This window comes from Girardinichthys multiradiatus, chromosome 14 (assembly GCF_021462225.1).
Source record: "Girardinichthys multiradiatus isolate DD_20200921_A chromosome 14, DD_fGirMul_XY1, whole genome shotgun sequence".
In the NCBI taxonomy this organism is placed as follows: domain Eukaryota; kingdom Metazoa; phylum Chordata; class Actinopteri; order Cyprinodontiformes; family Goodeidae; genus Girardinichthys; species Girardinichthys multiradiatus.
This window is the reverse complement of record NC_061807.1, coordinates 12277344-12349432: the sequence shown is the minus strand read 5'-3', so window position 1 is coordinate 12349432 and position 72089 is coordinate 12277344. Positions and strand designations below refer to the sequence as shown.

General features: G+C 40.1%; 3 protein-coding genes and 2 pseudogenes across 3 annotated transcripts in view; 1 reads left to right on the top strand and 4 right to left on the bottom strand.

The window, feature by feature from the left end:
- Nucleotides 1–12298: 12298 nt before the first annotated feature.
- On the bottom strand, nucleotides 12299–16060 carry LOC124881039 (annotated as a pseudogene).
- Nucleotides 16061–20925: 4865 nt separating this feature from the next.
- LOC124881055 (tripartite motif-containing protein 16-like) lies at nucleotides 20926–26879 on the bottom strand. The gene is made up of 2 exons (XM_047386541.1): nucleotides 26835–26879; nucleotides 20926–22857 (listed from the first exon to the last, which is right to left on the bottom strand). The coding sequence occupies exon 2, from the start codon at nucleotides 22735–22737 to the stop codon at nucleotides 21076–21078; it is 1662 nt and encodes a 553-aa protein (XP_047242497.1). The 5' UTR covers nucleotides 22738–22857; nucleotides 26835–26879; the 3' UTR covers nucleotides 20926–21075.
- A 7776-nt stretch (nucleotides 26880–34655) lies between these two features.
- Nucleotides 34656–36803, bottom strand: LOC124881038 (tripartite motif-containing protein 16-like). Its single transcript, XM_047386527.1, has 2 exons — nucleotides 36321–36803; nucleotides 34656–36276 (listed from the first exon to the last, which is right to left on the bottom strand). Exons 1-2 carry the CDS (start codon nucleotides 36786–36788, stop codon nucleotides 35350–35352), a joined length of 1395 nt encoding a protein of 464 aa, XP_047242483.1. The 5' UTR covers nucleotides 36789–36803; the 3' UTR covers nucleotides 34656–35349.
- A 1475-nt stretch (nucleotides 36804–38278) lies between these two features.
- Nucleotides 38279–45696, bottom strand: LOC124881037 (annotated as a pseudogene).
- Nucleotides 45697–65442: 19746 nt separating this feature from the next.
- The window catches only part of LOC124880266, an 8589-nt gene continuing 1942 nt past the window's right edge, over nucleotides 65443–72089 (top strand). Inside the window, exons 1-2 of the mRNA XM_047385257.1 lie at nucleotides 65443–67102; nucleotides 67176–72089. The exon at nucleotides 67176–72089 is cut by the window's right edge and continues 1942 nt beyond it. Coding sequence (XP_047241213.1) covers nucleotides 67577–72089 — 4513 coding nt within the window. The 5' untranslated portion in view covers nucleotides 65443–67102; nucleotides 67176–67576. The remainder of the gene's footprint in view (nucleotides 67103–67175) is intronic.

Here is a 72089-nt window from a genome sequence, read left to right as displayed (position 1 = left end):
TGTTTGAGTTGGAGGACAAGGCAGACCAAAGTTCCTTTTTTCTGAGGTGCTTCTCTCCCAGCTCATCAACGTCCCCTTACCAGTGTCTTGCATCGCAAATCTGTTGGGTGTCAGTCAAAGCACAATCTTCTGGCATATGCGTGAACTTGGATTGTCCACAAGATTTACATACAGCAATTTATCTGATAGTTGACTGGATGACATTGTACGGTCAATAAAAGTCAGAACCGCACATGCAGATGTTTGAATGGGTTGTACTGGAATTCTAATTTCCCCTCGGGGATCAATAAAGTATCTTTGAATTGAATTGAATTGAATTGAATTGAATTGAATTGAATTGAATGCAGGATACAGAATGGTGAAAGGTTGTTTGCAAACTGATGGGCATAGAGTTCAGTGGGATCAAGGAGTCAATGCACAGATTTGATGCTCCAGGAGTTTTGGAAAGGATGACACAGCTGGGATGCATAGTGAGAAGGACCTACTTTGTGCAATGGCCTTTGTCATTAGTCCATGTGGAAACCAACCACAAGCTGATACGGTAAGACATTTAATACATATATATTTATTATCCGCTGATCGATCAGAGGACAAGAGAAGAAAAGAGGCCCAAGGAGTAAATATCCAAGATATTTGCCTTACGGGTTCTTTATATATATATATATATATATATATATATATATAAAACCCATATATTATAAATGAGGTTTTCCTCCGGTCCGAGGATTGATATTGTTAGAATTATGGACACGTCTTTTTGACAGCTATCTTAATTCATAGTACAGGAGCTTACGTAAAGGCCACTTTGAAAAGATGTGTTTTGAGCTGCTTCCAAAAAAGAGACGATTGAGTCCACAGATCCCAGGCTGACCAGAGTCTGGTATAAGGATTTTAAAAGATCAATGATGTATGCTGGTGCTTATCCATATAAAGCTTTAAAAACCAGAAAGTACCAGAGACCCAATATGAAGATTAAGAGTAAAGGCTGAATCAAAAGTTACACCAAGACTCCTAACAAAAGGTTTGGTATACAATATAAGTTGACCAAGAGATCACCTGACTGTAGGAACAAGCTTGTCCGGAACACAGATGAGGAGTTTTCTCTTCATTCAATTATATAAAGTTCCCAGTCATCCGGCTTTTAATAGAGTCTAAACACATGCAACAACTGTAGCTTAAGCATCTCTTGGGGCTTAAAGTAGTTTGAGATATTTTACAAAGTGCTCAGAATGTGCTAAAGAGGGAGCAGATAGAGCAGAAACAGTAAAGGCCAAACACAGAACCTTGTAGAAGTGGAAGACTTTTATATTATGTTTGTTTTCCTTTGCTCCCAACACTCTTGTAAGATATGTTTTAACTGATGTGATTGGTCGTGTCCTTGAACATTAACCAAATATACCGATTGTTTTTTCTTTTTGGTCTTCAGATCCAAAATGGCATTTCTCCTATTTCAGCTTGTATTGCTGCTGCTGGTGATGTTCTAAACGCTACATGTTCTCTGAGCGTCTGATTGTTCCACATCAAGAATTTTCAAATTGGCTTCTGCTGCTGCCATATATCCAATACAAAAATCTAATAACTATGATGGATTCAAGATTTTGACCATACAGGTCCTTCTCAAAATATTAGCATATTGTGATAAAGTTCATTATTTTCCATAATGTCATGATGAAAATTTAACATTCATATATTTTAGATTCATTGCACACTAACTGAAATATTTCAGGTCTTTTATTGTCTTAATACGGATGATTTTGGCATACAAACCCAAACCCAAAATTCCTATCTCACAAAATTAGCATATCATTAAAAGGGTCTCTAAACGAGCTATGAACCTAATCATCTGAATCAACGAGTTAACTCTAAACACCTGCAAAAGATTCCTGAGGCCTTTAAAACTCCCAGCCTGGTTCATCACTCAAAACCCCAATCATGGGTAAGACTGCCGACCTGACTGCTGTCCAGAAGGCCACTATTGGCACCCTCAAGCAAGAGGGTAAGACACAGAAAGAAATTTCTGAACGAATAGGCTGTTCCCAGAGTGCTGTATCAAGGCACCTCAGTGGGAAGTCTGTGGGAAGGAAAAAGTGTGGCAGAAAACGCTGCACAACGAGAAGAGGTGACCGGACCCTGAGGAAGATTGTGGAGAAGGGCCGATTCCAGACCTTGGGGGACCTGCGGAAGCAGTGGACTGAGTCTGGAGTAGAAACATCCAGAGCCACCGTGCACAGGCGTGTGCAGGAAATGGGCTACTGGTGCCGCATTCCCCAGGTCAAGCCACTTTTGAACCAGAAACAGCGGCAGAAGCGCCTGACCTGGGCTACAGAGAAGCAGCACTGGACTGTTGCTCAGTGGTCCAAAGTACTTTTTTCAGATGAAAGCAAATTCTGCATGTCATTCGGAAATCAAGGTGCCAGAGTCTGGAGGAAGACTGGGGAGAAGGAAATGCCAAAATGCCAGAAGTCCAGTGTCAAGTACCCACAGTCAGTGATGGTCTGGGGTGCCGTGTCAGCTGCTGGTGTTGGTCCACTGTGTTTTATCAAGGGCAGGGTCAATGCAGCTAGCTATCAGGAGATTTTGGAGCACTTCATGCTTCCATCTGGTATCACTCTATGCGTTACATTAACGCTCAGCTTGGACTCCTGCTTACTTGCACTGCTTTACTTGCACAATGATCACCTGCACTGTTGTATTGCTCTTGCATCTTATACTGCTCTATATTTACTCTCACTCACTTAAAACTGTGCACTTATATTTATATTATATTGTAGATATGTTTGTACTGTTTAACTTGTACTGTATTGCACCGACTACGCCAAAACAAATTCCTTGTATGTCCAAAAACGTACTTGGCAATAAAGCTTTTCTGATTCTGATTCTGATTCTGATTCTGACTGTGCTCAATTGGCCTGCCAACTCTCCTGACCTGAACCCCATAGAGAATCTGTGGGATATTGTGAAGAGAACGTTGAGAGACTCAACACCCAACGCTGTGGATGAGCTAAAGGCCGCTATCGAAGCATCCTGGGCCTCCATAAGACCTCAGCAGTGCCACAGGCTGATTGCCTCCATGCCACGCCGCATTGAAGCAGTCATTTCTGCAAAAGGATTCCCGACCAAGTATTAAGTGCATAACTGTACATGATTATTTGAAGGTTGACGTTTTTTGTTTTAAAAACACTTTTCTTTTATTGGTCGGATGAAATATGCTAATTTTGTGAGATAGGAATTTTGGGTTTTCATGAGCTGTATGCCAAAATCATCCGTATTAAGACAATAAAAGACCTGAAATATTTCAGTTAGTGTGCAATGAATCTAAAATATATGAATGTTAAATTTTCATCATGACATTATGGAAAATAATTAACTTTATCACAATATGCTAATATTTTGAGAAGGACCTGTATAGATTTTTGTTTTTTAGAAAAACACACAAACTGTCAATAACAAAATCCCAGGTTAAAACCCTATTTATTGGACCAGAACTGACCTTCCAGGATTGCCTTTAGCATTTTAACTTTAATGTTTTCTATTTTACAGCCTCTAACCACCAGGCTCCATCATGCATTTAATGATCTACCAGTTCCTGTTAGGATTAGTGCAGCGTAGGACCCCGAAATGCAGACAAGCAGGCAGCATGACGGTAAGTGAAAAGATTTAATGGACAAAAAACAAAAACTCACTCACAGGAGGAGGCAGGACGAAGCAGTAACAGGCAGGCAAGACAAGCATGGCATGATCCGAAAAAACAAGGTGACATGATCTGAAAATGTTTCCGCGACGAATGACAGAACAGATGTGTATTTATGCAGCGTGAACCAGGTGAAGCAAGAAGACAGATTAGCTAGGTGCAGGTGAACCGAATAAAGTTTATTGACAGGACAAAAGGTGGCTTGAGCAGAACGGAAATCCAAGGATACAGACTTATAAAAATACAACTAGAAAACATGAAAGTAAAGCATAACCAGATCCAAAAAACCTAACTTGACAAAACATGAACAAGACAAAAACTAAAGCATGACCAGAAGCATGATACAAAATCTGTAAATAATAATACTAATAATAATAAACCAAAAACACCCACAAATCATGACAGTTCCAGGTTCCACATTGTCAAACATATTGATCTTGATCATTGATCTTTACCATGAACAACACTGGACTAAATACGCTACCCTGAGGTTCTCCACAGTATGTTTATTTGAATATTCTTTTCCCAGTCTTTTATAGTTCCTCCATATTACAGATCTATTAATGTAATTTTCCTTTTGCCACGGTTTTTTTCCGGTTTTACTGGTAAGCCCTACTTGCAAAGTGTTTCATTGTCTTTTTCAATATGAAAAAAGTCTTTATATGTTTGTCCTTTCCTTATTTCAGGTTTCAGCCATAAAACTGAATTCATTGTGTTTCTGCCTTTCTTGAACGCAGTATGATCTGATGAAAGATGGAAAGTAAGCAGTGGGAGTGGAAAATTGAAATGAATTGACTGATGAACAGAGGGTTTTACTGATGATGATGATGATAGAGGTGCAAACGATGGAGGAGGTAAGCAGAGAGATTCATTTGAATCTAGTTGGTGCCAAAACAAGAAAGTTTCTGTAAAATTAGACTTAACTTCTGGGATGTATAAACCTGTACATTTGAGGTCTTTGTTGTGTCCTGTAATGTAGATACCAACCTGCACCACTTGGGGAAGGACTGCCCGTTCAGAGAGATTTTCAGCATGGTGACCTGTTAAATATGCATGTAACTCCCTGCTCCATTCACTGATGTAGGTTCTCTGAGCTGTGTTCATTAAAGGAACTTGTTCCTTGCTAAGGACTTGTTTTATTATGAGCCACCATCACATTCTCATTTCACATTCTGGAAAAACAGTCCACCTGATTGTTGAGGTATAATTCACAGCCTGGTTGAGATGTGTTGTTTGATGCCCCTCAGATCTCACCTTTAACACACACTGGACGGGTCATGCTGAGGTGGGCTGAGACAGAACCGATTACTGGACTTCAGCCACAGCAGTTAGTGGAGGTCAGCAGCCAGGCGCCTCTGAGAAGGGTTGTTATGAATGAATAATAATAGAAAACATTTGTTTCTTAAATATATTTCATCCGTTATATCGGAACATGTCTGACACACATTTAATAATTAAATCTCAATATTATGTTCATGTGTTTTTCCCTTTAAACTGTCCGGCTGCATTGGTCAGACACTGAGAACCACTACCTGTGAGCTTCTGATTACTGGACCTTGTTTTCCTGATGAAAGTTCTGTGACCGAAATGTTGAACCATAAGTTCTACTAGTTTAATGTGCAGGAGTTTGGTTCCTTGGGTTCTGGGCTAACTCTTCTCCTGTTTCAGTTATAGATGTGCAAAGTTTTTTGTTTCTTTAGGAAACTGGGGTGGCCATCAGTGCTTGTTCTGAACATTTTTTAAGATGGGACAGGTTAAACATTTATATGGTTCAATTAATAATTTATCAAACAACTAATTTATAAATAAACATCAGTAGTAAATTAATCACTTGATAAACAAATAATTTAAAAAAGCTGTAATTCTTCTTTCTACGAAAAACTCCATTATTCTAATGCTAATTATTGTGTTTTATTGAGTAAAATGTAGGCAGGAAAACTAACATCACATTTCAATCAAATCCGGAAATGATTTTAAGGATTTCTACAAAGTTTTTAAGTTTCAAATGAACAAAAAATGTACAATGATTATTGGATATAATAATACATTTTAAGGATGTGATCACTTGTCTGCACAAAAGAAAATGTTGTTAACTATAAAAGGTTTAAGACAATATTTGTGTCCATATATCTGATAAAAACATAGAACAGTAAACTCTGATAAAGAATTTTGTTCAGTAATTATCTAGTCTTTTTAATTTATTTCTACAATCAGTTTGATCCAGAATCTGATGCTTGTCCAATAAAAAAATGGCTGATGTCTTGATTGATGATAATCATGTTAATTACAGTTTCCATCAGCTCATCGGTACACGGATTTGAACAACAACATTTCGTCTGACAAAGCAATAAATGAGAATGTAATTAGTTTAGGTGAATAAAATCCTCCTGAGCAGTGATAGCCTCCATGGCTGAACAGAAACAGGAAGGGGCAGCACCCAAACAAACTCCAACATCAACAAAACAACAAACAAGATGACAAAGTAGCTCCATAAAGACAGTTGATCTCTGAGAAGTGAAGAAATGACACAACAATGAGCTCTCAGCAACAATGATGGAGACTAAAGAAACTGGAACTAAAATAAACATTTTAACCAACTGGACCTCAGAACAGTTCTGATTATTTCAGGTTAATGAACTCTGTGTTTCCTTCAGTAACAAAAACTCCAGCATGTAGAGGCTGAATGAATGTGGTCTGGACTCTGTGGAGGAGAGTCATGGTTTCAGAGACACTGTAGAAAGACAGAATACCTGCTCTGTGATCCAGAAACACTCGGTTTTAATTTTGCTGGGCTTAAATGTGTAACTGTCTGGGTAACAAATTAATGACCAAGATTTGTCATTGAAACCAAAGGCTAATTTATCTGAACATCCTGCTATGTTGATGTTCTTGTATGAAACTGCCACACCAACTGCTTCTCCTCTCCTCTCCACCTCCCAGTAACAACGTCCAGTCAGACTCTCTCTACTCAGGACCTGAAACCAATAAGTTAATCTGTCTGGATGATCAGGGCGAGTCTGTTCTTCATCCACTCTTGTTACTTTTCTGTTCCCCTCAGATAATAACAGCTTCCTGTTTGCTGTGTTTGGATCTAAAGCAATTTCTTGTGAGTGTTTTAAGAAACCAGGCCTAGTCTTTGGTTCTGACAGTAAAAACTCCACCTCAGTGACTGTCAGTGAGATGTTTGTCCATGTGTCTCTCAGGATGTCCTGTAGTTTATCTCTGAGCTCTGACACAGCTGCTGTCACATCCTCAAAGTATCTCAGAGGATGAATATTGATGCTGCAAACAGATGGAACAGGAGAAGTTTTCTTGCTCCAAATCAGGCATTGTCTGCTCCATTTCACCTCTCAGTAGCAATGACTGTGTTAGTTTCACTGGTCTGAGTTCAGATCTCAAAGGCGCGTTGCTCTAAAGAATCTCAGTAGATAAATCATTCATCTGGTTTGTGGATCTAAGAGGAGGAACATGGACAAATGTTAGTTCACACTAAAAAGAAGGTTACGTTTCAACTTATAGAGTTGGATTTAACATTGTGGATAACATTTGTTTCACTGAATTTTAAAGTAAAGTTTACTCCATAATTTTAGTTCACTTTTCAGAGATGATTTGATGTCAGATTAGGAGTTAATCAATTTACTGTAGAGGTGAATTATTCACTCCGTACACAGATTATTACCCTGTATAGTATGATTTACTATATCAAAGTTTTTAGTTAATAGCTTAAAGAATCACCTTGCTGAGGCTAAAACAGAATGATCTGTAGTTCATATTTTTTACCTTTTGTGTTTTTTAATATTTATCAACAATTTGTGTTTCAGCGACAAACACTGAATTATCTATAATCGTGTTACTCACAGCATCAGTGCTAAGAGGCTTAATAAAAATTCATATCTGAATTCGTAGGTAGAAGAATAAAAAGCAACTATCTTCTCTGCTTAAGACACTCCTAGGCCCACTAAAAGTCCTCTTAACTACTCTTTACATCTTCTCATGTTTGAAAAGTGATCTAATGTAAACAGAGCAAGCTCAATCATTTGCAGTAAGGCCTCTATGTTGTTAACCTTTATGGAGGATCACAGCTAAAGGGTGAACTCAGTTATACTAAAGATGCATCAACCAGCCTCTTCCATGGATTGAGTCTGATAAGCAGATTAAATATGCACAAATCACCCCCAAATAAGAAGCTTTTTGTTTCATCAGATTATTTTATAAAGATTAGAAACATAATTTAAAGCATTATTGGTGAACATCCTGTAATTTATTTAAGAACAACAGATATTTCTCTGACCTCTGACACTGCTGCGGTCACATCCTCAAAGTATCTCAGAGGACGAATACATCATTCAATTCATCATACGAATTTTACATCATGAATGTGGGGTAAAGCCCTTGGTAGGGTCTCCCATGTCTTTCTTAGTGCAGCATTCGACACTGTTGTTCACTCAATTTTATTAGAGCGCCTGGAAAACTGGGTTGGCCTTTCTGGTACAGCACTCAACTGGTTTAAATCGTACTTAAAGGACAGGGACTTTTTTGTGTCAGTAGGTAACTTTACATTAGAGAGCACAAAAATCACATGTGGCGTTCCCCAAGGGTCCATCTTAGGGCCCCTCCTATTCAATATCTACATGCTCCCCCTAACTCAGATTTTAATAAACAACAACGGAAGTTATCATAACTATGCAGACGACACACAGCTATACGTTACGATGTCACCAGGTGACCATGAACCCATTCAAGGTAAATGCTTAGAAGAAATCAATTCATGGATGGGCCTAAATTTTCTTCAACTGAATCAAAACAAAACCGAAGTAATAATTTTGGACCAAAGGAAGAGCGTTTAAAAGTTAGCAAACAGCTTCAGTTAATACAGCTAGAAACCACCAGTCAGGCTCAAAACCTGGGTGTAGTGATGGACTCAGACCTGAACCTTCAGAGGCACATAAAGGTAGTAACTAGGTCGGCCTTCTATCACCTAAAGAACATCTCCAGGATTAAATGACTAATGTCTCAGCAGGACCTTGAAAAACTAATTCATGCGTTCATCTTTAGTAGAATTGATTACTGCAACGGTGTCTTCACAGGTCTGCCTAAAAAGTCAATCAGACAGCTGCAGTTGATCCAGAACGCTGCTGCCCGCGTCCTCACTAGAACTAAGAAAGTGGAGCACATCACCCCGGTTCTAAAGTCCCTACACTGGCTCCCTGTAGCTCAGAGAAAAGACTTTAAAATACTTATGTTAGTCTATAAACCACTGAATGGCTTAGCACCAAAATACATTACAGACTTGTTGTCAGTGTATCAACCACCCAGACCTCTCAGGTCTTCTGGCTCAAATCTACTCTGCACACCCAAAACCAGAACTAAACATGGAGAAGCAGCTTTTAGTTCTTATGCTCCACTAATCTGGAATAAACTGCCAGAAAACTGTAAAAACGCCAAAACCCTAAGTTGCTTTAAATCAAGATAAAAAACTTATTTGTTTAGAGTGGCCTTTGACTGGGCCATTTAGGCATGATTAATTGCGTTTTCAGTCCAATTTTCCTTTCATTTTCTTGTCCATCATTCTATTCTCTTTATTTTATTTCATTTTACTTTTTTAAATTACATCTGTTGTTTGATTTTATCATTTGATTTGTTTTTCTGTGTTTGTATCTGTGTTTATTTGCTTTGTGATTGTATTGTAATTGTATGAACTGGGCTTTGAGTGTCTCATTGCTGAAAAGCGCTATATAAATAAACTTAGCTCACCTTACCATACTTACCTTTCTCTGTTGGGCCATAGAAAGAGAGGTTCAGAACCCTCATGATGACAACAAAACTGAGGCATGAGATGTCGAAGCTGGGGCTCCACACTGGACCCAGGACTAGGGTTGGTGCTTGTCCGCCGGGTGGCTGGGTTACTCCTCACGGGACCCGGCCGGGCCGTTCCAAACAAGAGTTGCAAGACTATCCCCCAGTGGACCCACCACCTGCAGGGGGAACCGTAAGGGACAGGTGCAAAGAGGATCGGGCAGCAGTCAAAAGTGGATATCTGAGCAACCCAATAGAAATAGTCGGGCTCACCTACACACACCACCTGGGCTCTGGAACCTAGCCCGTTGACAGAGGTTGGACTCTCTTTTACTCTGGGGTGGCCTGTGGGAAGAGTGGGTGAGCTGGAGTGGATTTGCTTGTCGCCCCTCGGCTCAGTCATCTCGTGTTGGGGTTTACTTTAGTGAATGAGACGATCACATCTCTGTCTTCGGGTCAAGGAAAGGTCTCTGAAAGTTGTTTCAGACTACGGGCCGAGTACCCTGGCATAGGCCTCCCCTGGAAGGTCTATACCAGGGTTATGAAGTGGACCATCCAGACGTTAATCGAAGCTCGGCTTCAGGAGGAGCAGTGTGGTTTTCCTCCAAGCTGTGGAACCCTGAACCAGTTCTACATCCTTCACAGGGTGCTCCAAGTGGGATGGAAGTTTGTCCAACCGGTCTACATTGGACCAGGAGTATGGAGTCCGGGGCCCATTCTATCTCTGTACAAGCGGAGCAGGAGTCTGGCTTGCACTGTCGGCATAAAGTGGGACCTTTTGCTGGTGCATGATGGACTCTGGCAGGGCTGCCCTTTGTCATAGGCCCTATTTCAAAGACATAACTTTCACAGACAGGATTTCTAAGCGCAGCCAGGGGCCGGAGGGGTTCTGGTTTGGGGACCAACAAATTTCCTCTCTGCTTTTGGGAGACATGGTTCTGCTGGCTCCCTCCAGCCTAGAATTACAGCATGCATTGGGGCGGTTCGCAGCTGAATGTGAGGCGGTGGGGATGAGACTTCTCCAAGTCCAAGGACATGGTTCTCGACCGGACAAGGGTGACTTGCCCTCTCCAAGTCATAGGGGAGTTCCTGCCTCAAATGGAGGAGTTTAAGTATCTTGTTCACGAGTGAGGAAAGAATGGATCGAGAGATCGACAGACGGATCGGTGCGGCTACCATAGTAATGCGGACGATGTATCAATACGTTGTGGTGAAGAGAGAGCTGAACCGAAAGGCGAAGTTCTACCAGTCGGTCTATGTTCCTACCCTCACTTATATTCATGAACTCTGGGTCATGATCGTAAGAATGAGTTCTCAGATAAAAGCAGCTGAAATGTGCTTCCTCCATTGGGTGGCTGGGCATTCCTTTAAAGATAGGGTGAGGAGCTTGTCCATCCGAGAGGAGCTCAGAGTAGAGCAGTCAGCTGAGACTGAGGATGTTTCAAATGCCGCCTGGATGCCTCGCTTGTAAGGTGTTCAAAGCATGTCGTGCCAGTAAAGGACATGTGGGAAGAAAAATAAGTCCCACTTCATCATGAAAACCTCAATAACTTTTAATAAGTACTTTGTAAAGCTAAAACTGCTAACTATTTATGCTTCATTTATTTAGGTTACCATTTAATTCAATAGTTAGCAGTTTACATTGTGAGCCCTCATCTAAATAAAAATAGTTTCTGTTAGAAAATGACTGTTTGGTTCACTGATAATATCTCAGTTTCAACAAAACCTGAGTTTTTATTCTGATGTGACAGTTGGCTCAAATACCAAACATAACAATGGACCAAGATGAGTTGCCACAATTTGGACTGCTCTAATAGATTGTTTGGTGACTTCCACCAAAATGACGCTTTTTTTTTTAGGTTGTGTTGCGTGTTGCTGCCACCAAGTGGACAAACGTTATTTAGCACATCTTATTTAATATGGTTAAAGATTTGCTCCAAAATTTGAACTAACTCCTAATTTTTTGTCTATCTGATGAGAAAATCTGAAGGTTAGCGTAAATATAACTATATCTATATGAAAGATTTATTTTGCAATATATGCAAATAGTACTTGTTACTCTACATCATACAAGTGTTGTACCAGTTAATAATGAACTGTTTACAAAGTATAAATGTTCCTATTTTTACGTTAGAATTTTGCTCACGCTTTAAATGTAATTTTTTTTTTTTCTTCTGAGTCAGCGTTGATCTAAATTGATAGTTTAAAACTAGTGTGTTCAAATATCAGGTAACTCTTGTTGAAAAGCACACACTGAACTGGTTATATGCAGAACAAGTCTAATGGTCTTCTAGGATCAGGATATCTCCACACACAGCTGTTCTTCTGCCAGGAAGGTCATCCTTAGACTGGTTGGCAGTCTCTCTCCTGGATCTGGACTCAAAATGCTTTAGTGTGAATCCAATAGTACACAAGTTAATAAAGGCAAACTTCCTGGATGAGCTCGGTTCTAGTCTCTAGGGAAGGTGCACAAAGGGAAAACAAATGAAGTGGGCTGGAGCACACGGAAATCACCCCGTTGTGATGTCTTTGGGCCCTAGATAATAGAGTTCAGCACACCAATGTTTGTGGCGATAAATCCTCCTGAGTAGTGATAGCCTCCATAGCTGAACAGAAACAGGAAGGGGCAGCACCCAAACAAACTCCAACATCAACAAAACAACAAACAAGATGACAAAGTAGCTCCATAAAGACAGCTGATCTCTGAGCAGTGAAGACATGACACAACAATGAGCTCTCAGCAACAATGATGGAGACTAAAGAAACTGGAATTAAAATAAACATTTTAACCAACTGGACCTCAGATCAATTCTATTTCAGTTTAACAAACTCAGCAGAACATCCATCATCATGAAGCCAAACCCCAGGATATAGAGGATGAGTGAATGTGGTCTGGACTCTGTGGAGGAGAGTCATGATTTCAGAGACGCTGTAGAAAGACAGAATACCTGCTCTGTGATCCAGATACACTCCTAGTCTGGAGGAAACTGGACCTGGTACTGAGGTTTCAACTCTGTTGTGATAAAATGTATAATTGTCAGTGTAACAATATAATGACCACGATTTGTCATTGGCTCCAAATAAACATTCATCTGATCCTCCATCTCTACTGATATTCTTGTATGAAACTACTACATCAACTCCTCCTTCTCCTCTCCACTCCACCTCCCAGTAACAACATCCAGTCAGACTCTCTCTACTCAGGACCTGAAACCAACCAGTAAATCTGTCTGGATGATCAGGGCGAGTCTGTTCTTCATCCACTCTTGTTACTTTTCTGTTCCCCTCAGATAATAACAGATATCTGTTAGCTATGTTTGGATCCAGAGTGATTTGTTATGAATATTTTAAGAATCCAGCTCTGGTCTTTGGTTCTGATTCTAACAGTAATACATTTCCTTCAGTGACTGCCAGTGAGATGTTTGTCCACGTGTCTCTCAGGATGTCCTGTAGTTTATCTCTGAGCTCTGACACAGCTGCTGTCACATCCTCAAAGTATCTCAGAGGACGAATATGATGCTGGATGAGTGTGTAGACTCACTGAGTGCTGACAGCTCAGTGATCTCCTGCTCCAGCTTCTCCTGAAGATCTTTGACTCGACATTACCTTGGCCTTGGTGAGAAGATTTAAAACGTTCCTAAAATATAAAATCATGTTAATTCCTGAGGTTAGATATAATTTCTCTAAACAGCAACTGTGGATCAGTGAGAAAAGTAGTCATCTTGCAATCCAAAAGTTGTGGATTCAATTCCAACTTCCTCCTGCCACATGTTGATGTGCCCCTGGGCAAGGCACTTAACCTAAAACTGCCTTCCGAACTGCGTATCAGTGAATGTATATTTATTCTAAACTTTAATCTTAGATTTTATCAAATACTTTAATGGACTATTTTCTTAATTTTGTTTTAGTTCAGTTTTGTTTGCAAGTTTAAAGAAAAATATGTATATTTTTTATTATAAAACTGTGAAATAATCATACGCAACAATAGGTTTATTGTTGTTTCATTCATTAATTATTGTTTGCATGTTTCTGTTGAATAATTTAGAATAGTTTTTCCAGTTGAGATGACTGTCTACAATAAACTTAAAACAGTAATACATAACATCGAGGCTTGACTATATTCTTCTTCAGTTCCTACAGTAGCTGTGTTCTTCTATTCTTTACCAGGGCTTCTGCAGGTTTTACCTTGTCGAATTTAAGACCTTTTTAAGATATTTTAAAGACCATTATGAATTAAATTTAAGACTCATATTGCAACATAAAAAAGTAAAGAGTAAATGCAGTCACAAAATTGCTTGCAAAGTAAATATATTTAAATGTAACACTGTGCTGAACAAAGTATACATGCATTGTTGAAAAACACATACAAACATCTTGGCCTGAGTTTATAGAGACATGAGTCAGTGTGTGTGCGTATGTGCACTACATTAACCTAAGCTCTTCTCCCTTGGCCAGAATCTCTTCCTCAATGTTCTTGAGCTCAGCTGATTTCCCCTTGCTGGCCCTCCTCAGAGCGTTTGACTTGGTTATTAGCTGAGCCATCTTACTGCCATCTTACTTGGTCTCAGCCTCCTCTGCAAATTTGTCTGCATTTATGGAAAGACTTTCAGCAACTGTCTGCATATTGTTCCTTCTTTTTCTGAGTCTCTCCAAGTAATCTTCTGCGGCCTTTCTCTTTTGGCCCTGTGCAAGGGACTCTTTCTTCTTTTTCTCTGTCTCGAGGTAAAGATGGAACCTGGCCCTAGCTGATGCCACAGAACTCAAGAGTTTTATTGTGAGGGGAACTTTGGTAACACGACCGTGTCGAGTCACAGTCACATACCAGCCTCTGTGCTACCAGAGTGTCCTCTTGTATGTTGCAATTTCTTTATTAAAATAGCCTCTCTCAATATTGGCCTGTCCATGAGACAAAATCAGAAGCCTCTGGAATAAAGCAAAAAGTTCTGGTTGGGTAACAAGGAAACCTCTCAGGAAGACATCAAGCCTCTTTTGCATTGGTGGGAAGAAGAGGAACTCCTCACTTCTGCACTCAATTGACAGGAAGGCCTCAAATTGTTGGAGAATGACATCCCCTAAAACAAAACAAGAAACAAGCTAAAAAAAAGTTTAAAATAATATTGATAAATTATTAAAATACATCATTCATTACAATATATCAACAATCTGTAATGGTAATAATAAGCAGAATCATTACTGTATCTATTTCTTTCTAATGGTGGACATTGTCATAGCCTATTTTAATACAAAGTCAGTCGCTGCACACAGAACAGGTGCTTAACCATGAATGTTACAAAAGAAAGAGATCGACTCAAAAACATGATCCTGACTAGAAAAATAGAGAAGGTCCACACAACAAATAGTAAGTCTACTGAAAATTTCTATTTGATGTGTAAAATAAAATATCTTTAAAAAGGTAAAGCAAAAAAAGGTCTAGCCATAACACAGATTGTGTAAACAGCACTGTTAAAATATTAAAAATCTATATATCTGTGATGACCTCTTACTTTTGTTAAAAGCCTCTTCTACAACTATTCCTACCAGCAGAAACACCTCCTGCAAGTTCTTTGTTGTGCAATGTCTGGACAAGACATTTCATCTGCCTCCTGCACTTGTCTGGGTCTCTGAACATGACTGAGGGGTCTAGACATGCCATCTGCCTAACCGTTGCATATTTGAGAGGGCTCTTCTCCTGCATTTTCCTGACGATGTTAGAAAGTCTCAGCATGCAGTCTCTTCTGAACTCAACGACTCTGAGCTCAAGAATTTTACTGCTCTAGATGTGGGAACAAAGCAGTCAATAATTTGTACAAAATAATTATTTTTCTGCTGCTAAGCATAATTTATAAAAAGGTCTTTTTGAATTACCACATTACCTTAAGGACTGACTCAGCACCCAAGCCAGTGTCAATGTCATTTGGTTGGAGCCAGTTCTTCTTATCAGCTACATCCAATTTGGTTAGCTGCAGTGTGCTGATGTTCTGGAGGACCTCCATCTTAATGAAGTGTCTCAGTATACTCTGCCGAAAGATAATCTTAGAAGTAAATGGAAGTACCTTGCATCCATATTTATATAAAGCCATAAATAACATCACATCATAATTCCAATTTAAAAGTTTAAGACATTACTTATTAACTGTTTTCATCAATTAGCCTTAATCAGTAGTGACAATAGTTTGGTGCTGATAATGTACAGAGCTTTGCATATAAATCACTACCTTAATCAACTCAGCCAGGTCATTGCTGAGGAAAGGCATCACTGGCTCATCTGATACCTCTTCAAAAAGGGATTGAAAAGCCTGGCAACAGTCCAGGAGAAGTGTAGCTTTGCCACGATGAGTGTCCTTCATGGCTTCCTCCACAGTGTCAAAAGATGCTGTCCCAGGGTGTGGGAGTTGTTTTCTTCTCACCCCATCCATAAACTGTATAAGGGATAGCCAAACCTCAAGAGCTCTCTCGGTCACAGGCTGGTTTTCAATCCACCGATGACCACAGAAAGATAAAGGAAAGACGGAGGACTTATATAGCAGTGTAGTCTTCTCTCCTTGCTGGCACATGGAAATGCCACTTTTGACAGCACCGTGTAATGTGTGTGGCCCAAAGCTCCCCACAGCAACAAGTTGAGAACCTCCATACCTTTCTGCGTATTCTTGTTGGAAAAGTTCTAAAAATTGGAAATTCACAATGGGCCCATCCATTGAAATAGATACCAGTCTCCTTAGGTCAAGAGGTTCCACGCACACCTTGGGGGGAAAGAATTCAGATCCATTTAGATATATTGCTTTTTGTGGTGTTGTTTAAAATTAACAAAGAAATTAGGAGGTTTGCATTATACTGTGAATGCTACACCCATCCCTTTTTTATTTATGGCGTAAATATTCCATGATACAATTTTGCCATTACCCATAGAACCAAGTATAGACCTGTATTATGTACAAGACAACTGTCTTAATACGTAACTACATCCCTTGGTAGATGGGTAATTCCCCTGTAGCCATTTATCTGCTCAATGTTTCTTCCTCAGTAGTGTTACTGGTGTTATCCATATTAGGTTTAATTAAATACAATGTAAATATTTCTTGCAAAATAGCCACCTGGCACAGTAACAGCTAGGGGAGGAAGACACCATACTGTTCAAAAAGGAGTAGAAACAAAATGAAAATATGAGAAAATGGTATCAACTTAATACAACATAAAATATCACTCTAATCACCCTTTCGCTAATAATAATAAAAAACTCTACTCATGACATTAAAGATTTTTGCTAACATTTACTTACTTTCAAATGCCTCATTAGCTCCACGGCTGTTCCATGACCCATGAACTGGGATCCCAGGTATCTTGACTGTACCTGCTTGCCCTCCAAAAACATACGTGCAGGTCCAACGGTTTCCTTTTGGTGGTGTGATTCAGACTCTCATCAAACATCAGCACAAACGGTCCCGTTACTGTGGAATTAGCTCTCTTGATAAAATCCACTATTCCAAAGCACGCAATGTAGGCAGTTTTATCTTCCCGCACCTGAATGATTTGGCGATGTCAGAATCCGGAAACAGTCTGAAATAATTCCCCCGATTTCCTCATTTGCACTGTATGATTGGTGTCTAGTCACTGTGTGGAGGACCCAGAACACCTCCGCTTTTAATGTTGGCTCTGACCCAAAACCGATACGGAGATCGCTTACGGGACTTGCTGTGCGAGTCTCGCCTGGGCAGTGTGGAGAAAGTGCTGGGCCCGGGGCTGTACAGGTCCTTCTCAAAATATTAGCATATTGTGATAAAGTTCATTATTTTCCATAATGTCATGATTAAAATTTAACATTCATATATTTTAGATTCATTGCACACTAACTGAAATATTTCAGGTATTTTATTGTCTTAATACGGATGATTTTGGCATACAGCTCATGAAAACCCAAAATTCCTATCTCACAAAATTAGCATATTTCATCTGAGCAATAAAAGAAAAGTGTTTTTAATACAAAAAACGTCAACCTTCAAATAATCATGTACAATTATGCACTCAATTCTTGGTCGGGAATCCTTTGGCAGAAATGACTGCTTCAATGCGGCGTGGCATGGAGGCAATCAGCCTGTGGCACTGCTGAGGTCTTATGGAGGCCCAGGATGCTTCGATAGCGGCCTTTAGCTCATCCAGAGTGTTGGGTCTTGAGTCTCTCAACGTTCTCTTCACAATATCCCACAGATTCTCTATGGGGTTCAGGTCAGGAGAGTTGGCAGGCCAATTGAGCACAGTGATACCATGGTCAGTAAACCATTTACCAGTGGTTTTGGCACTGTGAGCAGGTGCCAGGTGGTGCTGAAAAATGAAATCTTCATTTCCATAAAGCTTTTCAGCAGATGGAAGCATGAAGTGCCCCAAAATCTCCTGATAGCTAGCTGCATTGACCCTGCCCTTGATAAAACACAGTGGACCAACACCAGCAGCTGACACGGCACCCCAGACCATCACTGACTGTGGGTACTTGACACTGGACTTCTGGCATTTTGGCATTTCCTTCTACCCAGTCTTCCTCCAGACTCTGGCACCTTGATTTCCGAATGACATGCAGAATTTGCTTTCATCCGAAAAAAGTACTTTGGACCACTGAGCAACAGTCCAGTGCTGCTTCTCTGTAGCCCAGGTCAGGCGCTTCTGCCTTTGTTTCAAAAGTGGCTTGACCTGGGGAATGCGGAACCTGTAGCCCATTTCCTGCACACGCCTGTGGCTCTGGATGTTTCTACTCCAGACTCAGTCCACTGCTTCCGCAGGTCCCCCAAGGTCTGGAATCAGCCCTTCTCCACAATCTTCCTCAGGGTCCGGTCACCTCTTCTCGTTGTGCAGCATTTTCTGCCACACTTTTTCCTTCCCACAGACTTCCCACTGAGGTGCCTTGATACAGCACTCTGGGAACAGCCTATTAGTTCAGAAATTTCTTTCTGTGTCTTACCCTCTTGCTTGAGGGTGTCAATAGTGGCCTTCTGGACAGCAGTCAGGTCGGCAGTCTTACCCATGATTGGGGTTTTGAGTGATGAACCAGGCTGGGAGTTTTAAAGGCCTCAGGAATCTTTTGCAGGTGTTTAGAGTTAACTCGTTGATTCAGATGATTAGGTTCATAGCTCGTTTAGAGACCCTTTTAATGATATGCTAATTTTGTGAGATAGGAATTTTGGGTTTTCATGAGCTGTATGCCAAAATCATCCGTATTAAGACAATAAAAGACCTGAAATTTTTCAGTTAGTGTGCAATGAATCTAAAATATATGAATGTTAAATTTTCATCATTACATTGTTGAAAATAATTAACTTTATCACAATATGCTAATATTTCGAGAAGGACCTGTATAGCACTGCGAGAGCCCTTCAGAGAGCAATACAGGTAGTGTTACATGGATGTAGGAAAATTAAGACCTGTTTGAACATTACTTAAGACCTAGAACACAAACTTCAGAGAATTTAAGACTTTTTAAGGCCTTAAATTTTGATTTAAAAATTTAAGACATTTTAAGACCCTGCAGAAACCCTGTTTACAGAATCAGAAAGACCACCACTGTATGTTTACAACTGGTTTGAAATGCTGTAAACCAGTTTATAACTGGCACTGGAAAAATAGACCACATTTATCCAGTTTTGGCTTCCAGTTCACTTTCAAATATTTTTAAATCCTGTCATGTTTTTTTTTTTATGTCCGTCTTAAATCAAGTCACACACCTGGCTTCAGCAGGTTGTGAGAGGGTGCTAGTTTACACTATGAATCTACAAACTGTTTCAGGACAGCTTATATACAGCGGGAAACAAGGAGAAACAAATGGAGCGCAGGTGAGAATGAGAAACAGCTGAGGAGAATTAAGGCAGAGATTTGAGAAAAACTGAAATACAAAAATGTACAAAGAACACAAGAATGAACAAAAAATCTAGTTGTAAACAAGTGGACTAAAATGTCAGCAGATAGAGAACATAAACAACAGAGAAACGGAGAAATATAAAAGAAATTCCAAAACTGAAACACTCATCAATCACAACAATTTGAGCCATTTATTCCTTTAACTCTCATTAGGGAGTAACTGTTTCCAGAGTCGAAGCACCAGACTTTAAAGTGTGACTTTGTTTTACATACTGTTAGATAACAACCTTCTCTCACTGCTTATACAAAATCAAGAAACGATTATGTCTGAATAAAAAACATTTGCTAAGTAAATCATATAAGAAAAGTATCTAAACTTAAAACGTTTCAATGTTCGATTGCAGTAAATTTAGGGATTCATCATCTACAGCCCATAATATCAAAAGATTAACAGAATCTGGAGAAATCTCTGCACATAAGCTGCAAGGCCAAAAACCAACAATCAATGCTTGTGACATCTGATCCCTCTGCATAAAAACCAACATCATTCTGTAGCAGATATTATGACGTGGGCTCAGGGACATTTCAGAAATCCATTGTCAATTAACACAATTCGTTGCTACAAGTTAAAACTCTACCATGCAAAGCGAAAGACATTCATCAACACCCAGAAACGCCGCTGGCTTTTCTTGTTCCGAGCTCATCTGAGATGGACTGACAAAGTCGACAACAGTGCTGTGGTCTGATGAGTCCACATTTCAAACTTTCTTTTGGAAATCATGAACATCTCGTACTTCAGGCCAATGAGGAAAAGGACAATCTGGATTGTTATCAGCGCAAAGTTCAAAAGCCAGCATCTGTGATGGTATGGGGATGTGTTAGCGCCCATGGCATCATGGGTAACTGGCACATCTGTGAAGGCATCATTGATGCTGAAAGCTGCAGGTTTAGGAGCAACATCTGCCGCCATCCAACCAACGTTCACTTCAGGGTTGTTCCTACTAATTTCAGCAAGACAATGCCAGACGAGGCTGTGTAGTAAAAGTGTTCTGGTACTAGAAATCAAGCAAGAATAAGAATTCAACCTACAAAGCTTCAACAATTAGCATCCTCAGCTCCCAAACACTTATTGAGTGTTGCTAAAAGGAGAAGTGATGGAACACAGTGAGAAACATGTCCCATCTTCGTTGGAAAGTGTTGCAAGCACGGAAATTCAAAATGGGTGAATATACACTGCTCAAAAAAATAAAGGGAACACGACACAATATATCTCCAAGTAAATCAAGTGTGTCAGCAGTTCCTGCAAGATGAAGACATTGAAGCTATGGACTGGTCCGCCCGTTCCTCAGACCTGAATCCGATTGAGGACATCTGGAACATCATGTCTCGCTCCATCCACCAACGTCACGTTGCACCACAGACTGTTCAGGAGTTGCCGGATGCTTTAGTCCAGGTCTGGGAGGAGATCCCTCAGGAGACCATCCACCGTTTCATCAGGAGCATGACCAGGCTCCTGTTTTTCCACTTTAATTTTGTGAGTGACTCCAAATCCAGGCCTCCATTGGTTAATAAATTTGATTTCCATTGATGATTTTTGTCTGATTTTGTTGTCAACATATTCAACTTTGAACAGAACAAAATATTCAATGAGAATATTTCATTCATTCAGATCTAGGATGTGTTATTTGAGTGTTCACTTTATTTTTTTGAGCAGTGTATAAACCAACCAGACCTCAGATCAGTTCAGACTATTTCAGGTTAACAAAAACAACAGAATCTCCATAAAGGATAGGTCTAACTCCAGCATATAGAGGCTGAGTGAATTTGGTCTTGACTCTGTGGAGGAGAGTCATGTTCTTAGAGACGCTGTAGAAAGACAGAATACCTGCTCTGTGGTCCAGGTACACTCCTAGTCTGGAGGAAACTGGCCCTGAAACTGGAGTTTCAATGTAGCTGTGATAAAATGTGTAACTGTTTGTGAAACAGTGAAATGACCAAGATTTGTCATTAAATCCAAATAAACATTCATCTGACCACCCTGCTCTCCTGATATCCTTGTACGAAACTGCTACACCAACTCCTCCTTCTCTCCACTCCACCTCCCAGTAACAACGTCCAGTTAGACTCTCTCTACTCAGAACCTGATCATGATCTGTGAATCTGTCTGGATGATCAGGATAAGACTGTTGTTGGTTCATTCTTGTTACTTTTCTGTTCCCCTCAGATAATAACAACTTCCTGTTTGCTGTGTTTGGATCCAGAGTGATTTTTGTAGAATATTGTAAGAACTCAGCTCTGGTCTTTGGTTCTGATTCTGACAGTACAACATCTACCTCACTGACCATCAGTGAGATGTTTGTCCATGTGTCTCTCAGGATGTCCTGTAGTTTATCTCTGAGCTCTGACACAGCTGCTGTCACATCCTCAAAGTATCTCAGAGGACGAATATTGATGCTGGATGAGTGTGTAGACTCACTGAGTGCTGACAGTGAGGGGTAGTTGTGGAAAAACTGGCTGTGATCCTCTGTGTTTGAGAGCTGCTTCAGCTCAGCATCTTTCCTCTTCAGCTCAGTGATCTCCTGCTCCAGCTTCTCCTGAAGATCTTTGACTCGACTCACTTCAGTTTCCTGCTGAGATCTGATCTGCTGCTTCACATCAGAGCTTCTTTTCTGGATGAGACGAATCAGCTCAGTGAAGTTCTTCTCACTGTCCTCCACTGCTTTATCAGCAGAGACATTGATGGCCTCCACCTCCTGTTGAAGCAGCCTCAGATCTTTCTCTTGGTCCTGGATTCTCTGCTGGATTTGTTGTTGACTCACCTGGAGCTTCTTCTGCTTCTCAGTCCTTTCTGCTGCAGCTGGGACTGTTTCATGACCTTTATGTTCATCCATAGAGCAGAGATAACAGATACACTGCTGATCAGTACGACAGAAGATCTTCATCACCTCATCATGACGAGGGCAGATGTTCTGCTGGAGCTTTTTGGAAGGTTTTGTTAGTTTGTGTCTCTTTAATGGTGGAGCATCATAGTGAGATTGCAGATGACTTTTACAATAAGAAGCCGGACAGGATAAACAGGAACTGACAGCTTTCATCTTCCTTCCAGTGCAGACATCACAGGCCACATCTTCAGGTCCAGCATAGCAGTGATCAGCTGGAGCAGCTTGGAGTTCAGTGTTCTTCAGATCTTCCACTAACTCTGCTAGCATGATGTTCTTCTGCAGGACAGGTCTTGGGTTGAACGTTTTCCTGCACTGAGGACAGCTGTAGATTCTCCTCTGATCTTCTCCATCCCAGTGGGTTTTAATACAGTTCATACAGTAGCTGTGTCCACAGGGAATAGTCACTGGATCCTTCAGTAGATCCAAACAGATGGAACAGGAGATTTTTTCTTGCTCCAGATTAGGCATTGTCTGTACCGTTTCACCTCTCAATAACAATGACTGAGTTAGTTTCACTGGTCTGAGTTCAGATCTCAAAGACTTGTTGCTTTAGTGAATGTCAGATAAATCCTCATCTGACTTGTGGATCTAAGAGGAGAAACATGAAAATATATTAGTTCACAGCAAAAATAAGGTTGGCTTTCAATTCACAGAGCTGGATTTGACATTGTGGATAATGTTTGTTTCACTGAAATTTTAAGTAAATTCCAGGATCAGTCAATTTTACTCCATAGTCAGTGTGCGCCAAGGTTGGGCGATTGTATCGACCCTCTAAAATATGCTGTTTTGTTTTTTCAAGCGATAATTATGTTACACAGAGAGAGAGATCAACACCTGCTGATGGACTATATATGATAACGAAACAGAAAATGATAAACTACTAGACTCTTTAGAAGAAAGAACTACCTTCTGGCTTTCCAAATACCCAGCCTTGGAATTGGTAATACTTAGATAATACGGTGGATAAATGGCCTCCAGGGTGGTAGATCCAGAAGCCACATGTCTCCTTGTAGAAGTCCTCATGAAGCTTCTAAACCACTCTTTGTCTGACCCATTGACCAGAGCCTGTGTGCTATGGGAGACCCAGTGCATTTAAGCCCCAGAAAACATAGCCACTAGGATCATTCAAGGCCTAGAGTTCTTGGCAAGTGCCTGGTGGCAGGAGCCAGCCAGGCCAGGCCTGAACAAGACACAAAAGGCCATCCCATTGTTAAGAGATATTGGCTAAAAATAGTCAGGTTCAGCTCCACGGAGGAATGGCCTCCCTGATCTGAACCCGAGTGGTGTTTCATTGTTGGACTTCACGAATTGTCCATAATGAACACTATGTTCAAGCATAAGGGTGTTCATTAGTGCGCCTGGCACCAGGACACCCTAGGCAGGAGATCGATGATACTTTGTGGTTGTGTCTTTGGACCTTCAGCCGCATGTCTTGAGCTGTCCATCGATCACTATCTGGTGGTGAGTTGGGTCCACTGGAAGAGGAGGAAGCCAGACAGATTTGGCAGGCCCATGTGTATAGTGAGGGTCTGCTGGAAACATCTGGCGAAGCCCTTTGCCATATATGTATTCAGTTCCCTGAGCTTTGACCAGTTTCCCTGAGAGGTTTCAGACATAGAACCCAAGTGGACTATGTACTCCATCTCTATTGTCGATGTTGCCGCCCGTAGCTGTGGCAGTAAGGGCTGCGGTGCCTTTCGGCAATCCCTGAACACGGTGGTGGACACCGGCAGGAAGGAATGCCGTCGGGCTCAAGTGTCCTATCTGCTGTGGTTGGCTTGCAGGTCTCCTGAGGCAGCTGACGGGTACCATGAGTCCAAATATGCCACGGCCCGGGCGGTAGCAGAGGCAAAAACTCAGGCCTGGGAAGAGTTTGGTGAGGCCATGGAGAAGCATTACCGGTCGACCTTGAAGCGATGTGGCAAACCTTCCGGCAACTCAGGAAAAGGAAGCAGTGCTTTGCCAACACCGTTTACAGTGGAGGAGCTGCTGACCTTGATGGGGGACATTATCGAGCAGTGGAAGGAGTCCTTTGAGGATCTCCTCAATCCTTCTGTCATGCCTTTCCTAGTGGAAATCGAGAATGGGAAATCTGAGATGGAATTGTTCATCTCCCAAACTGAAGTTAGCGAGGTGGTCCAAAACGCTTTGCAGTGGCAAGGTGCAGCAGCTGCTCCGGTTCAGAAAACACAGAACGTCCATGCACTCCGGAGACATAAGAATACTGAAAGGAGCTGTGGGATCAGCAGGACCGGAGGGAAGGTATAAAGTAGCATCTGTGGCCACGGACTGCGAGCAAAGGTGTCCACTCCAAATGGTAGATCCTACCGGTGCTCTGTGAGAACCATACCTGCCACTGTGCATTCACCAAAAGATCCACTGCCGCTCTGCTTAATCTGCTTCAGATTTGAGTGATCAGGTCCAGATGGAACCCCCAGTCTCCGTGTCGAGGACCCCTGCTGGACATGATGTCTTCTCCTCTGTTCAGGACTCTTGAGGATGTCAACGGCTCTGATGAGAGAAATCTGATGCAAGCCCAGCATAGCAGCTGTCTGCCGATGTTAACAGCTGAGCTGAGCGCACGGCCCGTTATCGGATTGTGTAGGCTGGTGCAACTATGTTGTCTGTGTGGATCCGAAAGGGCTGATCCCGCAGCAGAGGAGCAAATGCTGTATCACTTTCCACACAGTAAGAAGCTCCAGCAAATTTATGTGGAGAGAAGTGTGATCTGGCCACCAATGTTTGGGTTGGATTGATGGACAGAATGGGATGTTTGGAAACTGTGGATCATGACGCCTTTTAAACAACCGCTTCAAAGTTATTTTCTCACCATGTGTGTGAGGAGATTACAGCAGGATTGTGTGATCTGGCTGATGCGGTGGGCGGAGGGGCTTGGGGAGCTGTAACAGCAGCAGTGGACCACGTCTGCTGGTGTCACTGATCCCAACGGTCCAGACGGTGGTTGATGATGTGGAAAGAGCGGATGCCAGGCCAGAATGGAGCCCTGTGCCTCCTGACTCAATCCACTCGTCATGAGACGTCTGCAGCTGCTCCAGCAGACCGAACAGCCACTCTGGACTGATAGCAGCGCTCATTTTGAAGAAATAGAAAAGGAGAGATGGGGAAACATTTGATGCTGCAGCAGGGTGTGCCAAGCGGCGATGCGGGAGGAGCACACCGCTGACGCTGCACAGAGGTTCAGGATGGTGTTGGTGAAATTATAGAAGACCTCTGTGTCTAACCCTATGTGGACTTTTCCAAGAAACTTAGTAAAAACAATAAGAAAATACAAAGCTTCTTCCAGGAAAAGATTTGACAGTTTAATTATTTGTAAAATGGTACATTTTACTAGCAGCAGAGAGGATTTGGGGTACTGTCATCTGCAGCACCTTTACGAGCTCTGAGCTGCCTCAAAGACTGGCAATATTGTTCCTATGCGTTGACGAGAACCTGTACTTTTCTGCTCTTTTTGCCCTCTGTAGGATGGGAAACTGCACACATACTGACCAAGTTTTCTACTGGAGAAGACCACATGTCTCATCATGTTTTGTCTGCTACTGACAAATCTTAGACAAAACTAAAGCATTTTTGCGTTATTGTGATGGCTCTGAGGTTTTGATTTTAATGCTTACATGACTGTCGGGTCAAAATGAGATGAAAGACGATATTTGTACTTTTTTTGTAAAGCATACATGGGAATATGAATAAAGGTAACATTTGACTTTTTCTAATGCTGGGATCTATCTAAGAAAATAAATCTGAAGTTGAAAAATTATCATTTAGGGTTGTTTTATTTTTTGTTTGTTTGTTTTTTAGCTTTTAAACTTTGTTTCAAGTCATTATGACCAGAAAACAACAGGAGAGTTATAAGAAAATCAAACCATTTTGTTGAAACCAGTAACCTCTCCGTGAGAGCTTTTTATTTTTTTAGTGCGTCATGAACCACCTCCTCAGAAACAGGCAAACATTTTATTCTTAAATGTAAATTTGTTAGTAAAACCCCACACTTTCTTCATTTTCTCAAAGATGTTAAACTTTATATTAAATCAATATCAGAGTACTCCGAACAAAAAGGCTCTGAAAATAATTTATATATGTTAAAAGTTGCAAGTATTTGTTCAATTAACACCCCGATCTTTTGTTGTATCCACGTGTTGTTTCTTCTGTATACCTCATTCATTCGTTTTTTGTATAACTACCATTAGTAAGTAAAATTAAGTAAAAAAAATAAAAATAAACTAAGCTGGGTCCTAACTTTGGGAACACTGAAGCTATTTGTTTGTGCGGTGAAAACTATTTTAGACGCTCTTGGTTGAATGTAATCTGTCTAAACGAGGCTGCTGCAGGTATAAAAACCGAGTTCATGTCGGTGAAAAAGTTAAATGAAACTTTCTGGTAAATCCATGGCCGAGTCTGTAGTCGGTGTTTGTGGCTGTTTACAGCCATCTATTCTACGACGAGACGTTTTCCAGTCAGAAATATTAACTAACTTTAGCTTCCACGTGTTACCACAATGTAATATATTTTGTTTTAAACATTTTTAGTCAAAGTAAAACTTTACGTACCTCGGCTGAGCTTCTCTTTGTTGTTGTTCTTCTTCTGTGTTATTTTTTGGCGGTTCGCAAATAACTTTATGATGTGCATTACCGCCACCTACTGGTATGGAGTGTGGTTCTTCATGGTTTACTTATTTACTATTACAACAACCAAATCCTATTTATTATTTAAGTTTTTTTGAAAACTCTAAATATTATTTGAATATGTTTGCTACCTAAACTTCTTTGCAATGTATCTATCAAATTAAAATGTTCTTTAATATCTACAAATTCTCTCCTCAAAATTGTTCTTTCTTGTTCATATTTCTGACACTTTAATATTACATGTTCTATTATTTCCTCCTCTCCACAATAATCACATTTTCTTTTATTATGTTTCTTTATTTTAAACAATGTAGAATTAAGTCCTGTATGTCCAAATCTTAATTTTGTAATTAATCTTTCCTCTTTTCTGCTCCTTCTTCCAGTTCTTACTTCTCCTACTATCTTGTTGATTCTATAAAACCATCTTCCTTTCCTTTCCTTTCTTCATCCCACCTTTTTTGCCACTCTTTCTTGATTTTCTGTTTAATTATATTTCTCGCCTCTGACCTACTAATATTTATTATAAAGCTAATGTGGTTTTGTGTTGCCTTCTTTGCCATCCTGTCCGCCATCTCATTCCCTCCAACTCCTACATGTGCTGGTACACATACTAACACTAATATTAAACCCATCCTTTGTATTCTGAATAAAGTATGTTTTATTTCCAACAAAATGTCTGGCCTACAATCTGAATGATTATGTTTTAAACTTAATAATGCTGAACTTGAGTCTGAACAAATGATTGTTTTTAATGGTTTTATATCCTCCACCCACTTCACTGCTAACAATATGGCTAATAATTCTCCTGAATATACTGATAATCCATTTGTAATCCTTGTTCCAACTTTTATTTTAAATTGTCTTATTATAAATGCTACTCCTATTTTTTCATCTGTTTTTTATGCGTCTGTGTAAATCTGAACATATTGATAGAAATTGTTTATATATTCTCGTATTATACTTGAATCTAAAATACATTTTGGATCCTTTTTCTTTTCCATCAATGCCATATCCACCACTGCCTCTGGTAATATCCAAGGTGGTACCACTGGCAAAGGCAACATTGAACTTATTTCTATATGAAGTATTTGAAATTCTTCTGCTATGTTATTGATAACTGCAACGAATAATCAGGACTGCAGAGAGAATAATCAGAGCTAACCTTCCCTCCATCCAGGACTTATACAGGTCTAGGGTCAAGAAAAGAGCTGCCAAAATCTGTGCAGACCCCACACACCCTGCACATAAACTGTTTAGAGTTTTACCTTCAGGCCAGAGCACTGTTCACTAAAACCAGCCGCCACAGAGACAATTTCTTCCCCCAGGCTGTTTCTCTGATGAACATTCAATAGAGTACAGAACAACAGCATACAGATGTTGTAAATGCACCTTTTCTATTAGATATGTGTATATTGTACATTGTAAATTGTAAATTTGTATATTCTGTAATGCAAAAACAGAACAAAAGAGCAAAGTGTACCGGAGTCAAGTTCCTTGTTTGTATGTACGAACTTGGCAATAAAGCTGATTCTGATTCTGATAATCCAACCAAAACTCTTAATTTGGTTTTTTTTCTTTTTCCCAGGATGGTTTTAAAATATCATGTGTAGGATGATCCGGATTATTGCTTTGTAAGTTTATCCAGTAATTTATTGCTAACTGTTTCCTTCGTAGTTTGGCATGTTATGGAAAAATGTTGTGCCTTGCTTCCTTTGCTCCTTGATACTCTACAGGAACTGACAAAAGTATTTAAACCGCTCAGTGTTGTTCCATTCTTCTCTTATATAGTCTTAGAGTAATGGTTTCTCAGCCTTCTGCTTGCAGCTGTGTGAGATAATATGTATGCCACGCTGTTAAGATTATGTCTAGGACAACAGGTTTCTCTCTCTGTTTCTCTTTCTCTCTGGGTCTCATGAGAGTTACCTTGAAAACTGTTGTAGCTTATAAGGAGAACCTTTGCTTTGTCTAGGCAGAACGATTTGGCAGCACTACTGAGCGCATCTTCAATGCTGTAAAAAACCCTTCTCTCTTGCAAGATTATAATACTGGACTTATGTGTACTGGAATTCAAATCCAAAAGGTTCTGTCAACCCGAACTCTAACTATATTCCACAGAGCCTGCGGACATCACATCAGTTTGATTAGAGACAAGTCCACCCAACGAGCTGACACCACTAGATATAATAACCTGGTAATAACTGTCAGATAAATGTGGAAGAATCCCTGGCATACTGTTAAACATGCTGAACTTCATGAACTTGTTTTGATTTTAGGAGCTGACGTTTCTGGAAGAGACCCACTGGGATTGTTTCAAATTCAGTTTGTGGATCAAATTAAACCTCCTGATGAAGTTCTAGATAGTACTGGTGTTAGCACTTCTCCTAGCCCAACCACACCTCCTCAAGCATTGGTCACTTACTTAAATGTCTCATCACCTGAAGTAGTATTGCAGGTTGAAACCTGAATTTCTGACAAAAACACCTGGTTAGAATGGATAACATTTACTGCTAAAAGCACTAACATGACAGAGTGTATTGCCTGTTCATCAGCCAGACCACAACTTTTCACTACTCCTGCTCTCCCACGTGGTGTTCCAGATGAGTATAAGTTACCCAATCCTGTAGTCAATGGGTTGGAATCAATATTTCTTTGGATTACTCCAAACAAAAACGTTGATCGCATTAATTATGTCCATTACAATATGCAGCGCTTAGCAAACATCACAAGAGATGTAATGGTCGGCGTAACGGACCAATTATCCTCCAGTTCTATTATGTCTTGGCAAACCAGAATGGCTTTAGACATGTCGTTGGCTGAAAAGGGAGGTGTTTGTGCCATGTTTGGTCCTTTATGTTGTACGTTTATTCCAAATAACAGGTCCTGATGGTTCAGTAACCAGAGCTCTGGATGGATTCTGCACCCTGGCTCCCTGGTACCCTGACTCTGGTGCTGATTCTTTGTCTGATTGGTTTACTGCTACCTTTGGTAAATGGAAGGGTTGCAGGTTTTACTTCTTTAGTCACCTTCGCAGGTATCCTCATTTGCTGTACCCTGCCTGCGTACTCTAATAGATTGATTACCTCTAGGTCACATCAGATGCCTCTCCTCACAGGTGAAGGGGAACTCTTGGATTGCTCTGATGAGTCTGAAAGTGACTCTCATGATGTTTTTTTTATATGTTTTATCAATGTTCAATTTCCATCTGTTCACATAATCTACTTAATTCTAATGATGTAGATGTGTGTCGAACACACACACAATTGATTGGTGAATCATTATTTCATTTTATTATTATTATCTTTTTTATTTTTCTTACTTGAATTGATTTTTGAGTGTTCTAATTCATTCCTTAAAATATTGCTGATTACATTATTTTCCCCCTACAGAGTTAGTTGATAAGTGTTTTATACACAACGTTTTCCATCTGACAGAACGTTTTTGCCCACACAGAGGTTGATAGTTATGGTAGTTCTGGAAGTTTTAATTTGTGATTTTTGGTAATCAGTTTTATTACTAATTTCTTACATGTTTATTCGTTTTTATTATTATTAATCATCTTTTTATTCATTTTTTATTACCAATTTTATTGTTAATTTTTATTGTTAATTAATTCACTTTTATAAATAAATTTTCTTATACTTTCCTTCATTGTCATTCAGTAAAATTTCTTTTATTGTTTTCTTCAGTGTTCGATAACATATGAAACAAGTTTCATTATGATCGAAGAAGGTGAATTGTTATTGAAAATGTTAGTGCCTTGCTTTCTTTTCTACTAGATACTCTGCAGGATCTGATAAAAGTATTCAAACCCTTCTGTGTTATTTTCTTTTGCCTCCAGGGTTAGGACAAATGGTTCTGTTTAGTCTTACAGAGATGGTTTTTCAACCTTCTCCTATTCACTTGTATGAGATAACATGTATGCGACACTGTGTAAAGTTCCATTTCCATTGTCAACATGTCTAGGACAACAGGTTTCACCTCGTCTCTGGGTCTCATGAGAGTTACCTTGAAAACTGTTGTAACTTATAAGGAGAACCTTTGCTTTGTCTAGTCAGAACGATTTGGCAGCACTACTGTACGCATCTCCAATGCTGTAAAAAATCCTTCTCTCTTGCAAGATTATAATAAAGCTGATTCTGAGTGACAATCATCGGTCTCTGTCTTTGTAAAAACTAATTTTTCTACAACAGTGGACCTTGAATCAATACGGAGAGCAGACCAGTTAAGATGTGGGTTGTGTTTTTGAAGCCATTCAAAACCAAGAACCAGAGAAGACTGAGATATGGGAAAAACATAGAAAGGTATGTGTTCTCTGTGGTTACCTGAGGTGATTAGTTCAAGGGACTTTATTTGATGAGTGATCCGTTGTGGAACTTTTGCGTCGAGAACTGAGACCAGAAGTGGTATGGCAAAGGGCACTTTCATGTTTCAATCTTGGCCTGTTCGACTAGGTTCTGGTCGATGAGGTTCTGTTCAGATCCTGAATTAATTAATGCTGAGAGGTGGAGGAAATCATGATTAAACAGGATGATAGCAGGTAATGTATCCAGGGGACTTGAGATCCGTAGGATGGCCCGCCAGCTTCCCCTTTACAGCTGACGGTCCCTGTCGCTAAAAGTTATGAACAGAATCGCTGACAAAGGGCAACCTTGGCGAAGGCCAACCTTCACCGGAAACGAGTCCGACTTACTGCTGGCAATGCGGACCAAGTTCTGACACCGGTCGTACAGGAACCTAACAGCCCGTATCAAACGGCCTGGTACCCCATACTCCCGGAGTACCCCCCACAAGACTCCCGGAGGGACACGGTCGAATGCCTTCTCCAAGTCCACAAAGCACATGTTGACTGGTTGGGCAATTTCCATTGAACCCTCCAGGACCTTGCTGAGGGTGTAGAGCTGGTCCAGTGTTCCATGGCCAGGATGAAAACCACACTGTTCTTCCTGAATCCGAGGTTCGACTATCCGATGGACCCTCCTCTCCAGAACTCCAGTATAGACCTTACCAGGGAGGCTTAAGAGTGCGACTCCCCTATAGTTGGAACACACTCTACGGTCCCCCTTTTTGAATAGGGGGACTACCATCCCAGTCTGCCAATCTAGTGGCACTGCCCCCGATGGCCACATGATGCTGCTGAGTTGCATTAACCAACACAACCCTACAACATCCAGAGCCTTAAGGAATTCTGGGTGAATCTCATTGAATCTCAATGTCCCCACCTCCCCCGGAACGTGTTTGAGGTGGGAGTGGAAGCTCTGCCTCACGGGAGACTCTGCCAGGTTTTCCCAGCAGACCCTCAAGGTTTGTTTGGGTCTGCCAGTTCTGACTGGCATTCTCCCCCACCATCGGAGCCAGCTTCCCACCAGGTAGTGGTCAGTGGAAAGTTCCATTCCCCTCTTCACCCAAGTGTCCAAGACATGCGGCCGCAGATCAGATGACACGACAACAAAGTCGATCATCAAACTGTGGCCTAGAGTGTCCTGGTACCAAGAGCACATATGCACACCCTTATGCTTGAACATGGTGTAAGTTATGGACAGTCCATGATGAGCACCGAAGTCTAAGAACAAAACACCATTCAGGTTCAGAACGGGAAGGCCATTCCTCCCAACCACACCCCTCCAGGTCTCACTGTCATTGCCAACGTGAGCGTTGATGTCCCCCAGCAAAACAAGGGAGTCATCCGGAGGGCTGTTCTCCAACAGCGACTCCAAGCACTCCAAAAAGGGTGGGTGGTCTGAATTGCCTTTTGGTGTATAAGCACAAACAACAGTCAGAACCTGTCCCCCACCTGTGGGCGAAGGGAGCTACCCTCTCAATCATAGGGGTGAACCCCAATGTACAGGCGACAAGATGGGTGACAACAATTATACCAACCCCAGCTCGGCGCCTCTCACCAAAGGCAACTTCAGAGTGGAAGAGTGTCCAACGCCACTTAGGTAGACTGGTTCCAGAGCCAGAGCCATGTGTCGAGGTGAGCCCGACTATTTCTAGCCAGAACCTCTCCACCTCGCACACCAACTCAGGCTCCTTCCCTTCCTGAGAGGTGACATTCCACATCCCAAGAGCTAGGTTCTGCAGCCGAGGATCAGACCGCCAAGGTCTCTCCCTAGGGCCGCCACCCATACCACAATGCACCCGACCCCTCTGGCCCTTCCCACGTGTAGTGAGCCCATTGGAAGAGGGACACAAGTTTCCTGTTCAGGCTGTGCCCGGCCAGACTCCGTGGGTAAAAGCCCAGCCACCAGGCGCTTGCCAGCGTGCCCCACCTCCAGGCCTGGCTCCAGAGTGGGGCCCCGGTGAACCGCGTCCGGACGAGTGAACTCTGTTTCCATTTATGTTACTCATCACAAGGGGTCTGTGGGTTGCACTTTGTCTGATCCCTCACCTAGGACCTGTTTGCCTTGGGTGACCCTACCAGGGGTAGGGTCACCCAAGGCAAACAGGTCCTTGGTACAACGAGGGGACGACCCAGGACACACTGGAGGGACTATGTCTCTCGACTGGCCTGGGAACTCCTTGGGCTCCCCCCGGAGGAGCTGGAGGAGGTGTCTGGGTGTCTCTGCTCAGTCTGCTGCCCTCGTGACCCGGTCCCGGATAAGCGGAAGACGATGAGTACGAAGAGTACGAGTACGACGAGTACGAGTGCGACAATTCAAAGTGCTGTACAAGAAAAAATAGAGAGATATAATAGGAAACGTAAGGTACAGTGGCATAAAAGTAATTAAATAGATAAAAAAAAAACTTTTATGATTAATAAGCAAACGAAAGGAAAGATTGACAGTGGGTTGTTAACAGAACCAAAGGTTCAGTTGTCATTTATTTTGAATCTACTTTAGGGTTCTGGTCAATAAAGCTTGAACATCTCAGTGTTTTTACCACTTTTGCCACCATCAGATCTTGGACTGGATTTTAAAGGTGGCTTATTGGATTTATACCCTTCAACCTTTGGCTCCAAAATTACTAAATGATTCATTACTTTTCAACACATTTCTTTAATATTTGAATTAATTATTTGAAAATTATTATTCCTGAATTATTTACTCTACTATTATTATTGTTGATTCTATGTTTTGTGTCCAGGTTTGGATGATTGGATGCGATTGGTCAGATACCGAGAACCACTTCCTGTTTCAGAGAGCTTCTGGTTTTTGGACCTTGTTTCCCTGATGAAGGTTTTGTGACCCAAATGCTGAACCATAGGTTCTGATAGTTTAACATTGTGCACAAGTTGGTTTGTTCAGGTTCTGGACTTATTTTTTTCCTGTTTTAGTTAAACATGTGCAATGTTTTTTATTATCTATGGGAAACTGGGACAGCCATCAGTGCTGGTTCTGGACATGTTTTAATGTGGGATGGGTCCAACATTTATATGGTTCAAATATTAATTTGTAAAATGAATATCAATAAATCAATCAATCATTTGATAAACAAATACGTAACTTCAGAAAGCTGTAATTGTCATGACCCACACTCGTTTGTGTTTCTATTGATTGCACTCACCTATTTCCATGTTGCCTGTCACTTTTCGTTTGTTTTTAAGTTCCTGGTTTAGGTTCCTTCATTGTGGGATTCATCCATTTTTCTGCCCATGCTCCATGTTGTTCCCCAGGGTTCTGTAGGTTTGTTGTCCATCATCATTCCAGTGTGCGTCTTCGTCCTTCTCCAACTCCAGGAATCATGAAAGTAATTCTTCTCTCTAAAAATAAATCCATTATTCTAATGTTGAATATATATTATTTTATTGAGTTAAATACAGGAAAGAAAACTGACATCACATTTCAATCAAACCCTGACGTGATTTTAAGGATTTCTACAAAGTTTTTAAAAGTTTCCAATAAACAAACCATTTACAGCCACAGATTGTTGGATATAATAATACAATTTAAGGGTGTGATCACTTGTCTGCACAAATGAAAATGTTGCAAACTATACAAATTTAAAGACAATATTTGTGTCCATATATCTGATCAAAACAGAACAATAAACTCTGATAAAGAATAGTTTTCTGCTCTTTTTAATAAAGTTTTACAATCAGTTTGATCCAGAATCTGATGTTTGTCCAATAAAATAATGACTGATGTCCTGATTGATGATGATCATGATAGTTATAGTTTCCATCAGCTCATCTGTACATGGATTTGAACAACAACAACATTTGGTCTGACAAAGTAATGAATGTAAATGTAATTAGTTAAGGTGAATAAAATCCTCCTGAGCAGTGATAGCCTCCATGACTGAACAGAAACAGGAAGGGGCAGCACCCAAACAAACTCCAACAAAACAACCAACAAGATGACAAAGTAGCTCCATAAAGACAGTTGATCTCTGAGCAGTGAAGAAATGACACAACAATGAGCTCTCAGCAACAATGATGGAGACTAAAGAAACTGGAACTAAAATACACATTTTAACCAACTGGACCTCAGAACAGTTCTGATTATTTCAGTTTAATGAACTCAGCAGAGGATTCATAAACATTACAAATCCCAATTCCAGCATGTAGAGGCTGAGTGAATGTGGTCTGGACTCTGTGGAGGAGAGTCATGGTTTCAGAGACGCTGTAGAAAGACAGAATACCTGCTCTGTGATCCAGATACACTCCTATTCTGGAGGAAACTGGACCTGATACTGGAGTTAGATTGTTGTTGTGATAAAACCTGTAACTGTCTGTGTTACAATATAAAACCCAACATTTGTTATTGGCTCCAAATAAAGATTCATCTGATCTTCCTGCTCTGCTGATATTCTTGTATGAAACTACTACATCAACTTCTCTTCCTCTCCACTGCACCTCCCAGTAACAACATCCAGTCAGACTCTCTCTACTCAGAACCTGAAACCAACAAGTTAATCTGTCTGGATGATCAGGGCGAGTCTGTTCTTCATCCACTCTTGTTACTTTTCTGTTCCCCTCAGATAATAACAGCTTCCTGTTTGCTGTGTTTGGATCTAAAGCAATTTCTTGTGAGTGTTTTAAGAAACCAGGCCTAGTCTTTGGTTCTGACAGTAAAACCTCCCCTTCAGTGACTCTCAGTGAGATGTTTGTCCATGTGTCTCTCAGGATGTCCTGTAGTTTATCTCTGAGCTCTGACACAGCTGCTGTCACATCCTCAAAGTATCTCAGAGGACGAATATTGATGCTGGATGAGTGTGTAGACTCACTGAGTGCTGACAGTGAGGGGTAGTTGTGGAGAAACTGGTTGTGATCCTCTGTGTTTGAGAGCTGCTTCAGCTCAGCATCTTTCTTCTTCAGCTCAGTGATCTTCTGCTCCAGCTTCTCCTGAAGATCTTTGACTCGACTCACTTCAGTTTCCTGCTGGGATCTGATCTGCTGCTTCACATCAGAGCTTCTTTTCTGGATGAGATGAATCAATCAGCTTGTGCTTTTTTAATGGTGGAGCATCATAGTGAGGTTGGAGTGCAGATGTTCTGTTGTAGCTCTTTAGAGGGCTCCACCAGCTTGTGTTTCTTTAATCCAGTGACATCATAGTGAGGTTGGAGGTGATTCTCACAGTAAGAAGTCAAACAAACCAGACAGGACTTGACAGCTTTCATCTTCCTCCCAGTGCAGACATCACAGGCCACATCTTCAGGTCCAGCATAGCAGTGATCAGCTGGAGCAGCTTGGAGTCCAGTCTTCTTCAGATCCTCCACTAACTCTGCTAAGAGGATGTTCTTCTCCAGGACAGGCTTTCTAATGAAGGTTTTCCTGCACTGAGGGCACCTGGGGATTCTCATCTTGTCCTCTACATCCCAGTGGGTCTTAATACCGTTCCTGCAGTAGCTGTGTCCACAGGGAATAGTCACTGGATCCTTCAGTAGATCCAAACAGATGGAACAAGAGACTTTCTCCAGCTGAATTCCTCTCTGAGCCATTTTACCTCTCAGTAACAACTGTGTGAGTTTCCCTGTCTTAGAGGTTTAATTAGTTTGAACTTTATTCTGAACATGTGATTCTTTCAGTCAGACTTTTATCTCCTCTACTTTCCAGTGATATCTACAGGGTTGGGTGGGCAATAAACATCAGCAATTTTATTCCCGAGGTTTGTGTTTAAGATGTAGATCCAGGTTTAATAATCATTTCCCCTAATATTGACATCAGTTCGTCAGTTTTAGAAAACTAAGACATCTCCAACTAAAAAAGATCATTATTGTCACTAAAAGGAAACAAACAGCAGATATAGTTAGAAGAGCAACTACATAAAGGAAGCTTATAAACTAAACCAACAGCAGTTGTACAGCTACATCTGTCACTAAACACTGAACATCCTTTAAAGCGACCTTTGTACCTGCAGCACCACTTCTTACTAACACAAGGTCAGGCAACCATTATCCTTTATTTATTTTAAGTTAATGATGCTGTTTACATAGTTACAGTCTCCATGTGTGCAACAACCCTCAACTAGGCTATCAGGAAAGCTGCTTCATCACTATAATTCACAGCTGAACACTTAATGCTGACTTTAAGACACCTAGAAAGGATGGAAGAGGAATGTTTGTGGAGAACTTCTTCTTTCTCGAACAATAACATTTTTTCAGTTTCTAAGGGTTTTTTCTTTATCATTATTATTTAGCCATCGTATATTATTATTGTTGTTTTATTTAATCTATTTATATAGCTCATTAACTGTTGATTTTAAAACTTATATTTACTTACAAAATCGAAAAGCTCTTTGTCCCCTCCCTCCCACACACACAGACCGAGCAGAAAGTTTTGGAGATAAACATGTGAGTGAAGATACGGAGCAGAAAGAAATATTTAACAACCAAAATGTGTAAGAAAATGTTCCTCCCTGGTTGCAAGACGACCACTTGAAAAAATTTAACATTAGACCTGTGCATTTCCGGGTTGTATTTATGGAGGGTTGAAGCTCCATAGTATCTACTTTTTACCATTTATAGACTATTGTTTGTGTAAATTGATTATTATTATTTTGTAGTAACTTCTTTAGGACAGTGTGCCAATTTAGTAAGTGTGTGCAATGCAAGTCTATTTGTCTTTGTGTAAATAAATGTGCCCATTGCGCACACTGAAAGATATTATATGTTTACTGACATTTAGTGTACCATTCATAGCTTTATTGGAGTGTTTAGCTACATTTGCATATATATATATATATATATATATATATATATATATATTGATATACTTATAATGTTTGCAAAGTGTACCATGCCTTGCTTGTTCTATATAGTATGTGTGAGAGACAAATTGTTTTTCTCCACTTTCAGTTTCTCTATTCAGGAGGAGCAGAGAAGTCTGCAAAGTGCTCCACTATCCAACCAGTATACAGTGGGGGCTCAATGCAGCACTGGGAAAAGACAGTTCACTGCAAAGCCAGAAGACTGCCCACCACTGTTTTCCACTATGTCTGCAACCAAAGCACTGCATGGTAGTGGGAGGCCTGTGATGCGGGCCTCTTTTTGCAGCCACAGGAGGTGTCACTGGCAGTACCACCAGGACTCTGAAATGTGAAGGGACTGAGTCCACACCTGAAGAGGAGACAATTGCAGAAAAAAGCCTGGAAAAATGTTTAAATATTGGCCTGCTTTTGCACATTGAAAGACAAATACTCATATAAACATAAATATGTTCCATACTGTTCAAACATTATATTTAAAATCCAAAATCATTTACCATTCAGTAAATTGTAAATAACTGCCAAAAATCACAGGGTTCCATGTCTTGTGGAAAACTGGGTGAAGCCATTAACTCACAGGGCATTTCCTGTCCTATTTACAGAAAAAATAGGCAAAAGAGAACAATACATGGGAGCTTTGACAAGCATTATAGTGGCCAAGGTATGTTTTCTAAGACACCTTGTGAAATGATGAACAACGTCCACTTTTACTTTCTCCTCAGCTGCCTGGATTAATGTAGAAAGACTAAGAGATGTTATTGTTGGTGTGGTTGTGTTCTGAGTTTAACTGGTGTTTGACAAATCAAGTACAAGTTACACTATCATCCTCATCAAGACATAAGTGATTTTTTTTATTTGTAATTGTATTATGAAGCCATTACATGGATGTGGTAATATTTCCATCATGTGAAGATTTATACGTACAATTATAGACGGTCTAATGTGGCGTTTTAGATTTTTTGCTCAATAAACTAACTCAGTGTGTAAACGTGTTAAGTACTGTTCTTTTATATTGGGACTTAAGAGTTAACATAAAAAATAAAACAGGTACACAACTTATGAGAAATACAAAACAGTTTTAAAAGAAGTAGGTAGAAGTATAAAGTTATTTTACACTCCACCATTTTTATTATATCGGATTCCTAAATTGTTTTCATCCCAAAACCAGCCAATGTTTGAATCAGTCTTGACAGAAAAATCAGCAAACCTCACAAGCCATCTTCACCTAGGACAGAAAAACATGCTTCTGTAGAATGAGGCAAAACGTCTGTTTATGTTTTTTTTTTTTATTCAGTGATATTCTGTCATTTTTACAACCCATCACCCCAAACTGTCCCTCCAATCAGCCTCACAAATCAAAGAAGGGATTTATTCTATAATTGATCAATTGATCAGGTATAAATATATATTTCTATTTTAATCTTTATAAACAGGCATGTCTTTGGACTGTGGGAGGAAGCCGGAGTACCCGGTGAGAACCCACGCATGCACGGGGAGAACATGCAAACTCCATGCAGACAGACCCCTGGCTGCAGAAAGACCCCCGGTTTTCTTTTTCCAAAACAAAAGAAAACAGCCCTGACCCCTGGGAAAGTCATTGTCGTCATCAAGTCCAAATAGGGCTTGAATCTGTCAGAGTACATGTCGAGAGGGTTTCTTGAGACATAATGAATATATATGCTATATTTCAAAGTACAATTGAAACTCAAACTTGGGATTCTGAAAACCCAGCAGGTCTTACACCTCTGGATAAAATATTGCATGTATGCTGAGAAATATGATATTGCAAATTCAGGTGGCTTCAGATTTTGAAAATAGATATGATTACGTTTTTGGTGACATAGATGGTCTACTCTTAACCTTAGCAGGAATCCGTCTTTGGCAGATGTTTTTCTTTCAAGCTGATTAAATAATATTTGTATAAATGTTATTTTATTTGTGTAAATATAGATTGTATTAGATTATTCCAGGGGGGTAATTTGGAATTTCCATATCAGATATGAATGGCATAATACGTAGAGATGATGTAGCTTCATTCAACAAAGCTATACTTTTCTTTTAGTGGTGTTATGAATACGTTAGAAGAGATATTGCCATATTAGTATTGCTTTAATTCTGAAATTCCACATTAGATGTGAATAACACTGTTTAATGTTAATACCAAGAGGAATCAGCCCAGGACAGATTTATTTTAAAAGTATTATAGATATGGTGAGGTATACCTAAATTTCCCATGTTAAGGGACTTTCATTTTAAATTCCACATCAGATGTAGATAATACTTATTGAGTAACATCTATAGAAACTAAACTCTTAATCAGGATAAAAATCATCCTTGAATTACTTTAAAAAGGTTATTAATGTGATGAATAATATTGGCCATTTTTACCAGGCTTTATTTTTGAAATATCTATATCTTAATAATTAATGATACAGGAAGTATCACTGTAAATGTTTAAAGATGACAATTTGACACTGAAGTTCTTAAAATATGTTTCCTTTGTTTCGATTGTGAAAACATGCTATATATTTGAGTCATGCTTTTATTTTGAAAGCAAGTCCATAAACGTAAATACCTGCAAGTACTTCAGCAAACTGAAGTATTCTCTCCGTTAGAGTCAACAGGATACAGTAAACCATCCCGACTAACAGCGCTGTCTAATCCACAATGCTCCTGACTTCTTTACCAACAACTGGCTCCTTTTCAGAACCAGTTAGCCACAATGAGAATCAGCACCTATTTTCTAGAGGCTTGACCTCAGCTGATAGGAGAGAAGCTGAGACGGTGACGCTGTTCCAAAGACTGCCCCCTCTGTTTATGTCCCATCCCTTTGGTATTTACATTTCCAGCTGCATGTTGAGGAGGAAAAAACAATACAGCGACCAAGGAATGTAAAAAAGAAAGATGGGAAAAAATGAGCTCAGGGAAATCTGTAAACAACAGGGATATATTGGAGGAGACTACGAAGAGAACTTCCCTTGTATTGCATAAACAAAGGAAAAATATATAGAATTAAAAAAAAACTGTACGATTTGAAAGTTTGTGGTTTAAATAAAAAATAAGCACAAAAGCAAATAGGTAAATTACAGTACTTAAAGAGTAAGACAGAAATATATATTTACATCTAAGTGATAAATTACTGAATAAATATCTTCTTTTTATTATTCTGTTGTATTTAATTGCATTCTTATTTACATGTCTAGCTACTTTTTTGGCCCAGTAATGTTTTCATTAAATCTTTTATTCATTTATTTCGGCAGGACTGATCCTCCATAGTTAATGCCTTGATTTCTCCTAAACTGCATCACATAATGCAGCATATACATTTTTTAACATTTTATCTAAACTTTGCAGTAGATTTTGTGGTCTAGTGTGTCATTGTAATTTGTTTAAGTGAATAAAAATCCTCCTGAGCAGTGATAGCCTCCATGACTGAACAGAAACAGGAAGGGGCAGCACCCAAACAAACTCCAACATCAACAAAACAACAAACAAGATGACAAAGTAGCTGTAGAAAGACAGAATACCTGCTCTGTGATCCAGATACACTCCTATACTGGAGGAAACTGGACCTGGTACTCGAGTTTTAATGTTGTTGTGGCAAAATGTGTAACTGTTTGTCCGACAGTCAAATGACCAAGATTTATCATTTAATCCAAATAAACATTCATCGGACTCTACTGATGTTCATGTATGAAACTGCTACACCAACTCCTCTTCCTCTCCACTCCACCTCCCAGTAACAACGTCCAGTCAGACTCTCTCGACTCAGGACCTGAAACCAATAAATTAATCTGTCGGGATGATCAGGATAAGAATGTTGTTGTTCCATTACTGTTACTTTTCTGTTCTCCTTAGATGATAACAGGTTTATGTTTGCTGTGTTTGCATCCAGAGTGATTTCTGGTTCCAGTTCTGCCAGTAAAACCATCTCCTCAGTGATTGTCAGTGAGATAGTTGTCTACGTGTCTCTCAGGAGGTCCTGTAGTTTACCTAGTAGTACCTGGACAAAAAACTTCAGAAAAAGGTTGCAGGCAAAACAACCCTACAGTACTATAACAGGCCTGATGGAGGAAGGCCTGAATGAAAATGTAATTTCTATCATTCCAGAATGCTTTAAGAATACCGATATCCTAAGAAAATCTCTATTGATCTAACTTACAAATATAGCGTCCAATGAATTTTCAGTACTAAAACGAAAATCCAAATGCAACTACCTATGTGTTAGACAACCAAACAAAAAGTACTTGTCATGCAAGTAATTTCTGCTTTACTTTTAAATAAGTGACAGATCATCTTGATTCATCTTTATTCAAAAATGAAGACAGTCTGAATCAAAAGTAAATTACTCATGCAATGTAAATCCATGAGCGCAACAAATTTAACTTAACTATTGTTTTATTGAGTTTTGTATCATAACTCTGTTTCTTATTAGAAGTGGATCCCTTATCTTTGGCATATACAAGTCTGTTGCACTGAAAAAAAAAAGACCAAAGAAAATCTCAAGTTAAGAAATAAATTACTTATTTTCTAAGTACAGCAACATCTTTTAAAAAGGTTAAACTATTGCATTTACCTTTATTTGTTGTGATATGGTAAACTGGCATTGATTCTCTTTACCTTACCATTTAAATAAGTATGCATTAAGTGTAATACATCCAAGTCTCTCCTTGTCATAGTTTTAATAGCTTTGACCCACATGCAGAGGAACACTCAGGAGACGGAGAAAAGTTTAACAAGTTTGCTGAAGGTTGGGTTAATGGATCTGGAATCGGAACTGGATTCGTCACTCTGCACAGAAATTGAGGACTGGTGAACAGGTTGCTACTGTAGGTGATTCTTACAGGTAGTGGAGAGGAGTCCACCTTGAGGAGGGATAAATTCAGAGCCTGGAGGGGGAGGTAAAGCCGCCGGCCTGGTTTCCAATGGTACTGCTAGATGAGCAGCCTGAAGGCTGATTTAGCCTGAGATGATCTTGTAATTCTAAACCACTAGATGCTTCACCTTGAGCGTGCTTAGATGATGCCGGTGCCAGTGAGATTTGTTGGAGGGTGGGCAGGAGTCGCTAGAGGCTGGTCCAAGGGTTGAAAACCCAGGGGCAGTCACCTGGAGTTTGATCAGGAGAATCATTAACCTGTACTTGGTCTGGTAGGTTCGCAGGAGCTGAGCCAGGGCTTGGAAATAACCAGGGAAGGAACACAATGAGAGATCAGAGAACTACACTCTCAAGAAGTGCAGAAAGTCAGTAGCTTGGCCAGCAAGGACTTACCGCATCGGCAAAACCCTCAGGCACTGGGGAGCTGACTGCCCAGCCTCTTTAAGCTCCTCCTGATGAGTGGAAAACAGGTAGCACCTGTTGTCCTCTGGCACCGGCAACACTGGCGGCATCTAGTGGTAACGCAGAGTAAGCACCAGGCAAAAAACACAAAGCAAAAATCCCAGGCTCTGACACTCCCTTCCCTTTTGTTTTGATAACAGTCCTGACTCAGAAAGTGAGGAGGGTTGGAGCGTAGCAATGGAAAACACAGCAGTAGCTGGAAAAGACAAGGTCACTTGGCAGTTCAACAGATAATCTCTTGCTTGCCTCTGCAACTTCTTCTTTACCCCTGAAAACCCAACATTTTAATCAATCTCGGATGGTAAACAACATTCTGAACATGGAACATGGATTGGTTTTTCATGCACGACGGATAACACTAATTCACTCCACAAACAATTACAGACAAACAGAAAAACGGTCAGAAAACCCACAGACAAAAAGTTATCAAACTGCAATTAGCAAACTCAATGAAGCTTCAGGAATTAAATAAAAACATATTTGTGTCTTTTCCACAATATATCTAAGAGCTCTGATTGTTTTGATTCGCTTCAAGTATGTCCAGGAAATAAATATATACATAGCAGGGGTTAGGTTTAGGACTAGGGTATGAATTGAGTTATTGTTAGGGTTAGGTATTAACTGGTTAGGGTTAGTGTTAGGGTCAGGGTTAGGCACTAAAAATCAAGGAAAATGAATGGAAGTCAATGGAAGTAACTGAAAAGTCCTCATAAAGATAGTAAAACACGGATGTGTGTGTGTTTGTGTTCCCAATTGTCAGTCAAGCAGGTCAGTTGAAATGGCAGAGAAAAGAAAAGACAGATTACAGACATCCAGTCAATTTTGAGGCATTTTGATAAAAATGTGTCCATATATCTGATCAAAACAAAGAACAGTAAACTTTGATAAAGACTCTTGTTCAGTAATTTTCTGCTCTTTAATTCATTTCTACAATCAGATTGATCTAGAATCTGATGTTTGTCCAATAAAATAATGACTGATGCCCTGGACATCAGATAAGTAGTATTTAAGTTTAATTAACTCAGCAAAGGATTCTTCATCATAATAACAAAACCCAATCCCAGCATATAGAGGCTGAGTGAATGTGGTCTTGACTCTGTGGAGGAGAGTCATGGTTTCAGAGACGCTGTAGAAAGACAGAATACCTGCTGTGTGGTCCAGATACACTCCTATTCTGGAGGAAACTGGACCTGATACTGGAGTTTGAACTCTGTTGTGATGAAATATGTAACTGTCTGTGTAACAATCTAGTGACCAAGATTTGTCAATGAATCCAAATCCTCCAGTTCTGCTGATATCCTTGTACGAAACTGCGACATGAACTCTTCCTCTCCACTCCACCTCCCAGTAACAAAGTCCAGTCAGACTCTCTACTCAGGACCTGAAACCATCCAGTGAATCTGTCTGGATGATCAGGATAAAACTGTTGTTGGTTCATTCTTGTTACTTTTCTGTTCCTCTCAGATAATAACATATTTCTATTTGCTGTGTTTGGATCCAGAGTGATTTCTTGTGAATATTTTAAGAACTCAGCTCTGGTCTTTGGTTCTGACAGTAGAACCTCAACTTCAGTGATTGTCAGTGAGATGTTTGACCATGTGTCTTTCAGGATGTCCTGTAGTTTATCTCTGAGCTCTGACACAGCTGCTGTCACATCCTCAAAGTATCTCAGAGGATGAATATTGATGCTGGATGAGTGTGTAGACTCACTGAGTGCTGACAGTGAGGGGTAGTTGTGGAGAAACTGGTTGTGATCCTCTGTGTTTGAGAGCTGCTTCAGTTCAGCATCTTTCCTCTTCAGCTCAATGATCTCCTGCTCCAGCTTCTCCTGAAGATCTTTGACTCGACTCACTTCAGTTTCCTGTTGGGATCTGATTTGCTGCTTCACTTCAGAGCTTCTTTTCTGGATGAGATGAATCAGCTCAGTGAAGATCTTCTCATTGTCCTCCACTGCTTTATCAGCAGAAACATTGATGACCTCCACCTCCTGTTGAAGCAGCTTCAGATCTTTCTCTTGGTCCTGGATTCTCTGCTGGATTTGTTGTTGACTCGCCTGGAGCTTCTTCTGCTTCTCAGTCCTTTCTACTGCAGCTGAGACTGTTTCATGACCTTTATGTTCATCGGGATTTCTAAGCGCAGCCAGGGGTCTGAGGGGGTCTGGTTTGGGGACCAACGAATTTCATCTCTGCTTTTGGGAGACATGGTTCTGCTGGCTCCCTCCAGCCTAGAATTACAGCATGCATTGGGGCGGTTCGCAGCTGAATGTGAGGCGGTGGGGATGAGACTTCTCCAAGTCCAAGGACATGGTTCTCAACCGGACAAGGGTGACTTGCCCTCTCCAAGTCATAGGGGAGTTCCTGCCTCAAATGGAGGAGTTTAAGTATCTTGTTCACGAGTGAGGAAAGAATGGATCGAGAGATCGACAGACGGATCGGTGCGGCTACCATAGTAATGCGGACGATGTACCAATACGTTGTGGTGAAGAGAGAGCTGAACCGAAAGGCAAAGTTCTACCTGTCGGTCTATGTTCCTACCCTCACTTATATTCATGAACTCTGGGTCATGATCGTAAGAATGAGTTCTCAGATAAAAGCAGCTGAAATGTGCTTCCTCCATTGGGTGGCTGGGCATTCCTTTAAAGATAGGGTGAGGAGCTTGTCCATCCGAGAGGAGCTCAGAGTAGAGCAGTCAGCTGAGACTGAGGATGTTTCAAATGCCGCCTGGATGCCTCGCTTGTAAGGTGTTCAAAGCATGTCTCACTGGGAGGAGGACCAGGAAACGCTAGAGGGACTGTGTTTCCCAGCTCTGCCCCTTATAAGATTTGTGACAGAGGAGCAAAAAGATTAATCAAAACACCGGTTAAAGATCCAATTTGTGATGCAATATCATTAATAATTCTATTGCTCACAAAGTATCTGCAACTGTTTTGTGTTCTTTTTTCATGCATGTATACTTTAATGCCAGTTGGAGATTCATGTAATAAACTTATGCAGTAGGGGGAGTATCTCTTTTTTGTAGAGCAAAACTGCTCTGACACAAGTAGTCTCTTCAGAGGCTGTGCCTGACATGCCTGTAAAGGACATGTGTGAAAAAACAATAAGTCCCACTTCATCATGAAAAACCTCAATAATTTTTAATAGTTAGCAATTCACTTTGTGAGCCCTCATCTAAATAAAAATAGTTTCTGTTAGAAAATGACTGTTTGGTTCACTGATAATATCTCAGTTTCAACAAAACCTGAGTTTTTATTCTGATGTGACAGTTGGCTCAAATACCAAACATAACAATGGACCAAGATGAGTTGCCACAATTTGGACTGCTCTAATAGATTGTTTGGTGACTTCCACCAAAATGACGCTTTTTTTTTTAGGTTGTGTTGCGTGTTGCTGCCACCAAGTGGACAAACGTTATTTAGCACATCTTATTTAATATGGTTAAAGATTTGCTCCAAAATTTGAACTAACTTCTAAATTTTTGTCTATCTGATGAGAAAATCTGAAGGTTAGCGTAAATATAACTATATCTATATGAAAGATTTATTTTCCAATATATGCAAATAGTACTTGTTACTCTACATCATACAAGTGTTGTACCAGTTAATAATGAATGAATTCAAATATCAGGTAACTCTTGTTGAAAAGCACACACTGAACTGGTTATATGCAGAACAAGTCTAATGGTCTTCTAGGATCAGGATATCTCCACACACAGCTGTTTTTCAGCCAGGAAGGTCATCCTTAGACTGGTTGGCAGTCTCTCTCTGGATCTGGACTCAAAATGCTTTAGTGTGAATCCAATAGTACACAAGTTAATAAAGGCAAACTTCCTGGATGAGCTCGGTTCTAGTCTCTAGGGAAGGTGCACAAAGGGAAAACAAATGAAGTCGGCTGGAGCACACGGAAATCACCCCGTTGTGATGTCTTTGGGCCCTAGATAATAGAGTTCAGCACACCAATGTTTGTGGCACATATCAAGGCTGAAAAATTATCTTTTCATTGAACCATTATTGTTTCATAATATGGATCAGAACATTACTGACTGGAGCTGCAGATGTCCAACTTAAGAAGGGAAAGGCGTTCAGACAACAACTTAAGGAAAAGGTGAGGCAACTTGCCATAACTGCCACAACCACAAAAAGTAGCACAAGTTATACCAAGATGTACAGACCCAGCTCAACTGTGCCATTCAATGTGTTTAATATTGGCACTTAAATTGGATTACACGTTTTTGCTCTGCAGATGATTTAATGGGCATATACAGGTCCTTCTCAAAATATTAGCATATAGTGATAAAGTTAATTATTTTCCCTAATGTCATGATGAAAATTGAACATTCATATATTTTAGATTCATTGCACACTAACTGAAATATTTCAGGTCTTTTATTGTCTTAATACGGATGATTTTGGCATACAGCTCATGAAAACCCAAAATTCCTATCTCACAAAATTAGCATTTTCATCCGTATATAATACGTATATCAACTTTTCAGTCAATCAATCAATACCGTATTGACATAATAACTACAGTTATAGATTTGGTGGAGCATCATCCTACAGCATATTAAAGGGCAAAGTGGTGCAAAATACATAAACCTAACTTTGTAAGGCTCTAGTGATCACTGCAGACATACAGGAGTTGGACAATGAAACTGAAACACCTGGTTTTAGACCACAATAATTTATTATTATGGTGTAGGGCCTCCTTTTGTGGCCAATACAGCGTCAATTCGTCTTGGGAATGACATATACAAGTCCTGCACAGTGGTCAGAGGGATTTTAAGCCATTCTTCTTGCAGGATAGTGGCCAGGTCACTACGTGATACTGGTGGAGGAAAACGTTTCCTGACTCGCTCCTCCAAAACACCCCAAAGTGGCTCAATAATACTTAGATCTGGTGACTGTGCAGGCCATGGGAGATGTTCAACTTCACTTTCATGTTCATCAAACCAATCTTTCACCAGTCTTGCTGTGTGTATTGATGCATTGTCATCCTGATACACGGCACCGCCTTCAGGATACAATGTTTGAACCATTGGATGCACATGGTCCTCAAGAATGGTTCAGTAGTTCTTGGCAGTGACGCGCCCATCTAGCACAAGTATTGAGCCAAGGGAATGCCATGATATGGCAGCCCAAACCATCACTGATCCACCCCCATGCTTCACTCTGGGCATGCAACAGTCTGGGTGGTACGCTTCTTTGGGGCTTCTCCACACCGTAACTCTCCCAGATGTGGGGAAAACAGTAAAGGTGGACTCATCAGAGAACAATACATGTTTCACATTGTCCACAGCCCAAGATTAGCGCTCCTTGCACCATTGAAACCGATGTTTGGCATTGGCATGAGTGACCAAAGGTTTTGCTATAGCAGCCCGGCCGTGTATATTGACCCTGTGGAGCTCCTGACGGACAGTTCTGGTGGAAACAGGAGAGTTGAGGTGCACATTTAATTCTGCCGTGGATTTATGTTTTTTGGATACAATCCGGGTTAGCACCCGAACATCCCTTTCAGACAGCTTCCTCTTGCATCCACAGTTAATCCTGTTGGATGTGGTTCGTCCTTCTTGGTGGTATGCTGACATTACCCTGGATACCGTGGCTCTTGATACATCACAAAGACTTGCTGTCTTGGTCACAGATGCGCCAGCAAGACGTGCACCAACAATTTGTCTTATTTTGAACTCTGGTATGTCACCCATAATGTTGTGTGCATTTCAATATTTTGAGCAAAACTGTGCTCTTACCCTGCTAATTGAACCTTCACACTCTGCTCTTACTGGTGCAATGTGCAATCAATGAAGACTGGCTACCAGGCTGGTCCAATTTAGCCATGAAACCTCCCACACTAAAATGACAGGTGTTTCAGTTTCATTGTCCAACCCTGTCTTCTGCAGGACAGGTCTTGGGTTGAACGTTTTCCTGCACTGAGGACAGCTGTAGATTCTCCTCTGATCTTCTCCATCCCAGTGGGTTTTAATACAGTTCATACAGTAGCTGTGTCCACAGGGAATAGTCACTGGATCCTTCAGTAGATCCAAACAGATGGAACAGGATATTTTTTCTTGCTCCAGATTAGGCATTGTCTGTACCGTTTCACCTCTCAATAACAATGACTGAGTTAGTTTCACTGGTCTGAGTTCAGATCTCAAAGACTTGTTGCTTTAGTGAATGCCAGATAAATCCTCATCTGACTTGTGGATCTAAGAGGAGAAACATGAAAATATATTAGTTCACAGCAAAAATAAGGTTGGCTTTCAATTCACAGAGCTGGATTTGACATTGTGGATAATGTTTGTTTCACTGAAATTTTAAGTAAATTCCAGGATCAGTCAATTTTACTCCATAGTCAGTGTGCGCCAAGGTTGGGCGATTGTATCGACCCTCTAAAATATGCTGTTTTGTTTTTTCAAGCGATAATTATGTTACACAGAGAGAGAGATCAACACCTGCTGATGGACTATATATGATAACGAAACAGAAAATGATAAACTACTAGACTCTTTAGAAGAAAGAACTACCTTCTGGCTTTCCAAATACCCAGCCTTGGAATTGGTAATACTTAGATAATACGGTGGATAAATGGCCTCCAGGGTGGTAGATCCAGAAGCCACATGTCTCCTTGTAGAAGTCCTCATGAAGCTTCTAAACCACTCTTTGTCTGACCCATTGACCAGAGCCTGTGTGCTATGGGAGACCCAGTGCATTTAAGCCCCAGAAAACATAGCCACTAGGATCATTCAAGGCCTAGGGTTCTTGGCAAGTGCCTGGTGGCAGGAGCCAGCCAGGCCAGGCCTGAACAAGACACAAAAGGCCATCCCATTGTTAAGAGATATTGGCTAAAAATAGTCAGGTTCAGCTCCACGGAGGAATGGCCTCCCTGATCTGAACCCGAGTGGTGTTTCATTGTTGGACTTCACGAATTGTCCATAATGAACACTATGTTCAAGCATAAGGGTGTTCATTAGTGCGCCTGGCACCAGGACACCCTAGGCAGGAGATCGATGATACTTTGTGGTTGTGTCTTTGGACCTTCAGCCGCATGTCTTGAGCGGTCCATCGATCACTACAGTTTAATTATTTGTAAAATGGTAAATTTGACTAATAATACAAAATAATGCTAATGATTACAGATGGTAGACAAGCTATTATTTATTTAGATTTTATGTTTAGAGCCTTCCTCCTAGTCAGGCCAGCCTCCTACTTTGATTAAGGAGAAAAAGACAGCCGTTTTGGTTTTTTTTTGGTCTGTCTTTTGTGTTGAAGGAGTGTGGAGTAAAACAGTTTTTCTACCACTTAATAACGTTTGTATTTAGAATATGTTTGAAGTCAACTCGGAGAATATTTCTGTTTTTCTTTGACCCTCCTGCGGTCCTCCCTAAACCCCCAATATAAAGCAGCTTGTTTGAATTTTAAACACCAAATCTATTTTGCCTGAAGGAAAAACTTGCCATTCACCACAAATTTAGTGAATGGTAACTTTGGGAACACTGAAGCTATTTGTTTGTGCGGTGAAAACTATTTTAGACGCTCTTGGTTGAATGTAATCTGTCTAAACGAGGCTGCTGCAGGTATAAAAACCGAGTTCATGTCGGTGAAAAAGTTAAATGAAACTTTCTGGTAAATCTGTGGCCGAGTCTGTAGTCGGTGTTTGTGGCTGTTTACAGCCATCTATTCTACGACGAGACGTTTTCCAGTCAGAAATATTAAGTAACTTTAGCTTCCACGTGTTACCACAATGTAATATATTTTGTTTTAAACATTTTTAGTCAAAGTAAAACTTTACGTACCTCGGCTGAGCTTCTCTTTGTTGTTGTTGTTCTTCTTCTGTGTTATTTTTTGGCGGTTCGCAAATAACTTTATGGTGTGCATTACCGCCACCTACTGGTATGGAGTGTGGTTCTTCATAGTTTTATATTTACTTATTCATTATTACAACAACCAAATCCTATTTATTATTTAAGTATTTTTGAAAACTCTAAATATAATTTGAATATGTTTGCTACCTAAACTTCTTTGCAAAGTATCTATCAAAATAAAATGTTCTTTAATACCTACAAATTCTCTCCTCAAAATTGTTCTTTCTTGTTCATATTTCTGACACTTTAATATTACATGTTCTATTGTTTCCTCCTCTCCACAATAATCACATTTTCTTTTATTATGTTTCTTTATTTAAAACAATGTAGAATTAAGTCCTGTATGTCCAAATCTTAATCTTGTAATTAATCTTTCCTCTTTTCTGCTCCTTCTTCCAGTTCTTACTTCTCCTACTATCTTGTTGATTCTATAAAACCATCTTCCTTTCCTTTCCTTTCTTCACCCCACATTTTTTGCCACTCTTTCTTGATTTTCTGTTTAATTATATTTCTCGCCTCTGACCTACTAATATTAATTATAAAGTTAATGTGGTTTTGTGTTGCCTTCTTTGCCATCCTGTCCGCCTTCTCATTCCCTCCAACTCCTACATGTGCTGGTACACATACTAATACTAATATTAAACCCATCCTTTGTATTCTGAATAAAGTATGTTATATGTCCAACAAAATGTCTGCTGAACTTGAGTCTGAACAAATGATTGTTTTTAATGGTTTTATATCCTCCACCCACTCCACTGCTAACAATATTGCTAATAATTCTCCTGAATATACTGATAATCCATTTGTGATTCTTTTTCCAACTTTTATTTTAAATTGTCTTATTATAAATGCTACTCCTATTTTTTTCATCTGTTTTTTACAGGAATTGAACTTTTTCCTTAAATCCCCCTTGAAAACATTTAAATATTTAATATGTACGATTTTATGCTACTTCAAAAAATTGTTAATTCAAGTGTTGTAAAATGTTTCTATATTTTAGCCATAAAAGACTGTTATTAATTATAAGTGCATGTAAACTACCCAAGACGGTAAGGTAAAGGAAAGTTATTCTTTTTCTTTAGACCCCAGACGATACATTTGTGGTGCTGCTTCAGTATCTGGAGGGGCTCTATGGAGGAGCAAAGGAAACAACAGTCCTGAAGGCCTTCATGCTGGTGGAAGAATCTGAAAAGGCACCAAAGGACATAGTTGTCCATCAGAGGGTGCAGAGAGACAGATAAGTGATCCAGCTCTTCTCCTGACCCATGGGAACTACTGGACTTGATGAAACAATACAGAAAGAGATTGAATGAATGATCTCTTTCTTGGAACTGTTGTTCCCTGTAAAAAATGTATTTAAAGGCCCACATGTTTTTCTTTACTGCTAGAATATAAAGAGATTAACACTTCCTCATTTTTACCACATTCTGATTATCAGTCAGTCATTTTCTACACAGTTTATTCCATAGTGGGTTGCAGGGGTGCTGGTGCCTATGTCCAGCAGTCAATGGGCAAGAGGCAGGGTACACCCTGGACAGGTTGCCAATCCATCACACAAACAACCAAGCACACACTGATGGGCAACTTATAGAGACCAATTACCCTAACAGGAATGTCTTTGGACTGTGGGAGGAAGCCAGAGTACCTGGTGAGAACCCACGCATGCATATAGAGAACATGCAAACTCCATGCAGAAAGACCCCCGGCCAGGAGTTCGTTATGAAAGCTCTACCAAATTCTCCTCACCTTCAAACAATGGTTCTGGGAGAACGACGGCATCAAGGGAGGGAAGAGCATCACGGATGGAGCCTTTCGTTACATCTACTACCAGAGCAACAGTTTTCCAGTAAAGAACAGAATCGGTGTCCTCCTGGCTTCCTACACCTGGGCTGATGACTCACATCTCTTCCAGGGTGCGACTGATGAAGAACTGAAAGAGTTGGTCCTCAGGGACCTGGTGCAGATGCATGGCGAGTCCATCCTCTCTCTCTGCACTGATGTGATTGTGAAGAAGTGGAGTTTGGATCCATACAGCCTGGATGCATTTGCTCTGTTTGCTCCTTACCAACACCTCCAGTATTCTGCAGAGCTCTTCAGGCATGAAGGCAGAATTTATTTTGCAGGAGAACACACAGCTTTGCCTCATGCTTGGATTGAAACATCTATGAAATCTGCATTCAGTGCAGCTATGCATATTAATGGTGCCGTGCACAAAGATTCAAGTGAAGCTCAACACCGAGATGAGCTGTGAGATACTGAATGTAGGCGACAGAACCGCTGGTTAGCTGCAGTGAAATAATGACATACAACTGACAAAGATTTGTTTGCAGTTATAAGAAACTGGACTGAATTGGACTATTTCTGTTTGGATTTAATCCCCTTGACATAAACATAAGAGATAAATATTGTCTCTGTTTAGCCGGATTATTAGAGCGTCCCAATTTCGATCTCTGCAAACAACTGCTTAGATGTGGTACCTACTGTATACTCTAGGTGGCATACATGAAGTAAGCAGGGTTTACTAAATTTATATTTGGCCAGTTTGATAGACATGCACTGCATTTTATGCCCACACGATATATTTTCAATTCAATTCAGTTTATGTCTATAGTTGCAATTCACAACAAATGATACGTCAAGGCACATTACATAACAAACAGATCTGATTCATATGCATAATTATTTGATCAAATCAGTCGATTGTATGAACAGATTTAAATAGCATACATTCCAATTCAGTTCTAGTTAAAATGCAGCGCAATAAAAGTGGTTAAAAAGTTTTCTAGTAAGGAAAACTCAGACAGAACTTTGTGACCAAGATGCAACAATTGTTGGGGTCTTGCTGTTGCACTATTTAGCAATACTATCTGAAATCTGTGCAGCTTTCGTTAGGATCTTTAAATTGAATTGTACGTAAAAATAATTTTGAAACGACGCTTAAATTTAACTGGATGTCATGATCCTTAGGTGTTTGAGTTTTGGGTTTCTGTTATGGTTCTGTTTTCATTCTTTTCCTGGTGTTTACATTACCTAGACTCACCATTTAGCTTACCTCTTTGTTTACTAGTTTCTTAGTTTTTTTTGTTACATTTAGGCATTCCTGTTAGATTTCTTCCCGTGTTTCCTCATTTGTTCCTTATAAGACGTTGTTCCTTAAAAGTTTGTATTTTAAACCTTTACATATATACTGTATGTCAGACGCAGCCATGTCTTTTCCTTCTCGTGCTCCTTCATACAGGCCGATCCCTCCCTCGCTACCTTGTCAGTTACAGTCAGGCCTCCACGCCTTATCAGGATTACAGGTCCTTCTCAAAATATTAGCATATTGTGATAAAGTTCATTATTTTCCATAATGTAATGATGAAAATTTAACATTCATATATTTTAGATTCATTGCACACTAACTGAAATATTTCAGGTCTTTTATTGTCTTAATACAGATGATTGTGGCATACAGCTCACGAAAACCCAAAATTCCTATCTCACAAAATTAGCATATTTCATCCGACCAATAAAAGAAAAGTGTTTTTAATACAAAAAACGTCAACCTTCAAATAATCATGTACAGTTATGCATTCAATACTTGGTCGGGAATCCTTTGGCAGAAATGACTGCTTCAATGCGGCGTGGCATGGAGGCAATCAGCCTGTGGCACTGCTGAGGTCTTATGGAGGCCCAGGATGCTTCGATAGCGGCCTTTAGCTCATCCAGTGTTGAGTCTTGAGTCTCTCAACGTTCTCTTCACAATATCCCACAGATTCTCTATGGGGTTCAGGTCAGGAGAGTTGGCAGGCCAATTGAGCACAGTGATACCATGGTCAGTAAACCATTTACCAGTGGTTTTGGCACTGTGAGCAGGTGCCAGGTCGTGCTGAAAAATGAAATCTTCATCTCCATAAAGCTTTTCAGCAGATGGAAGCATGAAGTGCTCCAAAATCTCCTGATAGCTAGCTGCATTGACCCTGCCCTTGATAAAACACAGTGGACCAACACCAGCAGCTGACACGGCACCCCAGACCATCACTGACTGTGGGTACTTGACACTGGACTTCTGGCATTTTGGCATTTCCTTCTCCCCAGTCTTCCTCCAGACTCTGGCACCTTGATTTGCGAATGACATGCAGAATTTGCTTTCATCCAAAAAAAGTACTTTGGACCACTGAGCAACAGTCCAGTGCTGTTTCTCTGTAGCCCAGGTCAGGCGCTTCTGCCGCTGTTTCTGGTTCAAAAGTGGCTTGACCTGGGGAATGAGGCACCTGTAGCCCATTTCCTGCACACGCCTGTGCACGGTAGCTCTGGATGTTTCTACTCCAGACTCAGTCCACTGCTTCCGCAGGTCCCCCAAGGTCTGGAATCGGCCCTTCTCCACAATCTTCCTCAGGGTCCGGTCACCTCTTCTCGTTGTGCAGCGTTTTCTGCCACACTTTTTCCTTCCCACAGACTTTCCACTGAGGTGCCTTGATACAGCACTCTGGGAACAGCCTATTCGTTCAGAAATTTCTTTCTGTGTCTTACCCTCTTGCTTGAGGGTGTCAATAGTGGCCTTCTGGACAGCAGTCAGGTCGGCAGTCTTACCCATGATTGGGGTTTTGAGTGATGAACCAGGCTGGGAGTTTTAAAGGCCTCAGGAATCTTTTGCAGGTGTTTAGAGTTAACTCGTTGATTCAGATGATTAGGTTCATAGCTCGTTTAGAGACCCTTTTAATGATATGCTAATTTTGTGAGATAGGAATTTTGGGTTTTCATGAGCTGTATGCCAAAATCATCCGTATTAAGACAATAAAAGACCTGAAATTTTTCAGTTAGTGTGCAATGAATCTAAAATATATGAATGTTAAATTTTCATCATGACATTATGGAAAATAATGAACTTTATCACAATATGCTAATATTTCGAGAAGGACCTGTACATCATTTCCTCTCCACGCCTTGTCAAGCACGTCCAAGTCTCATCTTCTGCTCGCCTCGTCAGATTCTGCAGGTTCTCATCTTCTTGCCTAGTCAGGCTTTCATTATTTTCCTTCTACTCTGTGTCAGGCTTGCACAGACCCGCACCCTCTATACCTAGTCAGGTTTGCCTCATAATCGTAGACCCATCGCTCTTCCATTCCTAAAAATGCTCATTTCAGATCTCCTTTCAGGTCCCCTCTACGATTAGCTTAAATCACTTCTTTCTAGTGCTTTCCTTTTTGCGTTCTATGGTCTCCTTAGGGTGGGTGAATTCACTTTCCTTTCCAATCTTTTCCATCCTTCTTGTTTATAAACTTTTCCTTAAACATTCTAAAGGAAAAGGTCCCTGCTTTATTTCCATCGCCCGTCTTAATGGTCCTTTTTGCCCATTCCAGGCCATGCTCAAATTTGCTCTCAAGACAGAAACTAGGTCCTCATAACAAGCATCTTTTCTTCACTCCAAAAATATATATATATATCTGCAACGACCCAAGGTCTCTCCTAAGCCGCTCTCCAGCAATTGGGTTGTTGGTCTTTTTCATCCTTCTCTTCCTATGTTCACCCGGATTTCCACTCTGTTCTATCTGCTCAACGTTTTCTCAGTTCTCAGTAGAGGGCGACACGGGAGTGGATTTTCTCTCCTGTCCCTTCACGCTCCCACAGAAAAATGTCTTGTCCCGTCCCACTCCTGGTAAACCGACTCCCACTCCCATTTAGAACGACTCCCACTCCTGTGCCACTGCCATTTTTGTTTTCTTCATTTAGTCTTTTGGCAATTTCTTTGAAGGACCAGTTAGGTCCCTGTTTTTAGCTGTAGCAAAGGCCAGTTAAAGTAAAAAGAATAATAATGAAGAAATAATAAAATATCAAACAAGGAAACAGACCATGCCTATCTTAGTTGAATAAACAAAATGTAAATAGTGGTATTTTACTCATTTATTAAGTGATTGTTTCCTTTGAACAATTATATTATATTATGTTTCAAGTTGCTGAAACAAGAGAACTGTACATGGTAAACAAAAGTGCAAAAAGGCATTACCTTCACAATTTAGAAACTGTACCTCAATGGTTCACAGCCCTGGTCCTCAGGGACCCCTTCTCTGCAAGTTTTAGATGTGTGTCTGCTCCAGAACACCTGATTCATATTCTGACATGACCTCCTATACAGGCATCAAGAATGGAGGGTCAAACTGGACACAATTAATACAATAAAATCATCATTAAATAAATAAATGTTGTGAATGTCCCATAAGTGAAGTAAATGTAACATGAAAGAAATGTAACATTAAATGTGCCATTAAATTAAAGGTACCATTTATTTATTTAATAAATCATTAGAAACAATAAATGTACCATTATATCATGAAATGGACTATTATGCAATTAAATGTGCCACTGAATAATATATTTAATATAATTTTTCATTTAATACAATTTTAAAGACAACATGACGTAATTAGTACACTTAATATTCAATGATGTATTAAAATAAATTGTACATTTAATGGTACATTCACTTTTTTTTTCTATTTCACAAAGTATTTATTTAATATCTTCCCTTGATGAAGGGATGTGTTTGCTCCCTCCATCCTGAACGCAGGTGGAAAACGTCGATCAGAAGCACTGTTGGCTTGTGGGTCGTGTAGTTCATTTGACTCGCATTATAGTATAGGTTTCTTGGAAAAAAAACTACACAATGGCGGCATCGATCCAAGTTTTTTTTTTTTTTTAAAGGTTATAACAAAGTCTCAATTTTACATTTCCAAAGACAATTGATCCTAGTTTGTTTTCCCTCCTATTGGTTAGCTCCCGCTGCCATCTGCTCCAGTTCATTTATCATCCTGTACCGTACCAATCATGTGATCTTTACTAATGCTGTCTCACATCCTGTGGGATTCCCAAAAAAAGGTCAGTTCTCAGGATCCTTCCCTGCAGCACCTACCAGTCGTATCTAATTTTTCTCCCTCGCTCTAGTTCACCTATGTTCTTTGAAGGTACTTTTCTCTTGTTTCGCTCTTCTTTTATCGGAGGCTGAATTTTCTTCGTCTTCTTAAGCTTTTCCTTTGATCACGTCTATTCTCCTTCTTCCTTTCTGCCTTCATGTCCGATTTATCTTCTAACTCTTTATTAATAAATCTGTTTTATAGCTTTATTTCATATCTTCATCTGCATTTCCTTCATGGGATTTCCAGCACTCCATAGCTCTTCTGAAATGTATTCATTTCACTTTATTTCCCCCTTCTTTTCTTTATGCAAACCAATTTCCTGTTTCATTTAAGCTTCTTCTTCCCTTTAATTACCTCTCTCATTTCCCGTCTTTATTCCTTCATCACCTGATCATGACATATCTATCATCTACTTTGCATCCCTATTATTTTCCTTGCTTTCATAGCCTATTTACAAACTTCATTTCTCTGCTTTGATCCTTTCTGCGCCTTTCGCTCCTTTCTTCCTTTCTTATTTCATTCCAATTTCCTGATAGAAGCCCCTTTTAGTACTCAATTAGGCCTCGCCTCAGCCCTTATTTTGGGGGGAAGACATATTTTCTAAACCTGATAAATGTACATCTTAGCTCATGTCATTCTCTGCATTCATGTCTTCCTCCCAGGTCCGAGCGCCAAAGAAATAACCATGTAATCACGTATCATTAAAACTATTCTATTGCCATGGCCTCCACCATCTCAAGCATGCTTGAATCCACTCTTAAAATATTGCAAACTCAGCTCGCCCAACTTGCCTTCTTTCTCACACTAGAAGGAGCCCCATGTCTGCCTCCTGGTTCTTTAAGTTTTGAGGCATCTTTAGACTAGACAACCCGCCTCCTAGTCAGATCTCAAGTCACTTGCTTAGAATTGGAGCTGCCTTTACAGCAGCAACCCAAGCGTTTATACAGCTTCCCTCCATCAACACGGCCGTTGGCCTTCATCCACGGTCGCCAGACTTCCTGTTGAACGATCTCCTAGCTCTTAGGTATGAGCTCCTGCACTAACTGATCGTGGTTGACCTTTCAGATCTGTCTATTCCTTCTAATCAGTTTAATGATTAACCTTTTAATCCTTCTAGGTCCTCATCCCCCGACATCCTTCAGCTCCAGATCTGTTCTATCTTCACGCCTATTCTTCTCAGTCTTTGCCTCATTTTCTCTTCTACAGGCACCATCATTAAATAATTATTTTCTTCTCTTAGATCTTCAGCCCCATTGACGCCTTGTCAGGCACACTAACCTATTCCTTCTCTCTAGGCTCAAATCATCCCTTCCTTACGCCCATTATTTGAATCTTTATAAACCTCAATAACTTCCCTTCCTTTCTCATTTCCGGCCTCTGCCCCTTTTTTGGGGGGAAGACATCTCTAAATGTAACCCTAAGATGTTCATTCAAGCGCATATCATTCTCAGCGTTCACGTCTTCCACCGGGGTCCGAGCACCAAAGAAATAAACATTCACTAATAAACTTTTCTAATTGCATCCCTGTCTTCTCTTTGTGAGTCTTTCCAGATTGAAATGCACTGAAACACAGTCAAGTGAAAAAGGCTACCCCGTGATGGTTTGTTTTGGACATGGTATATTAAATATGTTTAACAGAGCAGTAAAGCCGTAAACACTATCACAGGTGGTCTCTATGTATTCACATGACCATAGGTGAGGTTTTTATTTACAGATTTTCTATATAAGTTCAACTAAAAACGCCGTCATGTTACGGCTTCAATTACTGCAGTGATTCTGTACATCATGTGGATTATCGAAGAAGGCAACCGACAGTGAACACATGATGCTTTACATGGCAAACCAGACAGTGAAAGAACTGTTTTACTCGCTTCCTGAAAAAAAGTAGCAAGGGAAGGGTGGATATTATTGAGCAACCATTCATTAATATGAACTCTTTTTTACAGCGTTTAACAGCATTATTTCATGTCTCCACCGACAGTCTTACAGCCTCCATTGACAGTCCACAACAAATAAAGAGTGTGTGACCATTTATACAACGTATTGGTGCATTACCACCGCCATGTGTTTCAGTCGCGGTTATGCAGAACGACACACGATGCTTTAAAGCCGCACTTCCAGGAGGTGTTCCCTAAGGAAAAACAATAAAAGATGTGTGGAGCCGTTCTGGGTGGACCAAATCGAGCCACTGATAAAGGGGCATTAGTCATGCCTTGCAAACAATGCAAACGTTTACACTCATCAATGTTACATGTTATGTTAAGTCACAGACATTTGCAATATGGTCTATTTTACTTTATTTATGGTACATGAAAGGTATAAAAGTTAATGTTACAAACTGTTTATTACATATATATTTAAATGCATGGTAATAGCACTCAATGTAGAGATTGTCAAGGATAAAAAGCTCTTACACATGCAAGGCTGTTTAATAAAGGGGTTGTGAACCATCAGTTTAGGAGACCATCTTTTCAACTGGGGATACTACATTTCTCTCTTCCCAGTCTACACAGGGGACTTTTATTACGCATTCTGTGCACAACATCTTTATCGCAAACTCCCAACCTTCAGATACATACAGGGAGTTTATATTGAGATTCCTCACATTGGTGTGTTTGTGTAATTCTTAACAAATCCAAAATAACTTTCTAACTGCAAATCCACTGGCAAACATAACCATGGATTCTTAGCTGAGAGATAATTTTCTTTCACATGTATATAGTCTTAACATGTAATATATAAGTATACCAGAATATATGTAATATACTTAAAGTGAGTAAATGAAAAAGAAATGTGAATGAATATAAGGAATAATAAGAAAAAAAGATTTATAGAAATTAATCAACCCGAGATGATTGCTGTGGTTTAGATCTTCAATTTTAGGTTCAACTAATTAATTAGGATCCTATATAAGTTTCTATGCACACATTATTTTAACTGTTAGACTAGGTAAACTAAACTATTTGCAAATTAGACTAAATTCATCTACTCTCCAGCCATATAGCTCACCCATCATGGACAAACATCCATGTCCTCCAGACCCACAAATTCTGTCACGGGAGGCTTAGGCCCTTTAAATAAAAAAATCCACCACTCCTAAAAGGCAGGAGAAAACATCTGGAGGTCTCAGAGAAATCTCGCTCTTGGCCATTCTGAGCAAGAAGATCCTGGATTGCATCTAACAAGTATCATTATCATCTATTTGAGGGACCTTTAATGCCAGTTCCATCATTCCTTTTATCAAAATATATATCAACAGAAAACATTGGTTATGTTAAATCTCAGGAGCAGAATATCACCAAAGTTGATGCTTCCATTCAATCAGAGTATGTAAACAGATCAAAACAGTTCAGAACCTCGATAAAGGTGATAACATGAAAACATTAAAACTAAATAAAGACAAAACTTGGGGTTATAACATAAGAATATGGAGAAATATCAATTAAGTTCTTAGTCATGTCACAGTATAACTCAGTCCCTGTCCTCAATTTGCTGGAACAATTCGCTGCCTCCTGGACTAGTGCTATTTAATTTTATTCTTCTGCCATTATATTGTCCTGGTTCAGGGCCCCCAAGTACTCTCTACGTGTCCATTGGTTTTGAGTCGTGTGCTAAAGGGACTCCCGGTTTAGCTAGTCTCTTCGGATTGGTCCCTCCTAGGTGTCATCCTGAAGAGACTTTGCGAAACCATGACCATATAGTACAAGACTGCTAATTAAACAGCCTTCAACACTAAGGATGGGTACCGAATTTGGTACTTTTTTTAGGTACCGACCGAATTCCATCGGGACTATCAAGTACCATTTGACGTAAAATCAAACAGTACCCTGTTACATTACCTAAACGCATCATTGTGACACTAAGGGAGTGGAAGAGTGGGTGATTTTCCATGCCAGACATGAACACAGCATTGCATGCACAAGAGCGTAATGACGTCAGTAGTCGCTGGTACCGTCAACAAAGCAAGCATGTCTGATAGAAAGAGCTTGAAAGTATGGCTTCACTTTTCAAAAAAGACTATCATTCCTTGTTGGTAGTTGGAAACAAACAAATTTCCGACCCCTTGAAGGCAACTGACGGATGGTTGGACGATGTCCAAGGCCTGAAACTGTGGCCACCTTGCATGCTATCTGATATTGCAGAGTAGTTGCTCAGCAGGGATGAGAAGTCACTACTCCACCAGCTTTACAATGACTACAAGGAATGTTGGTATGGTGTTTGTTTTTTATAATTTGACAAATATCAGCTTTAGGACATTTGGGGTGTGTAGACATACAATAATAACAAAATGTAAAATGAAAATAGGCACAATTAATTGATACAAGCATTTTTCCATAATTGTGATCATAGGGTATAATAATCCCAGAGCATATGATTATGTAAACAAATTAGCTACTGCTAACACCTCAATGCAAAGCCTTTAGCCTCAAACAGTAAACAGTTGCATCTATGGACTCTTTCTGAGAAACGCAATAAAGATGTTTCTTAGCTTTTACTTCCGTCAGAGTTTTATCCAAGATTACATGTTATTGAGTCCATATTTTACGTCCGTCTGTATCTTTCCTTTATGTCAGGAAATTGTGAAGAGTGAATGGAGGTTTACAACTACATGTCTCCTTGCAATCGTGATTTTTCCGCCACTGTTCAAGCCTATAAAAACTATTGGAGCAATTGAAAATGGCACAAAGTGAACCGGTCTTTATACAGCAATTATATTAAAGGCTTTAAGCTTTAAAATCAATTCCTGTTAACCTTATGTTCACGTCCGCTACCGTCACTCCATACAAATCACAGAGGCGGTGTGGTTGATTTGGTAGCCAAAATCTTTGAACTCGATTAGCCCCCACATGCGCAAATGTGCTGTGCAACTCGCTTATAGGGATGGGTTAAATGCAGAGAACAATTTCATTGGTATGAAATATTATAATGACAAATAAAGATTATTATAGATTACACTCCCTGCAATATTTTTGACACAAAGTGCAAGGCCAGTGATGGGAATACTTCTAATCTCAGGAAGCACCCGGTTAAGCATAAGATTTTTCTCAAGGCTGAACCATGCACAATTTTTGACAACCTCAGGTCTACTGCTACAACTCATGCATTCGGCACCGTTAGCATGCTTGCATCCGTTAGCGACTCGTTGTCTGCAGCCAGCAACATGGGAGAAAAAATATTTGAAACAACTGAGATGATACAATACAACCAGCTGGATGTGGATGGTGACATCATACAATAGTTTCTGAGGACATGTGTGTGGAGACCAAGACCTTCTGCACTTATAATAACAACAAACCTTGGTTCACTTCTCCTCTGAGGAAGCTGTGCAAGGATAAGTAAGAGGCTTACTGCAGTGGGGACCGGGCTCTGTTTAAGCAGGCCAAGAACAAATTGACCAAGGATATCAAAGCAGCGAAGAGAAGGTACAGTGAGAAGCTAAAGTTTGGAATGGTTTAAAAAACCTGGCTGCTTACAGGAGCCCTTCCCCAACCTTGAACAGAATCCTTGTCTGGAAAATCAAATGAATGGCTTCTACTGCAGGTATGAAAGCAGCAGTTCACACCTCAACCACAAACACCACATTCAGACACAAATTCTTGCCATACACCAACCACCCCTCTACCTTCAGACCCCCTGCCTGCCCTTAAACTGTTAAGCCCTAAGGGGTTTATAGAGCAATTTCCTCCTGAAATTACATACCTTAAATAAATCAAGTATAGCTCCACAACTACGAGGACTACATGCAAACTTTTGGTACCTGTGTAAAGGTAAGACATAAATGAATATATTTCCAGTGGAACCACTGTTGCAACTGTTACTATGTCTGATTTATTCATGATTAAACACAGAAACGTTTCTATTTTTTGGCCCTCGCCTAAATTGTTTTTTAAATAAACATTGTAAAACACCATGACAATCCTTAGGAAATTCCAGGAGAACCCCCAGGTTGTATTCATCACCATCTTGGCTATAACTGCAGCAAATTTGGACTGAATCAGTTGAAGCATTTATGTTCCACAAAGGTTTTAGTGGGTAATGTGGCAAGTGGAGCTGGGATTTCGGCACAATTAAGCCAAATGTGCCAAAACTGTGCCGAATGTGTTTTTAACCTCAAAAAAGGGAATCTGGTCAAATAAAAGTACTGATTACCATTGTAGGAGTCATTCTGCATAGGACATAGCTTTTGGTCATGACATTTACCCTGTGTATCATCAAAATGTATCATTGTGCACAGCATAATATCAATATAACTAGAAAATTTCGGAAGAAATTAAGACGGGGCCTGCCTCTTGGTGCGTGCTTCTCGGACCGGAGCTTGCTATTTTTTTTTTATTTCATTGTCTATCCTATTATAAGCTTAAAATATTACTAGTGACTCTGGAAGACTGAGGCTTTTATTTTGAAATTTTCAGTAAGCCTTATTTTAAATGGGCAACACTGGGTGAGCTCCAACATTAGTGTGAAGCTCAGTCCTGAAATGATCTATTGTTTAAAATGCAAAGGCTTTTATTTTGTAGAGCATGTTTTGTCTTATTTTGAAAGTCCAGCATGGTTGTCCCTTCAGGTCTGGGTTCGTTCCATTAGTTAAATAGAACCTGCTTGCTATTTAAAAATCATTTTCTATGCTCTTGTCAGCTCACAAAATCCATAGTAACTATGGAAGGTGTGGGCTTTTATTTTGAAAGTTTCAGAAGGTATTATTTCAAATGTCCACCATAGTACAATTTCCAACACTGGGTGAGCTCCAACATTAGTGTGAAGCCCAGTGCTGCAATGATCTATTATTTAAAATGTAAAGGCTTTTATTTTGCAGAGCCTGTTTTGTCTTATTTTGAAATTCCAGCAGTGTTGTCCTGTCAGGTCTGGGTTATTTCTATTAGTTATATAGAACATGCTTGCTATTCTAAAACCATTGTGTATGTTATTATAAGCTTTAAATAATCATTAGTAAGCATGGAGGGTTGATGAAAGAAATTGACCTTTAGGGTCAATCACTGTTGTGTGGATGTTGGAACAGCAGAGCATGCTGTTTAAGTTCCCCACACAACATGGCCGCCATGTACTTGCCCCCTATGAAGATGGTGAAAGGGGGTCAGGTCAGGTTTAAGCCATAGAAATGAATGAAAATCAATGAAAGTCAATGCAAAGTCCTCAGAAAGATAGTAATCCATGCATGTGTGTGTGGGTGTGTGTCTGTCTGTGTGTGTGTCTGTCTGTGTGTGAGTGTGTGTGGGTGTGTGTCTGTGTGTGAGACACAGAGAGGCAGAAAGAAAGACAGAATCACATCCAGACATATACAGTAGGAGATACACAGAGCTATAAATAGAACAGTGAGGAATGAATCAGCCAATCAGCAAAGAGCATCAGTGTAACTTTAAAGTGATAAAGTGTAAAGTGATTGTCTTTTAAGGACTGATTTTGTTCCATTATTAATAAACAATGTAAAGTATACTTTCTCAGTAATGTACTGTGTACATCTTTGAGGTTTAGAGTATCTCTAAACTTTATTTGGAGACTGTGGAGCTCTGTTGTAGACCCACACACAAGGAACACCTTACATATTCATTACCTGACAAATATATGATTATGGCTCTGATTTTAAACAGCACCTGGTACACTTAGATTCAAAGCATGAATCATAAATCCTGTTTCCACTGCTGGTTTGAGCTCGTTAGGTATTTAGGATCAATGTGACTCTTCATTTTGCTGTAATGTGGGCTAAAATTGTAGGGTTGTGTTATTCTGTACAGTATCTGTCGCTTTGACCTTGAAAGGCCAAGCTGTGGTGTTCTCCTACCTTAGAAGAGGCAGTGTTCTGTTGCTATGGTGTGTTTGTGTTTGAAAGTGAACAGCTGCTACTGATCCGTCTCTCCCTGAGCCTGCATACCTTAGTCCCAAAAACCACAGGGCGCTGTAAGAAAACCCTACATGTTATTTGAAAACTTTCCGAATACATTTTATCACGCTTGGATTCCTGGTCAAACTGTCACAGAAAATAAATGAGAAAGGGATTCAGAATTTGTTGACTCCTGCTCACCAGGAGGGGTTTGACCAAAAACCGTGAGACCTAGAGCGATTGTGGGACAGCAAAGGCCTGATTATACAAACTGACCAAAAATGGTGACTCTAGAGCGAAATTTGTCGCGATGAGGCCAAGTAAAAAATAATCTTCCCTGAAAAAAGAACGACTGAGAGCATAAGAAAAGGGCACTAGTCAGGCTGCATCGTGTTGCATTTTTTTGTTTTCTTTTTATTTGATTCCCAGTTCCACCTGGGCCACTGTGGCTCAATGGAAGGTTTTAGGTTTGATTCCAGCTTTCCCCTGTCACATGTCGTTGTGCTCCTGGGCAAGGCAATTAACCTAAAATTTCTCCCTTAGGGAGCAAGCTAATCACTGCTCCCTAAGGGATGTGTTAAATGTAGAAGAGAGATTTAGTTAAAAAAAATATTCTTTTATTATTATTTCTTTGAGTTATTGTTTTGTTTCTTGCAGCAGCAGCACCCTATTCAGCACACGCTGCCCTGTAAAAACCCACCTATGCCAAGAGCTGGCTCTAACCTGACTAAATCTTATGCCATTTCCATGTACACAGTCAGAATTATGCAACAGAAGGTAAAATACTCATTTTTTGAAAGGCTAGCAAGAGCCGTTACTTTGACCAGTTTTAATGTTATCACATACTGCTGACAAACTGCTTTGATCCCCTGTGACATCATAGGCTGTGACATGTTCCTTAGAATGGAATTGTGTGCTCCTTCTTGCTTGCCTTCCATTTAACTTCAACTGTTGATCAGTCAAGAACACAGATAAATCTTTGAGAAATCGCTGAAATGCATTACTTTTTATTTGAAACTTTAAAAAATATGGGAATTTGTGATCTTGATGATCCAGCAGGTTGCTTCTGCTGTAGAAGAGGTTGGTTTTGTTTAATCCACCGGAAACCACAGGACCTCGAGGTAAGACATACCGACACAACTGACCCAGAAACTAAATCATCTAATACAAAGACCCAACAAATACCTATTACAGGCTCCAGAAACACATTTGAAGGACTCAGAAGGTTGCACCGAAACGCCTCTTTGACTTCAGCAGATCCTGTAATCTTTGAAATACTACAAAGAAATCCTTCTATTATCCACAACCTGAATTTGTATACTGATAACCTGAAGCAAAGACCCTCTAACAACAGTCATCAAGACTTGACTGAGAAAAGACAAACGTCACAGGTTTCTGACCCAAACTGTGTTTATGCTAAGATCCAGACAAAAGTAGAGACAACTAATAAGAAGGTTCAACTCTTCAATTCTAAAAACGATTGCTCAAACAGAACTCTGCCAGACACAGAATCAACTAAGGCAAGGACCCAACAGGTTTCCAGTACTGGCTATGTGTCTAATGTGGTTCAAAAGCCAGATGAGACCACTGACAATATGACTCAAGCATCTGAGACAAAATCTAAATATAATCCTTTTTCTAAAGCCCAAAGTGCTTCAGAACAACAGAATCTTAAAGACTTTGATACACCTCTGAATCAGATCAGCAATGGATCCAGAAACACATTTGATGGATGCACAAAGTTGCACCGAAACACCTCTTTGACTTCAGCAGATCCTGTAATCTTTGCAATACCACTAGGAAATCCTTCTATTGTCCAGAACCTGAATTTATATACCGATAACCTGAAGCAAAGACCCTCTAACAACAGTCATCAAGACTTGACTGAGAAAAGACAAACGTCACAGGTTTCTGACCCAAACTGTGTTTCTGCTAAGATCCAGACAAAAGTAGAGACAACTGATAAGAAGGTTCAAATCTTCAAGCCTAAAAATGATTGCTCAAACAGAACCCTGCTAGAAACAGAATCAACTAAGGCAAGGACCCAACAGGTTTCCAGTACTGGCTATGTGTCTAATGTGGTTCAAAAGCCAGATGAGACCACTGACAATATGACTCCAGCATCTGGGACAATATCTAAATATAATCATTTTTCTAAAGCCCAGACTGCTTCAGAACAACAGAATCTTAAAGACTTTGATACACCTCTGAATCAGACCACCAATGGATCCACAAACACATTTGATGGATGCACAAAGTTGCACCGAAACGCCTCTTTGACTTCAGCAGATCCTGTAATCTTTGTAATACCACTAGGAAATCCTTCTATTGTCCAGAACCTGAATTTATATACCGATAACCTGAAGCAAAGACCCTCTAACAGCAGTCATCAAGACTTGACTGAGAAAAGACAAACGTCACAGATTTCTGACCCAAACTGTGTTTCTGCTAAGATCCAGACAAAAATAGAGACAACTGATAAGAAGGTTCAAATCTTCAAGCCTAAAAACAATTGCTCAAACAGAACCCTGCCAGAAACAGAATCAACTAAGGCAAGGACCCAACAGGTTTCCAGTACTGGCTATGTGTCTAATGTGGTTCAAAAGCCAGATGAGACCACTGACAATATGACTCAAGCATCTGGGACAAAATCTAAATGTAATTCTTTTTCTAAAGCCCAAACTGCTTCAGAACAACAGAATCTTAAAGACTTTGATACACCTCTGAATCAGACCACCAATGGATCCACAAACACATTTGATGGATGCACAAAGTTGCACCGAAACGCCTCTTTGACTTCAGCAGATCCTGTAATCTTTGTAATACCACTAGGAAATCCTTCTATTGTCCAGAACCTGAATTTGTATACTGATAACCTGAAGCAAAGACCCTCTAACAACAGTCATCAAGACTTGACTGAGAAAAGACAAATGTCACAGGTTTCTGACCCAAACTGTGTTTCTGCTAAGATCCAGACAAAAGTAGAGACAACTGATAAGAAGGTTCAAATCTTCAAGCCTAAAAATGATTGCTCAAACAGAACCCTGCTAGAAACAGAATCAACTAAGGCAAGGACCCAACAGGTTTCCAGTACTGGCTATGTGTCTAATGTGGTTCAAAAGCCAGATGAGACCACTGACAATATGACTCCAGCATCTGGGACAATATCTAAATATAATCATTTTTCTAAAGCCCAGACTGCTTCAGAACAACAGAATCTTAAAGACTTTGATACACCTCTGAATCAGACCACCAATGGATCCACAAACACATTTGATGGATGCACAAAGTTGCACCGAAACGCCTCTTTGACTTCAGCAGATCCTGTAATCTTTGTAATACCACTAGGAAATCCTTCTATTGTCCAGAACCTGAATTTATATACCGATAACCTGAAGCAAAGACCCTCTAACAGCAGTCATCAAGACTTGACTGAGAAAAGACAAACGTCACAGATTTCTGACCCAAACTGTGTTTCTGCTAAGATCCAGACAAAAATAGAGACAACTGATAAGAAGGTTCAAATCTTCAAGCCTAAAAACAATTGCTCAAACAGAACCCTGCCAGAAACAGAATCAACTAAGGCAAGGACCCAACAGGTTTCCAGTACTGGCTATGTGTCTAATGTGGTTCAAAAGCCAGATGAGACCACTGACAATATGACTCAAGCATCTGGGACAAAATCTAAATGTAATTCTTTTTCTAAAGCCCAAACTGCTTCAGAACAACAGAATCTTAAAGACTTTGATACACCTCTGAATCAGACCACCAATGGATCCACAAACACATTTGATGGATGCACAAAGTTGCACCGAAACGCCTCTTTGACTTCAGCAGATCCTGTAATCTTTGTAATACCACTAGGAAATCCTTCTATTGTCCAGAACCTGAATTTGTATACTGATAACCTGAAGCAAAGACCCTCTAACAACAGTCATCAAGACTTGACTGAGAAAAGACAAATGTCACAGGTTTCTGACCCAAACTGTGTTTCTGCTAAGATCCAGACAAAAGTAGAGACAACTGATAAGAAGGTTCAAATCTTCAATTCTAAAAACGATTGCTCAAACAGAACCCTGCCAGAAACAGAATCAACTAAGGCATGGACCCAACAGGTTTCCAGTACTGGCTATGTGTCTAATGTGGTTCAAAAGCCAGATGAGACCACTGACAATATGACTCAAGCATCTGGGACAAAATCTAAATGTAATTCTTTTTCTAAAGCCCAAACTGCTTCAGAACAACAGAATCTTAAAGACTTTGATACACCTCTGAATCAGACCACCAATGGATCCACAAACACATTTGATGGATGCACAAAGTTGCACCGAAACGCCTCTTTGACTTCAGCAGATCCTGTAATCTTTGTAATACCACTAGGAAATCCTTCTATTGTCCAGAACCTGAATTTGTATACTGATAACCTGAAGCAAAGACCCTCTAACAACAGTCATCAAGACTTGACTGAGAAAAGACAAATGTCACAGGTTTCTGACCCAAACTGTGTTTCTGCTAAGATCCAGACAAAAGTAGAGACAACTGATAAGAAGGTCCAAATCTTCAATTCTAAAAACGATTGCTCAAACAGAACCCTGCCAGAAACAGAATCAACTAAGGCATGGACCCAACAGGTTTCCAGTATTGGCTATGTGTCTAATGTGGTTCAAAAGCCAGATGAGACCACTGACAATATGACTCAAGCATCTGAGACAAAATCTAAATATAATCCTTTTTCTAAAGCCCAAAGTGCTTCAGAACAACAGAATCTTAAAGACTTTGATACACCTCTGAATCAGATCAGCAATGGATCCAGAAACACATTTGATGGATGCACAAAGTTGCACCGAAACACCTCTTTGACTTCAGCAGATCCTGTAATCTTTGCAATACCACTAGGAAATCCTTCTATTGTCCAGAACCTGAATTTATATACCGATAACCTGAAGCAAAGACCCTCTAACAACAGTCATCAAGACTTGACTGAGAAAAGACAAACGTCACAGGTTTCTGACCCAAACTGTGTTTCTGCTAAGATCCAGACAAAAGTAGAGACAACTGATAAGAAGGTTCAAATCTTCAAGCCTAAAAATGATTGCTCAAACAGAACCCTGCTAGAAACAGAATCAACTAAGGCAAGGACCCAACAGGTTTCCAGTACTGGCTATGTGTCTAATGTGGTTCAAAAGCCAGATGAGACCACTGACAATATGACTCCAGCATCTGGGACAATATCTAAATATAATCATTTTTCTAAAGCCCAGACTGCTTCAGAACAACAGAATCTTAAAGACTTTGATACACCTCTGAATCAGACCACCAATGGATCCACAAACACATTTGATGGATGCACAAAGTTGCACCGAAACGCCTCTTTGACTTCAGCAGATCCTGTAATCTTTGTAATACCACTAGGAAATCCTTCTATTGTCCAGAACCTGAATTTATATACCGATAACCTGAAGCAAAGACCCTCTAACAGCAGTCATCAAGACTTGACTGAGAAAAGACAAACGTCACAGATTTCTGACCCAAACTGTGTTTCTGCTAAGATCCAGACAAAAATAGAGACAACTGATAAGAAGGTTCAAATCTTCAAGCCTAAAAACAATTGCTCAAACAGAACCCTGCCAGAAACAGAATCAACTAAGGCAAGGACCCAACAGGTTTCCAGTACTGGCTATGTGTCTAATGTGGTTCAAAAGCCAGATGAGACCACTGACAATATGACTCAAGCATCTGGGACAAAATCTAAATGTAATTCTTTTTCTAAAGCCCAAACTGCTTCAGAACAACAGAATCTTAAAGACTTTGATACACCTCTGAATCAGACCACCAATGGATCCAGAAACACATTTGATGGATGCACAAAGTTGCACCGAAACACCTCTTTGACTTCAGCAGATCCTGTAATCTTTGTAATACTACAAAGAAATCCTTCTATCATCCACAACCTGAATTTGTATACTGATAACCTGAAGCAAAGACCCTCTAACAACAGTCATCAAGACTTGACTGAGAAAAGACAAATGTCACAGGTTTCTGACCCAAACTGTGTTTCTGCTAAGATCCAGACAAAAGTAGAGACAACTGATAAGAAGGTTCAAATCT

Excerpts from the sequence above, each read along its gene's own strand:
- LOC124881055 (XM_047386541.1), bottom strand. The coding sequence starts at position 22,737 with ATGCCTAATCTGGAGCAAGAAAAAATCTCCTGTTCCATCTGTTTGGAT.
- LOC124881038 (XM_047386527.1), bottom strand. The coding sequence starts at position 36,788 with ATGGCTCAGAGAGGAATTCAGCTGGAGAAAGTCTCTTGTTCCATCTGT. Across the intron at positions 36,277-36,320 it reads ACATCTGCACTCCAACCTCA|CTCATCCAGAAAAGAAGCTC; the intron begins CTATGATGCTCC and ends TGATTGATTCAT.